General features: G+C 38.6%; 6 protein-coding genes across 9 annotated transcripts in view; 2 read left to right on the top strand and 4 right to left on the bottom strand.

Annotated features, from left to right (window-relative positions):
- LOC110789058 (cell division protein FtsY homolog, chloroplastic) overlaps nt 1-2586 on the bottom strand; it is a 3918-nt gene extending 1332 nt beyond the window's left edge. Inside the window, exons 1-8 of one of the 2 annotated variants that reach the window (XM_021993714.2) lie at nt 2145-2586; nt 1952-2056; nt 1178-1251; nt 1022-1080; nt 751-788; nt 330-450; nt 144-212; nt 1-58 (exon numbers count right to left, since the gene is read on the bottom strand). The exon at nt 1-58 is cut by the window's left edge and continues 25 nt beyond it. In XM_021993714.2, coding sequence (XP_021849406.1) covers nt 1-58; nt 144-212; nt 330-450; nt 751-788; nt 1022-1080; nt 1178-1251; nt 1952-2056; nt 2145-2453 — 833 coding nt within the window. In that variant the 5' untranslated portion in view covers nt 2454-2586. The remainder of the gene's footprint in view (nt 59-143; nt 213-329; nt 451-750; nt 789-1021; nt 1081-1177; nt 1252-1951; nt 2057-2144) is intronic. The other variant, XM_021993709.2, reaches the window with a different exon arrangement.
- A 13650-nt stretch (nt 2587-16236) lies between these two features.
- Nucleotides 16237-19588, top strand: LOC110788598 (BON1-associated protein 1-like). Of its 2 annotated transcripts, none has more exons than XM_056837568.1 (3): nt 16237-16376; nt 16809-16877; nt 17556-19588. In XM_056837568.1, exon 3 carries the CDS (start codon nt 18778-18780, stop codon nt 19381-19383), a length of 606 nt encoding a protein of 201 aa, XP_056693546.1. In that variant the 5' UTR covers nt 16237-16376; nt 16809-16877; nt 17556-18777; the 3' UTR covers nt 19384-19588. The 2 variants fall into 2 exon arrangements, with proteins under 2 accessions (XP_056693546.1, XP_056693547.1); XM_056837569.1 differs by having other exon boundaries at nt 16240-16376; nt 16778-16877.
- Nucleotides 19589-20284: 696 nt separating this feature from the next.
- LOC110789046 (E3 ubiquitin-protein ligase At1g63170) lies at nt 20285-25393 on the bottom strand. Of its 2 annotated transcripts, none has more exons than XM_021993697.2 (5): nt 24501-25393; nt 22825-22944; nt 22594-22726; nt 22334-22498; nt 20285-20451 (listed from the first exon to the last, which is right to left on the bottom strand). In XM_021993697.2, exons 1-5 carry the CDS (start codon nt 25133-25135, stop codon nt 20422-20424), a joined length of 1083 nt encoding a protein of 360 aa, XP_021849389.1. In that variant the 5' UTR covers nt 25136-25393; the 3' UTR covers nt 20285-20421. The 2 variants fall into 2 exon arrangements, with proteins under 2 accessions (XP_021849389.1, XP_021849384.1); XM_021993692.2 differs by having other exon boundaries at nt 20285-20901; nt 24501-25389.
- Nucleotides 25394-26623: 1230 nt separating this feature from the next.
- On the bottom strand, nt 26624-27019 carry LOC130467686 (uncharacterized). Its single transcript, XM_056836274.1, has 2 exons — nt 26770-27019; nt 26624-26688 (listed from the first exon to the last, which is right to left on the bottom strand). Exons 1-2 carry the CDS (start codon nt 27017-27019, stop codon nt 26624-26626), a joined length of 315 nt encoding a protein of 104 aa, XP_056692252.1.
- Nucleotides 27020-27530: 511 nt separating this feature from the next.
- LOC110789037 (shaggy-related protein kinase gamma) lies at nt 27531-36699 on the bottom strand. Its single transcript, XM_021993683.2, has 13 exons — nt 36321-36699; nt 33460-33723; nt 33068-33160; nt 31495-31554; nt 31105-31377; nt 30912-30986; nt 30286-30342; nt 30064-30204; nt 29212-29262; nt 29022-29117; nt 28755-28838; nt 28146-28248; nt 27531-28050 (listed from the first exon to the last, which is right to left on the bottom strand). Exons 1-13 carry the CDS (start codon nt 36378-36380, stop codon nt 27989-27991), a joined length of 1419 nt encoding a protein of 472 aa, XP_021849375.1. The 5' UTR covers nt 36381-36699; the 3' UTR covers nt 27531-27988.
- Nucleotides 36700-37982: 1283 nt separating this feature from the next.
- Nucleotides 37983-43394, top strand: LOC130467685 (uncharacterized). The gene has a single exon (XM_056836273.1). It carries the CDS (start codon nt 37983-37985, stop codon nt 43392-43394), a length of 5412 nt encoding a protein of 1803 aa, XP_056692251.1.
- The last annotated feature ends 28507 nt before the right edge of the window (nt 43395-71901 follow it).

Here is a 71901-nt window from a genome sequence, read left to right as displayed (position 1 = left end):
CCCACAGCTTTTTTACAAGCTATCAATTCCTCCATGAGACTGTAATTAGTATGAAGACCTGACACAAAAAGGTGCCCATAATAAAGCCACTAAAAAAAAAAAATCATGTACAGAAGAAGTTTGCAGAGATGCAGAATGCTTACGGCCAGATGTGTCACATAGGACAATATCAAATCCGCCTTCTTTCCCTCTTTTAACAGCCTGCGAAAGAACTATTCAGAAAACACATCCTTAAGGCCATTTTGCACTGTCATTTGTAGCAGCCAAAAGGCCCAATACAGGATTCCTAATCTTTTACGGAGTACTAACGTCAAAGTTTGAATTCCTACCTGATGCTGCTTTGGCCTTCTCTTTCTCTGCTACGACAATGTCACAACCTGTTCGTTCAGCCCATATCTCAAGCTGATCACTTGCAGCAGCACGAAATGTATCACCGGCTGCTAGTAGTATCTGGAACAATAGATACATGAACATAGAGATTTAATGTTCTGCTAAGGACCCTTCCATAGCTGATTAATTTGCCCCTCTCTTATGTGATAGTAAAATTTCCTGTGATTTTCTGCTCTGTAGGTTTATACATCAAGATTTGCGCTATTCGGGTCTTTTTTAAGGTAAGGTCTTTGTTAAAGTATATATGAGTATATCTCACTATTTAGTAACTTTCATAATAAAACAGGTAATTGACACATACAAAATAAACACGAAACAGATCACATTTAAGCACCTAGGGAAAAGCTTGGGGAAACTAACCTTAGCTCCTTCTTTCTTCAATCTATGAGCCAACTTGCCTGCAAAGAAAGATAGGATATAAGGTACTATGGGATATTTTACAACAAATGACCAAGACTGCACTCAAAGGATAATCTAAAGCACCCTTATTTTACAATCCTAGCCATATGAAATCTTATTATTTCACCATCACCAGATACCAAAGTAAATTCGAAGTAGGTTTTCGCACAAGAATAAATAATTACAATTTCTAAAATCATATTCTTTTGAAGTGTCATGTTATCTAACTTACCAAGAGAAGTTGTTTTTCCACCTCCATTTACACCAACTATCATGATTACAGCAGGCTTCCTACAAGAAAACAAGGTAACAACCAACTGTATGTTGAGTTAAACTCAGGCCCAGCTTTACAGTTAACTATGAAAAAAATAGGTAAATTATTACAGACCTAAATCCCAGCTGAAGTTCTGTCTTACTTCCTTTCTTTGTTAGAAACTCAAGAACACTCTTCTTCAAGGCAGCCTACAGAGATAACATCAGAGAAATTAATTTTTACATCAGTCAGCAAAGCAAAAATTACACCAAACATTCTCCCCTATCAGAAATCAATAGTCAAATCATAGAGTAACTTGTAGCCACCATTTTGATTCATTTTCAGGTCTTCTTCACATAATTCTGTACTCTACTACTCTTATTCCTTCACTCTTCAACTCCCCCGAGACTCCATTCAAGTGGAGGGGTATTTGGAAATTTAAACACAATCTATTACTTCGTATTATTTTAGAAAATTAGATGCTTTTTCGTGAAAATATCACGGAATAGAAGATTTCAAGCCAATCAAAAGTCTCTAAAATCAGCAACCATTAGGAAACTACTAATACAGCTAGTATCCCTCAATCCTACACCAACATTCCACTTCACAAAATTGGCAAGGACTCCAAACATAACTTACGAAAACGGTAGTCCTCAAGACTTGTCAAGAGTTTGCGAATACATATTATAATTATCATTGTTTGTTCTCACTAAATTGTTAGCTCATCCAATTTGTTCAATTGCAATTAATCAAATCATCCAATGTCATTTATCTAAATATTAACACCTCTTAAATTTCCCAAAGATATCAAGTACAATTATGCAATAAAACTACAATTACCAGAGAAACTTCTTAATGGATGTCGTACTAATTGCAGCAGTATTATAACATAATCAAATAAAATCATACCTTAATTTCAGGTCCAGATTTAAGCTTACCAGCCAAAATATCTTCCCGCAAAGATTCCACAATCTTCATCGTAATCCTCGGCCCAAAATCAGACACCAGCAATGCCTAAAAACCACAACAAAATCGCCATTTTCAACTCCAAAAAAGATTGACAAAATCTTTCACCAGAAGATGAGAGGAGAGAGAAAATAACCTCCTCCAGTTCGTCGAGGACGCGGTCGGTGTCGGCGAGGTTCCAATACAAGAGGAGCTCATCGATGACGGCGAGGTTGTCGCGAGTTTTCGAAAATCCTGAGAAAACTTTCTCCACGTCACTTTTGGCCTTCTCCTTGATCAGCCGCCCCAATTTCGTGAAGAACCCGGTTGGTCCGGTCGCCTGACATTGAAACCGATTCGAACCCGGTCGAGCTGTGGAAGGGAGAGCCGTGAATTGGCGGTTGTGGAGTTTGGAGAGTGAATTCGAGAGGAGAGAGAGCGAGGAAGGTGAAGATGCAGACGCCATTGTTGTAACCTTTGAGGAGTTCAATTTTCCGTGGTTGACACCATAGATGGCGAGAGAAAGTACTCCACTTAGCAGTAGTTTGAAGAAGACTGTGCGGATAACGTAAGACGCCGCCGTTTCAATGCTTCTTTTCCTGTATTTTGTTTACGGAGTATTTAAAAACTCTTTCCTTCGAATTGTACAATAAATATTGTATACCGAATTTAAAGTTACTTCAAAATGCTTAAAAGTTAAGCTTATACATGTAAAAGTTTTTGTGATAAATTTTTTTTATTTTAGTAAAACTTGTTTTTTCAAAATCACTAATAATGTATAAAATTAATCATTTAACCCTTTAAAATGTTTATCTATCAACTTTTTTTTACTAATATAAAAGTTAATCAAAACTAGATTAAAGTTACAAAAATATTGGTAAAAGTTATCTTGGTGTATAATAAATTTATTGTACACATTGTGCACGCAAGACCTTTTGATTGATTTTAGCACATTTTCTTTTATTACCCTGTGCAGTGTGCACTAATGATTAATTTGACTAAATTTATTGTGGATTATGCCTAAAAATAAGGTTAACAACTTTATTCTAATATATTTTAACGTGTTTATTAAAATTATTATGAAAAAAATATTAAATTGGTGTCGTTGGTACATTATTGTGATTGAATAATGTGATTTTAAGTTACGATTTTCTGTTAAAAAAATAAAGTAACTTTGATTCAAAAAACGGTTATTATATCTAAGAAAATTGATGTTTAATTTATTATAATCACTATGTGAACAATAAAGGTCACTATGTAGGTAGAAGGAGTGATAGAGTAGATTGATGACTTTGGTTCCACAACAATATTATTGTGAACCAGGTCCATGCAAGAATAATCTTTTTTTTTTTTGAGGGATTCTACGCAAGAATATGAAAGAAATGTGTCATTCACCCAAGGTACATTAGTCACATACTAAGGTTCAGATTAACTACGGAATAATTAATTCAATGAGATCAAGTGATCGAGACAGCTAGCTGTAGCATTGCTAATATGATCAATTCCGATTGGACAGTGATTCTTCGACATATACCAAGGGGAGCTAATTTGGTGGCTCGTCAATTTGTTGATTATTCTATGACTATGACAGTTGGCCATAAGGAGCATTTCCTCATCCCTCCGGCTCCTTGCGCTAAGGCTGATTATGATGCTGATTTTGCTAGAGCAAATCCGGGGCGGACATTGCTGCTTCTTCTACTAATATGCATGGCTTAGTTCTTCAGGTTTCTTTTGGGCGCCTTTGGATGTTAATCCTGTGTTTTCCATTGAGAGTACGTGTCTTTGGCGCATTTTGGCTAGGTTTTAATTACCGTATGTATCTTTTGCGGGGTTGGTGTATCTTGATGCATTTGTATGATGTTCCAACCCCTTTAAGGCTTCACCCGTTTTGTTAATATAAGGTCTTCGTCTTTATGTTAAAAAAACAAGAAACAAGAAAGAAGAAAGAAGATAGAGAACCGTTTCCAATAATGGTACGTGTTGGACATAATGAAATTTCAATTTTAGTGTTTGGCTAAAAGTAATTCTCTTTTCTGGAGTTCATGTTAATATTCAATTGTTTAACAACACTCCTAACCTCATCATATTATAAATTAAAGAAAAAACTAAATAAAACAAATGTTTCTTTACTTCTCGCCACAGTTTTACAATTACATCTGCTAGTCTTTTACTATCATTTACTTAAGCAAAAATATGCATAGGCCATTGCAAAACTAATAAAAAAAAAACACAAAGGAATTACTAGAGGATGAGGTCTAAGCAATAATGGGAAAGTTTCTCTGCCATCATATGCCTGGTACTTAAAATTGTACTAGTACATGGTGCCAACACACTTGATTAGGATACTTATCCTCATCTTCATCATCAGATTGCCCTCTCCCCTCAAAATTTTCTCTGTTTATCCTACTCATATATATAATCAAAGTGCAACCATAATAATAAAGGTCCGTAATCTATGATGGTGGTGATTAATGCGTAAGTGGTAGTTGGGACATTGGAGGGGCTGCTCGAGAAGAAGCTAGCAAGGGAAGGACATGAGATGGTTAAAAGTAAGGTTATAAAAGTTAATAATTATAACTCTAGGTGGTAGAATTCTCTAAAAACTCTAGAGGATCCAAACCCTTTGGGTAATGGGGATAGGTTTTCTAAGTTATGGCTATGGTGGTCGGATGAAGGAACCAGATACGTTGGATAATTAGGAAGGGGGATTAGAGAAATTAACACATAAATAAACAAATTAGTTTGATTTTCCAATCCTACGTGGACAAGAAAAGGGAATTACTTTTAAACAAAAACTAGAATTGAAATTTCTTCATTTGGGAAATGGTTCTGTAATACCCCGAAATTTTTAAACTTGATTAAAAATTATTTATTAGCTTAATTTCGTTTTAAATAAATTACGAATAATCGAACTTCGTTATTTTAAACGTTTTTACGATTTATTTTAAACGATAAGTTTATAAAGGAAAATTTATTTATTTTTCGTTAACGATATTTATATAAAGAATTATTTTAGCTAAATATTTCTATTTTTAGTAGTTTCCAAAAATAGCAACAAAATTCTGAAATTGGCCTAATTTGGTGAAATTACGAAAATGCCCTTGAAAGAGAAAAATTCCATTTCTCTTCTTCTTCCTCCTCTCCACGTATGTTTCCCATTCCCCTTCCCTTGAAATTTGTCTACATTCATGCCTTGGGGACCAAGGACTTCTCCTTGTTCATCACTCTACCTGTTTACAAAATCAGATTTTTGTTCAATTCAATTCCAAGAAAATCAACATAACGCAAATTCAATTCCACTCTCCTTGATTTTCTGTAATTCAAACCACCACCCCCTGACCACCATCTTCCACCACCTAACCACCACTGTCGACCACCGTTCAACACCACCTCAAGAACCGCAACACCACTCGGCCATCACTCGACCACCACCATACTCCCCCTGCTCCCTCCTCTGTCGCATCCCTGCTCCCTTCCCTGCCTTTTTTTCCTTCTTCCCTTCGCTGCACCACCGTACCGCAGCCACCAGACCAGCCCAATATCCTCGCCTGCTCTAACCATCTCCTCCACACTTCCCGGCGAGTTGCGCTGCCACCGATCGAACACCCAATCTCAAAAACTCCCCTGCCCCTCCCCTGTTTTCTCGCCTTCGCACTCCCTCCTCCTTCTCTCGCCTGTACCACCACCGCACGAGCAACCACCTGTTAGGTTATGATACATATGACACTACATAGATCATGCGGAAACAACCATTAACCCAGGACAACATATTATTTACACATAATCATATAGCATAATTTAGATGCATACTCTTTGTTGCGTGCCCTCCCTAGCTGCGCCCGAACCGAACAAGAACAAGTCTTTTAGGACTCCAAGTGTCGTCCCTCCGTAGATAGTCCACAGCACGTCCGGATCCGCCTTAAGATTGACCAACTAGAATCGCCCTTAAGGTACTAGAAAATTTCGGCACTTTTGAGCAAGATGTGTGTTTTAATTTTCTCTCAAAAACTCACTTTTGAATACTTTGAAACTTGTGTGTAAATTATGACCCCTAGGCCTTTATTTATAGAGTTATGGAAAAGGAATCGTAATCCTAGTAGGATGCGAATTAATTGGAATTAGAATCCTACATGAATTCTATTTAATTAATTTATCCAATTAGGAATAGAAATTTAATCATACACTGACTCTTGTAGATTCAGGAATCACGCATGAGCACAAACTCACACACACACGGCAGCCACAAGGGCTGCCCATGCGCGTGCGAGCAGCAGCCCGCGCAGCACGGCCCACGCAGCCGTGGCCCTTGGCGCGCGCTGGGCCTGCCTTGCGGTAGGCCTGGCCGCTGCCTTGGCTGGGCTTGTGGCGCGCATGCTTGCTGGGCGATGGCCCCGGCTTTGTGCTGGGCCTTCGTCCGGCAAGCCTCGTCCGATGCTAATTCGTACGATACGCTTCCGATTAAATTTCCATTTCCGGAATCTATTTCCGATACGAACAATATTTAACATTTCCGATTCCGGAATTAATTTCCGTTTCGAACAAATATTTAATATTTCCGTTTCCGGAATTATTTTCCGATTCCGGCAATATTTCCGATTCTGACAATATTTCCGTTTCCGGTAATATTTCCGATTCTGGTAATATTTCCATTTCCAATAATATTTTCCGATACGTACCATGTTTCCGTTTCCGGCAACATCTACGACTTGGATAATATTCATATTTCCGATACGATCCATATTTCCGTTTCCGGCAATATCATCGTTTCCGGAGTATTCATTTCTTGCCTGTGACGATCTTAGCTCCCACTGAAACCAAGATCCGTCGGTTCCGAATATTCATAGATGGAGTATTTAATGCCATTAAATACTTGATCCGTTTACGTACTATTTGTGTGACCCTACGGGTTCAGTCAAGAGTAAGCTGTGGATTAATATCATTAATTCCACTTGAACTGAAGCGGCCTCTAGCTAGGCATTCAGCTCACTTGATCTCACTGAATTATTAACTTGTTAATTAATACTGAACCGCATTTATTAGACTTAACATAGAATGCATACTTGGACCAAGGGCATTATTTCCTTCAGTCTCCCACTTGTCCTTAGGGACAAGTGTGCATTTCCTAATTCCTTTGTCGCTCGATGCTTGCTCTTGAACATAAGGTAAGAGTTGTCATCCTTATTATGTCCAGAGGTGTTCCTCGGTTTCAGAGTTCAACTGATCAAATAAACAGATAATCATAGCCTATGATTCATCCGAGCACGGCCATGCATTTCACAGTTTCTAGCTCTCCGAGTGGCCTTGTACAACTTTTAAGCATCTCATCCCGATTTATGGGAGGACAATCCCAATCTTGCGATCTTGAGATTAGACTTCGTTTGATAGGTGATTACCTGAGCGTTGCCTTTATAGCCTCCTTTTACGGTGCGACGGTTGGTCAACGTCAAAGCAACCAGTTCTCAAACAAGTAATCTCAAATCACTCAGGTATTGAGGATTTAGTGTCTAATAATTTAATGAAATTTACTTATGACAGACTTTCATCTCTTACAGTAAAGTTTCATAGGTCTTGTGCGATACTAGTCTTCCCAAAGTAAGTATCTATGCAAATGATTATGACATTGCCATGTCCACATAGTTCAAGAAACAAAACTACTAGTCATCTTGCATTCTAATCGTCTAACGTTTTCTATGCGTCCAATTTTATAGAAAACTCCGATTAGGGACCATTTTCAACCTTTGACATTCAAGTTCACTTGATAGACATTTCTTAGTCACAGGACTGGTCCTGACAGTCTATCTTGAATATATCGTCAAATTGAAGGGACTCATCATTTAATAAACCACAAATTAAATGGAAAAATGAATTCCTTTCATTTATTGTGAATGATTAACCAATAATGTTTTACAAAGATTTAAACTCTAAAACTTTAAAACATTAAACAGAGACATCAAAGCCATTCTCCAATATGCTTGATTCCCATAGCTTCAGTGTGCGAGTTGTGCTTCGCTTGCGGCAGAGGTTTAGTTAATGGATCTGATATGTTGTCATCAGTTCCAATTTTGCTTATCTCGACTTCTTTTCTTTCAACGAACTCTCGTAGAAGGTGAAATCTACGAAGTACATGCTTGACTCTCTGGTGGTGTCTAGGCTCTTTTGCCTGTGCAATAGCTCCGTTATTATCACAATACAGGGCTATTGGTCCTTTAATGGAGGGGACTACACCAAGTTCTCCTATGAACTTCCTTAGCCATATAGCTTCCTTTGCTGCTTCATGTGCAGCAATGTACTCCGCTTCAGTTGTAGAATCCGCAATGGTGCTTTGCTTAGCACTTTTCCAGCTTACTGCTCCTCCGTTGAGGCAGAAGACAAACCCAGACTGTGATCTGAAATCATCTTTGTCGGTTTGGAAACTTGCGTCCGTATAGCCTTTAACAATTAATTCATCATCTCCACCATAGACCAGGAAGTCATCTTTGTGCCTTTTCAGGTACTTCAGAATGTTCTTGGCAGCAGTCCAATGCGCCTCTCCTGGGTCTGACTGGTATCTGCTCGTAGCACTGAGTGCGTACGCAACATCCGGGCGTGTACATATCATAGCATACATTATTGAACCAATCAATGATGCATATGGAATCCCACTCATTCGTCTACGCTCATCAAGTGTTTTTGGGCACTGAGTCTTGCTTAGAGTCATTCCATGAGACATGGGTAGGTAGCCTCGCTTGGAGTCCGTCATCTTGAACCTATCAAGCACCTTATTGATATAAGTGCTTTGACTAAGTCCAATCATCTTTTTAGATCTATCTCTGTAAATCTTGATGCCCAATATGTACTGTGCTTCTCCTAGATCCTTCATCGAAAAACATTTCCCAAGCCAAATCTTGACAGAGTTCAACATAGGAATGTCATTTCCGATAAGCAATATGTCGTCGACATACAATACTAGGAAAGCAATTTTGCTCCCACTGACCTTCTTGTATACACAAGATTCGTCTGCGTTCTTGATGAAACCAAAGTCACTGACTGCTTCATCAAAACGTATATTCCAGCTCCTGGATGCCTGCTTCAATCCGTAGATTGACTTCTTTAGCTTGCATACCTTTTTAGCATTCTTTGGATCCTCAAAACCTTCAGGCTGTGTCATAAACACAGTTTCCGTTAAAACGCCGTTTAAGAAAGCAGTTTTGACATCCATCTCCCATATTTCGTAATCGTAATATGCAGCGATTGCTAACATTATTCGAATAGACTTTAGCATTGCAACTGGTGAAAAGGTTTCATCGTAATCCACACCGTGGACTTGCCTGTAACCTTTTGCAACCAATCTAGCTTTGAAAACTTCAAGTTTCCCATCCTTGTCCTTTTTCAGTTTGAAAACCCATTTGCTTCCAATGGCTTGGTAGCCATCTGGCAAATCGACCAAATCCCATACTTGGTTTTCAGACATGGAGTCTAATTCAGATTGCATGGCTTCTTGCCATTGCTTGGAGCTAGGGCTCGTCATAGCTTGCTTGTAAGTCGCAGGTTCATCACTTTCAAGTAATAGAACGTCATAGCTCTCGTTCGTCAAAATACCTAAGTACCTTTCCGGTTGAGATCTATATCTTTGCGATCTACGCGGGGTAACATTTCTAGATTGACCATGATTCTCACCAGATTCTTCTAAAGATCTCTGAGTTTCATCCTGAATGTCATCTTGAGCATTCTCTAGAGTTTGTTGTTCGACTCGAATTTCTTCGAGGTCTACTTTTCTCCCACTTGTCATTTTGGAAATGTGATCCTTCTCCAAAAAGACACCATCTCGAGCAACAAACACTTTGTTCTCAGATGTATTGTAGAAGTAATACCCCTTTGTTTCCTTTGGATAGCCCACAAGGATACATTTGTCAGATTTTGGATGAAGTTTGTCTGAAATTAATCGTTTGACGTATACTTCACATCCCCAAATCTTAAGAAAAGACACATTTGGAGGCTTTCCAAACCATAATTCGTATGGAGTCTTTTCGACAGCTTTAGACGGAGCTCTATTTATAGTGAGTGCAGCTGTATTTAGTGCATGTCCCCAAAATTCTAATGGAAGTTCGGCCTGACCCATCATTGACCTGACCATGTCTAGCAAGGTTCTGTTCCTCCGTTCTGACACACCGTTCCATTGTGGTGTTCCAGGAGGAGTCAATTCTGATAGAATTCCACATTCTTTCAGATGGTCATCAAATTCATAGCTCAGATATTCACCGCCTCTATCAGACCGCAGTGCCTTAATCTTCTTGCCTAATTGATTCTCTACTTCACTCTGAAATTCCTTGAATTTGTCAAAGGATTCAGACTTATGCTTCATTAGGTAGACATAACCATACCTACTGAAGTCATCAGTGAAAGTGATAAAGTAGCTGAAACCACCTCTAGCATTTGTACTCATTGGTCCACATACATCTGTATGGATTAAACCCAATAGTTCATTTGCTCTTTCTCCAACTTTAGAGAAAGGTTGCTTTGTCATTTTGCCAAGTAAACATGATTCGCATTTACCATAATCCTCTAAGTCAAATGGTTCTAGAATTCCTTCCCTTTGAAGTCTTTCTAAGCGTTTCAAGTTTATATGGCCTAATCGACAATGCCACAGATAGGTGAGATCTGAATCATCCTTTTTGGCCTTTTTGGTATTTATGTTATATACTTGTTTGTCGTGATCTAATAAATAAAGTCCATTGACTAATCTAGCAGATCCATAAAACATCTCTTTAAAATAAAACGAACAACTATTGTCTTTTATTATAAAGGAAAATCCCTTAGCATCTAAGCAAGAAACTGAAATGATGTTTTTAGTAAGACTTGGAACATGGAAACATTCTTCCAGTTCCAAAACTAGCCCGGAGGGCAACGACAAATAGTAAGTTCCTACGGCTAATGCAGCAATCCGTGCTCCATTTCCCACTCGTAGGTCGACTTCACCCTTGCTTAACTTTCTACTTCTTCTTAGTCCCTGTGGATTGGAACATAAGTGTGAGCCACAACCTGTATCTAATACCCAAGAAGTTGAATTAGCAAGTATACAGTCTATAACGAAAATACCTGAAGATGGAACGACTGTTCCGTTCTTCTGATCTTCCTTTAGCTTCAAGCAATCTCTCTTCCAATGCCCCTTCTTCTTGCAGTAGAAGCATTCGGATTCAGAAGTGGGTTGACTGACCTTCCTCTTTGCAGATTTGGTGCCAGTTTGCTTAGTTGGGCTGGCCTTGTTGCCACCTTTCTTAGCATTCCTCTTCTTTCCAGATTTCTTGAACTTGCCCCCACGCACCATAAGCACATCCTGCTTATCACTTTTGAGCGTCTTTTCAGCGGTCTTCAGCATACCGTGAAGCTCAGTGAGCGTTTTGTCCAGACTATTCATACTGTAGTTCAGTTTGAACTGATCATACCCGCTATGAAGAGAATGGAGGATGGTGTCTATAGCCATTTCCTGAGAAAATTGCTGATCCAGCCGACTCATATTCTCAATGAGTCCAATCATTTTGAGAACATGTGGACTTACGGGCTCGCCTTTCTTAAGCTTGGTCTCAAGAATTTGCCTATGAGTCTCGAATCTTTCGACTCGAGCCAGATCTTGGAACATGTTCTTCAACTCACTGATGATTGTGAAAGCATCTGAGTTGATGAACGTTTTCTGCAGATCCGCACTCATGGTGGCGAGCATTAGACATTTCACATCCTTGTTGGCATCAACCCAACGATTGAGGGCAGCCTGAGTGACCCCGTCGCCAGGAGCTTCGGGCATCGCCTCATCTAGGACATACTCCTTTTCTTCCTGCATAAGAACTATTTGCAAGTTCCTTTGCCAGTCAAGGAAGTTTTTCCCGTTCAACTTCTCCTTTTCGAGAATTGATCGAATGTTGAATGAATTGTTGTTTGCCATATTAAAAACTACAATTGAAAAGAATAAACAAATAAATAACCATTCACAGTTTCTCTTAATAAACTTAAATTCTAGCATACATGCATAATTCAATGTTTATTAAGCATTTTATTCAAGTTATGTGTTCCGGCAGGTGTGAATAAAATGATTCCAAGATCCTAAAATCATTGAAGAACTAAGCACAGTTTGTCGACTTAATCCTAGAACATCTTAGGTAAGCAAAAGCCTTTTGCTAATAGTCTAGAAACTATTCTTGGTTGATAGGTACGTCTAAGAACTTATTAGGTAAACCTATCGAATTTGCCACGACATAAAAGGACTCCTTACTTATATCGTTGAGTTTCACCAAAACTTACATGTACTCACAATTATTTGTGTACCTTGCCCCTTTAGGACCAATAAGTAACACCTCGCTGAGCGAAAACTATTACTAGATTGATGTAAAGGATATCCAAGCAAGTGTATATTTTGGCATGGCACCTTTTAACTCAATTTTTAAGTTTGGAACTTAAGGCTCTTACTATGTTGGTTAGATTTTAAGTGAACTAAAATCCTTAATCATGCAACATAATCAAGCTTTTGATCTCATGCATTTTAAGACATATTTAAAGCAATAAATAACTTAAAACATGCATAAGATATTTGTGATCTAGTATGGCCCGACTTCATCTTGAAGCTTTGACTTCAAAGTCCGTCTTGAAAATCTCCGTGGGAGGCACCATTTTCTTCAAATAGGATAAGCTATAACTAATTACAACTATTTGATGGTACGCAGACCATTTTTGAATTGAAAAATAACTTTGGTGCTTTAGACCAATTACATTCAAATTAATGGTACGCAGACCATATTTTCTATCCTATTTGGGCCATACTAGTCACTTCATAACCTGCAAAACAGTACATATACAATATATACCATTCACCCATTCATTATCATGAATGGCCCACATAGCTGGTTAGTAAAACACATTATGCATCACGTAAACATTTGCAGCAATTAATCAAGGGCACCAATAATCTACCAATTATTCAGTCCTTATTAATTCTAATCGAGTTGTTTTAACCTTAAGGATTTGTAGACCTAATCAAGAGTTTATGACTAAAAAGCGCTCCCACTCAAACCAATAAATTCATATGCTTTACTAATTTTAAACATAAAATTGTATTTCTAGTCTAACCGGAAACATACAAATTTAATTAAAATTTAAAGCTCATATAAATTTATAATTGAATCCAAAAATTTAATTTAATTTCAGTCGCATTTAAATTAATTCATGATTTTAATTTTAGTAAAATAATTAGAATAAATTCCATTTATTATAATTATAATATTCAAAATTAAAATCCAAGAAATTAATTCAAATTATTAATTTTAAAATTAATTAAAATTACGTGAACTGAAATTTTTCAAATTAAACATTCAAAACGATCTAATCGTAACGCAAACACCCTACGCGTTGCACGCCCATGGGCCGTACGCACACAGCCATTGCTGGCCATGTGCGCGCAGCCCATGCGCTCGTCGCATAGCTGCTGCTGTCCTATCGCAAGCCTCCGCACAGCGCCCCATCGCACGCGAGCTATCGCTCGCAGTGCGCGCGCGCGAGATCGCTCGCTGGGCGCGCTGGCTCGCTCGCTGAGCGCGCGAGCCATCGCTCGCTGGGGCGCGACATCGCTCGCTGGGCGAGCGACATCGCGCGCTGCGCGCGCGAGCCATCGCTCGCTGGGGCGCGACATCGCTCGCTGGGCGAGCGACATCGCGCGCTGCGCGCGCGAGCAGTGCTGGGCGCAGCGCTCGTGGCACGCGAGCTTGCGCTCGCTGCGCGCGAGGCTGCGCGCACTTGTGCGAGGCAGCGCGCGTTGTGGCGCAGCTCGCTTGCTGCCCACACGCGAGTGCCTTGGCTCGCCCTTCGCCCATGCCCATTCGTTCATTGCTCGTGGCACACGACACAAGGCAGGGCTGCTGCCTTGTGCTCGTGCACTACGCCCTTGCTCATTGCATTCGTGCCGCACGGGCGACGAGCTCCCTTGCTCGTCGTCGCATGCCCGCATTATACAACACCCCTTAAGGGTAACACGAAGCGTCCATTGCTTCGTGCGTGCAAGTTATTTGAACGAATCGCATAAAATTTAAAATTTATATTTAAAATTAATGACAAATTAATAAATATTATTAATTTCATAATTTTAGGGCGAAAAAATCGAAAATTTATTATCCAATTGATTTCCGATTGATATGGATTCAAGTCTAGGTCATAAAAATTTAAAATTTATCGTAAATTTACAATTTTTATGGTGGTTTTTAATCATAGGTTTCTAATTAAATTACAATTGATTATGAAAATCAAATTAATTCTAAATTATTCTAATTTTCAACAAATTAATCATAATTACAAATTAGATTGCATAATTAACAAGACTAGGCATTCAAACTTGTTAAACATATGCAGTAGGTCAATCAAAAATTCAAGATTTATCAACAGGAATCGCAAATATTTAATTTAACATCTTAAATTTACGAAATTTTGCATTCGAAAAACTAAAACCTTCGAAAAGTCATAGTTAGGCTTCGAATTTGAGAATTCTGGGTTCGGCAGAAAAATACTATTTTTGTCAAAATTTTAGAATGCCTTTTACATGCGGAATTGACACAAAAATCACTCAATTCGGATGAGTAATGAAGAAACTGCCGAAAAAACTGCGTACATATAATTAAATAAACGCAATTTGCAATTAATTAACAATTACGAAAATTAATCACCCCTTTTAATTCTTGCAAATTTGTAATATTTAACCATGTTCATGCAATTTAGATTATGAAAATAATAAGGGGCTCGTGATACCACTGTTAGGTTATGATACATATGACACTACATAGATCATGCGGAAACAACCATTAACCCAGGACAACATATTATTTACACATAATCATATAGCATAATTTAGATGAATACTCTTTGTTGCGTGCCCTCCCTAGCTGCGCCCGAACCGAACAAGAACAAGTCTTTTAGGACTCCAAGTGTCGTCCCTCCGTAGATAGTCCACATCACGTCCGGATCCGCCTTAAGATTGACCAACTAGAATCGCCCTTAAGGTACTAGAAAATTTCGGCACTTTTGAGCAAGATGTGTGTTTTAATTTTCTCTCAAAAACTCACTTTTGAATACTTTGAAACTTGTGTGTAAATTATGACCCCTAGGCCTTTATTTATAGAGTTATGGAAAAGGAATCGTAATCCTAGTAGGATGCGAATTAATTGGAATTAGAATCCTACATGAATTCTATTTAATTAATTTATCCAATTAGGAATAGAAATTTAATCATACACTGACTCTTGTAGATTCAGGAATCACGCATGAGCACAAACTCACACACACACGGCAGCCACAAGGGCTGCCCATGCGCGTGCGAGCAGCAGCCCGCGCAGCACGGCCCACGCAGCCGTGGCCCTTGGCGCGCGCTGGGCCTGCCTTGCGGTAGGCCTGGCCGCTGCCTTGGCTGGGCTTGTGGCGCGCATGCTTGCTGGGCGATGGCCCCGGCTTTGTGCTGGGCCTTCGTCCGGCAAGCCTCGTCCGATGCTAATTCGTACGATACGCTTCCGATTAAATTTCCATTTCCGGAATCTATTTCCGATACGAACAATATTTAACATTTCCGATTCCGGAATTAATTTCCGTTTCGAACAAATATTTAATATTTCCGTTTCCGGAATTATTTTCCGATTCCGGCAATATTTCCGATTCTGACAATATTTCCGTTTCCGGTAATATTTCCGATTCTGGTAATATTTCCGATTCTGGTAATATTTCCATTTCCAATAATATTTTCCGATACGTACCATGTTTCCGTTTCCGGCAACATCTACGACTTGGATAATATTCATATTTCCGATACGATCCATATTTCCGTTTCCGGCAATATCATCGTTTCCGGAGTATTCATTTCTTGCCTGTGACGATCTTAGCTCCCACTGAAACCAAGATCCGTCGGTTCCGAATATTCATAGATGGAGTATTTAATGCCATTAAATACTTGATCCGTTTACGTACTATTTGTGTGACCCTACGGGTTCAGTCAAGAGTAAGCTGTGGATTAATATCATTAATTCCACTTGAACTGAAGCGGCCTCTAGCTAGGCATTCAGCTCACTTGATCTCACTGAATTATTAACTTGTTAATTAATACTGAACCGCATTTATTAGACTTAACATAGAATGCATACTTGGACCAAGGGCATTATTTCCTTCACCACCACCATCACCGTCGCCTCCAGGCGCGGTTCACGGTGATGCGCCGCCCGGCCAGCCGCCTTCCCTCCTCTGCTTCGCCCTCCCCTGTTTCGGTCCCTTTCCCTTCCCCTGCTCGTGCGCTTCTTTCCAGAAAACCAAATGAAATCAAGTTTCAATTTGAAACTTGATTTATTCTTCCAAGCCCAACTTGAGTTGGTTCACTTTAATTGTTTGGGCTTTTAGGGTAAGTCATATTCAACTATCAGATTTTTCTACTTATGAATATTGATGTTTTAATAAAGTTTTATTATATAATTATTTACTAATAAATTATTGATTTTTATTAAAATAAATTACTAGCTTTATTTATCAAAAATAGAATTTAAATAATATTCATGAAAATCGATTTATGAAATATATATATATATATATATATATATATATATATATATATATATATATATATATATATATATATATATATATATATATATATATATATATATATATATATATTGATTGAAATTTCATTTAATACAATAAGTTATGAAATTATATTTCTTATTAAAATACGTTATTCGAAAATTCATTATTTATAAACTTATTATTTATAAGACGGTGATTTTAAATTATTTATCGTTTTAGGTACTGATTCAATGATTTAATATTTTGAAAGAAATTGGACTCGAAGCTCAGGACGAACGAACCAAGGAAAACAAAACCCTTAGCAAATCGCAGAAGTGAGGTAACGGCTATTGCTAGTACCCGCAATTCCCTTCTAAATGTGTTTATGAAATCATGACATTAAGATTGAATTTATGATCTGAATGTTTTGACATGTTTTATGAATTGCGGAAAATGAAATGTGATTTGATTGAATTATTTATTATAATATGATTGATTGAATTTCTTATAAAATGATATTATGATTGATTGAATTTCTTATAAAACGTTGTTTATAAGAAACCATGAAAAGAAAGGATGTTTGATCGTATGATCCAAAGGAAATATGTTACTCCAACTGAAGTAAAAAGACTAAAATGTAAAAATTAAACGAAACATGATAAATGAAAGTGAAATACCTAGTCCGTTTGGCAGTATATGTTCACAGGTTACGATTCTCGGTCATGCATGTACCCATGGGGCATCCGCGCATTGAGCCAAGGCTCTCATGTTCCCGGGCAAGGCCCCATGTTTATGGACAACGGTCCATCGTGGAAGACGTTCCACCATGTCATACTTACCACGGCTAGCATGTGCACCCTAAAGTTATGAATGAATTAAATAAAGGACTTTATAAAAATGTTTTACATTATTCTATTCTCCCTGTGTTATTAAATAAAACGAATTGAAATGAATTTACGTTGCTAGAATAGTTCGTTACTAAGTCTTCGGCTCACCGTTATTTTGTTTTCTGTTTTAGGTACCGCTGGGAACGATGGGAACGAGTAGTGGCGAGGATTTCACTTTAATAATTTCCACCTAGTTTATGTTTTAAATTTTAAATAGTTAATTAAATATTTTTAGTAAGTTATATACTTTTACTTTGGTAATATAAAGGATTATTATGTTAATTTTGGAGGATTTAATAGCTTAAGATTGATGGTTGCCTTGTAATTCCCAAGAGGGAGTTACGGCAGGTAATGTCCCGACCGATTAGGTTAATTCCGCTGCTAATTATGCTTTAATAAGTGAATTAGAGGTCGGGGTGTTACAGGTTCGAAGATAGAGTTTATTTTTTTTGTTTTTCATTCATTTCGTTCCCCTTTTGGCTAATATTTTAAGCAAAAGTATACGAAGTCATTTTTATTTTTTTACCTTTGACCCAATGGCTCATCCCTGACCTCAACCCATTTGACCCGATTTTCGAATTTGAATGAAATCATGTTCCAAATTGAGAAATCTTGTTCAAATCCCATTAAAAAAAAATAAGTACAGTTAGAGTAAGTTTTCAAATCAGATCATTTTATGGCAAATCTATTTTCACACACTATTTTTCTTAGTACTGTTTGAGCTAACCCGTGAATTATTTTATATTTTTATTGTTCATTATTCGTAGAGTCAAATATCTAGGTAAATGTAACTAATATTTCATAGATTAAAACCACTAGTAATTTTTTACTAGTACTTTTCTCAACTAATTTTTCCTTGATCAAAACTTTGAAACTTTGAAACTTATTACAATTGGTAAACATGACTAGTACGTGTTTTATACCGAGTCAACTAAGAAGTTGCAAAATTTCCAAACAAGCCAACCAATATAAATTTCCTAGGCAATTCCTCATAGACATACCCTCATACAGTCATACTACGTGTATTTATCAAGTAGAGGTTACGTCGCACTTTCCGTCACCCCTTCACAAGACCTTTTATTCCATGAACCATAGCCCCACAAAAGGAAATCAGCCAATAGCGAATATCGTCATTTTACCTCTTTTGTTTACGTTGGCAAGCAATACTTTTAAACCCAATTGAAATTCAGAAACAACATTTCTCCTTCTCACTTCTTTCTATCCTATTTCCCACCCTAGCGGCTTAGTCTTAGATCATATATAAATATATTGATCAAACTAAATGTCACATATATTACAATTTCATTCCAACCTTGTTTTGATCAACCAATTATTTATATCCGTTCTTATCAAATGAATCCTTCTATTTCCTCCTCGTGCTCGTTAGAAATTACCATAAAATCGGCAGAAGAGCTGACCATAGGAAATCAAAAACCTGTAACAAAAAATGTTTTTGTAACAATTTCTGTAGAAAACCAAGGGTATACAAACCAACTGCGAACGAGACCATGTGTGGAGGGCGCCAAACCTACGTGGAATGAGAAGCTGTTTACGGACATGTCAAAGAATGCAAAATTTATTTTGTTAGAGGTTCGATACAAAAAGAGGTCAACTGAAAAGTCAATCGGTATTGCTAAGGTTCCGACATCAGATTTTGTAGGAAATCATATGCCTCTAAACTACCAACATTGTCTATGTTATAGACTAAGAGATCGTAATGGCGAACCAAATGGGATAATTAGTTTTAGTGTGAATGTAAAAGGGGAATTAGATAATTATCAATGTAATCAAACAAATCAAAATTATAGGGAAGCAATAGAAATACAAGGGTTTGGTAATAGAGAGAATTGTTATAGGCCAAAGCCGAGGCTCGGAACATCGTTGTTAGGTGACCGGAGGAAATCTACTGCTACTGTTGTTGGAGTTCCTGCAGCGTGGTACGATTCATGCCATGCTTGATTGGTGGCAATATTAGGGGCCTTAGGGCAAATGCGGATTTGATATAATCATCATTTCTTAATACAAATTTGATTACTTGTGAATTATTGTTGTATAAAATTTTAAGTTATACTACCTCTGTTCCTTAAAGTTCTTTACTTTTGTTATTTGCACAGACCCCAACTCAATATTTATCCATTATTATATCCAATCTAGCAAAATTTTACATGATAACGTTTTAATGTATATAATAGTGAAGATTAATTTACTAAGCTAGCAGTAATGTACATCTCTTGCAGATCTATCAGCACATCTGTGCCCTCGAGACAACCTAAACAAGAAATTTTACAAGCAACGTAAGAAATTTGAACCATTTGAGCATGCGTTTAGAACGAGCCAAAGGACTCAATTTCTACGGATTATACATTGTTATCTTATACTCCATCCATTATTCGCTAAAGATTAAAGCACATTGGATTAACGGCCTGTTTGGCAGCCGTCTACAAATGTTGTCAATGAGAATGAATTTGTAAGGAAAATCAATATTTATACCCGTGGTAGTGCTAGTTTACTCAAATCTCCTTTTCCTTATAAATTTCCATTACATCCATTATCATTTAGATAATGATATTAGGTGAGAATGCAAATATATAAAGAAAAATATCATTATCATAAACATCATGATGTTATTTTCTTGCCAAATAACACTTATATTTATTCTCATTCCCGCATTTATTAACGGCTACTAAACGGGCTGTAAAGTAATTACAGATTTCTACCATCAAGTGGTTTTTGGTGTAGTTGGTAAGAATTCACACTGTGAGTCGGTCATGGATTCAATCCCTACTAATTGGTTCTTGGGGGAAAAAGTAATTTCATTTGGTAAGAAAAAGAGTTACATAGTCCTTGGAACATCCAAATGTGTACCTAAAGTATGGGAATATCGACTTTATTAACAGACACAAATTCGAATCTTAGACGTACAAACATACAAACGAGTTGATATCGCAAGATGAAACCAAAAATAATCGAAAGTGTGCTTCTCAAAGGGCTCCAAACTCACCACCCTAGCTTTTTCCACAAATGCTCCTGAGGCAAAAGGAGGATGGAATTGGGATGAAATGTTAATCCTTGTTTCAACACATCTGGATTTTCTGATAATATAATAACAAGCAAATAAATTTCCATCTACACAAGGACAATAACTTACAAAACCATGTACATCTCTCATAAGCAAAATAAGAAATTTTACAAGAGAAATCTTGGACGTCTACAGGACCCAAATATGTACGAAGCACACAGACGGAGTGAAACAAAGCGTTGCAGCTTCTATTTGATCTGAAGTCACAATAAGTGACCTCCTATCTACACATCTTCACTGCTTTGGCAGCTATTCTTGAGTATGTTGTATTTGCAAAGGGGACAGGTTGCGTTGATGTGAAGCCATTTGTCTATGCATGCACAGTGGAAATGGTGATGACATGGAAGTTCACGTAATTCACTCCCATCCTCGTACGATGTAAGGCATATCACACACTCCTAAAAATACATATCAGGATTTATACGTGCAAAAATATATGACAATTAAACCGCACTTAGAACATGCAAAAGACTAATCAAACATCCAAAGTTGAGGCACAAGAGGGAGAAAATAGGTTCTTTCTTATTTTTCCCAGGAGCTAGCCCAAGGGTTTAAGGCTAGCTTTAAGCCATATCATAAACCTACCCACCCTCAAAAGTCATTCAAAGAAACATGGAAGGATAACAAAAACTTATTTACATCAAGCATAAAAATAAACTTATGAATTAGAAAGTGCGAATTATAAACGGCTAAGGTGTCCTCTTGTACCAGGAGAAAAAAGTTAAGTTTATCTTACTAAAAACCTTACCCGCTTACAGACATCACGTCATAGCAAGAACTATTTCAAAATTTCCACTCCGGGATTCTCAATTTTCTTTTTCCTATAAAAAGCTTGAGAGAAGACCAGGTCTAACTTCTTCTAACGATAAAGCTTCAATACATATTGTCAAGCAGCTTCTAGTTGAAAGACGGCTCTTTTTAGTTTTACTGACTTTTACAGAATTCCATTAACTTTCCACTCTGATGTCATCACCTTCAGTGAGATGACTCATATCACACTATGCAAGAGTATTCGCCCCTCAACCCTTAGTCTCCTCAGAGCCCATCAAACATAACCGACTCAAAATAGCCAAGTCCAAGTGTCCAAACCTTCTCCATCAAAATAAAAACAAAGAGTAGAATGTCCAAGACGGGCCCCCCAACCCCTTCACCAACCTGGAGACTTGAACCCTGGATCTCACAAAAGAACTGGAGAGGGGGGGGAGGAGCTGCTCTTTGAAAAAGCCATAGGATAACCCTGAAATTCTTAGAAAACTTTTACTTGGGTTGTCCCTCAAACTATTGGGGTCATGAACCCATAATGTATTCACGAGCCTATTCCAGTTTCCAGACGCTTTGAAAATCAAACTTACAACTATGCAAGATCTCAGACACAGGCTACCAGCAGTCAATTTACCATACCTCTTCAATGAGATGTTTGCTAATGACTCTCAGTGTTAGACTGTGCTAGCCTCTAAATAACCTATCTAATCAGGACTTTACTTTTTCTCAGAAAGCAGGCAGGCCAATACCGCCAATTCACTGTCCACAGACATCTAGCCTTTACCAGACCTTTCCCTCGTCCCAGCTCCAAGTTAACATTGCTTAGGGCACAAAGATTAAGGAGGGAGAAAATGTTGAGAGAAAGAAGTGGACAAGTGGATGTGGCATGTGGGTTGTGGGTTCCAGTTAAAAAGAAAGGTTACCAAAAATAGAATGTTAACTATGAGCTGGGACGGAAGCGTAGAAATATAAAAGTTACCGAAACAAAACTAAGGCCTATCAATGGTTAAATTCAAAGCTTGAGTAATACTCCGTATCAAAGTTCTTGCAAGAGCTTAGTAAACTTACGGCATCTTCGTCGGAAAGAGCATGCTCGATAAGCGGGTCAGTGCCGCACTGAGTCATAATTCCACCAAATGACTCTTGGATTTCACCGCTCTTTTTTTCAATTTGACCTAGTCTCCTGAACTTGAACCTTGGCAGCCTATCGATATCCTCATTTGTAGCTCCTTCCTATTTGCAGGATACACAAAAGATATGAGAAAATAAAGCTGACACTTCCAAAGCATAAATTGATAATTTGATATGTAAATAATGAAAAACCCTGCCTGATCAGCCACAGCATATAAAATTGCAATGATACATGGAAGACAACAGCAGACAGCTATGCCAATAATGCAAGCCACCACCACGCAGATAACAACAAAGAACACATCAAATGCCAGAAATGTTATAGTGAGCCTGTGAAAACAATGATGTGTGAGTAACAAAAGACACAGAGCGCTGCAAAAAGATTGCTTTGTCAAAAATACTTATGGTAACACCATGAGTAAAATTACCAGTAAAGCATAGGAGCGTCATCTGCTAAAGTTGGCCCCCCAGATGACACCCAATAGAATCCAATGATCCACCAAATAAATGAGAACATTGTGTTCGCCGACTCCAGATGCTTTGCAACGCTGCCAGAGCAAATTGTATAAAACAAATATAAGGAACACTTATTTAAAGAAATTCTCCCCCTAGCGATATTCAAAGTATACTAAAGCCTAAAAGTTCACCCAAAAGATGATACTAGTGATGAAATGTTGCGTATTCTCAAGTAATAAAAGGCCGTGAGAAAAAAGAGAGGAAGAAGGTAAAAATGATAATATTCATTCACTGCATAGCGCATACAATAAACTTCCATTTATACTCGAAAAAATGTGCGCGAAAAGAAATGTTATCACTAAAAAGGTAACTCTCATAAGAAAGCATGAATACATAACAAACGTCCAGAGCTTTAATCAGAGCATATGAACCACTTTGTGAATACATAGTATCCTGCCAACTCTGTATATCATCCTATACATACTCAGGCAAAACTCAAAAGCCATTATGATTATATATTTATAGCACAAATACAGCCCCCAGAAAAAAAGGGAAAATGAAAGATTTGAAGAAGTATATATACATGGAAACACAGGTTCATTCAATATTTCTATTCTCTTCCTTACTGGGGTTGTTGTGAGTGTGTATGTTGAGGGTGGGGGCCTCTGAGATATAATTGCTTTTTAAACAGACTCAAAAGGGAATTCCAGACATGAGCCAAAATCTTCACTTCGGACGTGTGAATGTATTAAAATTTGTTATTGGGATATATAACAATGGAAGACTCATACTTTTGGACTTGGAATCAGTATCTACAAGGCTGTGTGTGCCATTCATATAGAGCCAAAATTGGAAGTAACTAAGTTCCTAATCTCCCTTTTAATGTTGTTCCCCAAATTGGTTCTTACAAGCCAACCATAGCTTCATAACTCCCATCTAAACCCTCAATCCAACCATGCATAAACTAAAACCACAAACATACATGGTAAAATCTTGCTACCTGGCAACCAATTTTTGTTGTCTACAATCCTTTTCCAAGTAACGTCAGGAAGACAAGTCGAGCAAAAATGCAAAATCCATCCTTCCCATTTCATCCATGACAAATTATCCTTTCCGCAAAACTTGAAATTTCCGAGACTATATCTACTCTATTTCCTTTCAATATATTCTCTCTATCCCAAAATAATTGTAACAATACCTAAAGTAATTAGTAATGCCAAACATGAAATTATATTTGCTACGGAGTACAAAATTTCACACTTTACACTCTACCATGCCCGTGGTTTTAACTTTTAAAATCCAAGATGCCCCTACTTAAAGTGAGTAATGAGGTACTACCATATAGGGGCTTTTAGTTACATTGTGACATATGCTTAATTGTGAGGTGTTCGTATGACGTTCAAGCTAGTTGTGGAGGGAGTAATTACTTTACCACCAAGGGGGTAATAAGTTCACATTAGCAGGGTTTTCCCTTCAAAATTTTTTCCTTAATTGCAAATAATTTTCAAACCCAGTGATCCATTTCACATTATTTAACAAATATACCATGTTTTACTAACAATTACCTCCAGCTCAACCATTCACAATCACATCTTTACAATTGAAAGCAATTAAATAGGAATCTAAAAATGCTCTAGAATTATTATACCTTGTGTTATCCTCATCCTGGTGATGCTCAACAGGAAACTCCATGGATTCCCCTTCTAAGCTCGCTGAAGAACTCGAATTCGACCTCGAATGTGCTGAATTCACATAGCTCGACCGATTTGATTCAGAATTCAAATTCAAAGCCAAATTTGAAGACAAACTCGGCCCAACGCCAACACTCCACCCACCCGAGGACCCAAACCTAGTCCTGCTAACCTCTCTCCTCCTCCTAAACTCTACACAAACACAAACCATATGCAAAATGCACTGAAATCCATACCCGACAAGCCACAACCTTAATGGAACCTGCGATTTCTCATCGCCGCTTAAGATCATAATAGCAATAGCGACAAACACAAAAATCGTGTTCCAAAGAAGGTCGAGAATAACGATAGGAGTAGAGTAAGCCCAATCACTTTGACGCTCTTCAATTTGCTGCGCCGCAGACTCTCTCACCATCACCGATTGTTCGGATATCAATCTCCGGCTATTAGCTCGCCGAAGAAACCTCGCCGCGCCACGTAGCCCTGCTCTGCCGGAAATTCTCCGGCTACGTGACTGAAATGAACGGTCTCCTTCAGGTGGTGAAAGAGGGGGAAGCAACGGCGCCGTCGTATCGACATCGGTGGCGGACATGGCGGTGCAAAGAGGAGAGAGAAATTCGAGGTGAAATTGAATTCGTCGGTGGATAAATTAGGGATTATTGTGAGGTGTTTTTTAGGAAAAATGAGGGAGAGAAGCCATGGATGGGCTGGATTTAGGAGAGAGAGAAAATGTTTCTAGGGATTTTGGGGGGATTATTGGTGACGATGACGAAGAAGAGGATTGAGTAATTCGATTGAAGAGTTGAAAAAAGAAGGGGATTTTTTTGGAATTTTTCTTATTTCTAGTTTTTTTACGAAAAAAATATTGAAAAGTCGTAATGTAAGGAGAGGAAGTGGGTTTACATAAAGTATTTCGCCCCCGAGTAGCGCGTGACCGTTATTCAGTACCACTAGAGGCTAGAGATAATACGTCGGAGGCCGGAGGGTGATAGTATGATCAGGCAAATACGTAGGATCACTTGAAATCGGGATGAAAGCTCTAATCAAATGAGCTATTTATCACTCTCATGATACTACTTACTACGTATTACAAACACTATAGAAATGTAAGGTAATTATGTACATATAGTACATATAGACATAGTATGATAATTTGGATTAAATTAGGCTAAGTTTCTATAGCGTCGTATCATGTTGGATTCGGTTTTCGACAATAGATGTTTGGTTCAAATGTTGTCATATTCATTTCATTTTCATAAATGACATGATCACATAAAACTATAACCAAGCATACTACTCTATATTTTTTTGAGGGAAAGATAGAGCGGGATATTATTAAACCAAATCAATTTCGACTTTGAGGAAATATACCAATAAAAACATACTCATTGTTTTGCCATTAAATATTGATGGGATATGGAGCAAATGAACTTATGTAAATTAATATGTATTGTTAGGGAATTTAACGTGCAAGGGAAGTTGAAAGGTGATAAAGAAAATGCATTGTGTAATTGTTCACGAATGAAATAAATTATTATCGACATAAAAAGTTATTAGGCGTTATTTTACCGAATCAAAATAGTATTAAGATTATAAGTGATAATTTATCAGTATTTTACTCATCTTATTTGCATTAAGGAACTCTTTAATTCATCGATTTAAAATTGTAAGATAGAAAGATATTATCATTTTTATGACTTTGAGGGTTCTCATTCCAAACTGATCGATATATATTGTTGAAATGGTAGATATAAATTCGTACTTTTTCTTCAAATTAACGAGTTCACATGGCATATAAGAGAACATGTCGATTTAGATTAGTCTTACCACTCTTACGTTAGGGTCTACCATGCTCCGGTTTTTATTGAACTTGCGCAAACCCCTAGAAAACTTGCTTGCCAATAACTTGTCAAATACTCCATACTTTTCGAAATAATGGGGATAGTTTGCCTTTTCACGCTTGCCGATGTAAATATTTGGACTTTTTTTTTTTTTTGATTCAAATGAAGGTAATTAATCCAAAGAAACGAGAAACAAACTGTTCTAGAAAAGGCAAAAAAGGAACAAAAACCAGAACTACCTAAGAGGTGATTAAGCGAGGTAATGCCACACCTCGACTATCCTCCTCCAAAATACAACTAAGAGCTAAGGGAACATTATGTAAAATATTAAGTCTATTACTTTGAGCGACTCCATGATTAGCAAGCCAATCCGCCGCGCGATTACCTTCGCGATAAATGTGAGAAATCTTCACCTTCCAGTTCGCATCCTTGAGCATGGCTCGACAATAGTTGATGTGGTGTGTGCACTCCCCATGGCTAAGTTCCTCATTCTGTAGGATCTGCACACACGAGATATTATCAAGTTGGACTTCGAGGTTCTGTATCCCCAGATTTCGCGCTAATTCCAGGCCCATAGTTAAGGCCATAACCTCCGCTTTGAATGCCACGCAATGTCCATAGTTCCCTGCCTTCATTGTCTCGAATTATCGCTCCTCCCCCGGTTGGTCCTGGTGTTCCCTTTGCCACCCCATCGCAGTTGAGAGCATAGCATCCCACTGGTGGTGGGTTCCATCTTATGTATGCTTCCGTGCGAAAATATTTGGACATTAATATCTCTAATTTTGTATTCATAAAAATTATAAAAAATAGATATTCCGAAAATACATATCGAGACGAATCAAATAAGACCTCACACGCCTATGTTTTTTCTTACCAATAAATCACAAATGATAGTCAAATTAAAATTTGTGATAGTGTCAAAAGTTAAAGTGTCTCTATTATTTCAAACGGAGGTAGTACTTAGTACATTTCTTTGTTCGTAATTCCAGAACTCAGGCCAATTCAATGGAGTCTGGTTGCCTGAGTTTAAAATTACGGGTGCAAAAATGTCATTGTTCATGGAATTATCATTCAAATACATGGAAGTTAAACACTTAAACAGGTTAATCGAGTATTCCACAAAAGTAGAGGTCACAACTCATACACTCGCACAAAAAATAAGAGCCTTAAATTTCTCCACAACACCTCGTAATAATGCACAAAAGTGACTATATATTACACGTAGCCTAGTAGTTGCAAACGCAATCTAGTAACCATGGAAAGTTTTGATGACCATGAATAACTAAGGCTTAGATACAAAAACATACATAATTTCACCCCGTGATTGGAGAGGCGTCGTAACTTTGAAAACATAGCTAAATAACCACCATTCCGCGTATATTACACTCTCTTGAACTACTTAATTCCCCGGTTAAAGAAGAAAACGACCTCAGTTACAAATACATAGCTGATCTTCCAAGTAAAGTGTTCTTGCTGGATTGAACACGTAAATGAGGATGACAAGCTCAGGGAGCACTCACAATTCAAGATAACTTGTGGGCACATTAACAAACCAAGGAAAATATGTCACTGGCCAGAGATGCCAACCAGCACCTTGAAACTTTTCACTTCTTTGTTGGGTCAAGTATGAGACGTGCACGTAGTTCAGGTGTCGCATGAGCCAACTCTGAAATATATGACCAGATTCTTTAGTATTATTAGGAAAAAGAAGGAGAACAAAGTTTTCAAAAGGGGGGAGGAAAGAAAGGGCACAAAACATACCATCAGGCGTGAAGTTGAATAGAGGAGGAAGAGGTCTGCCATTAGGCAAGCTTGCATTTGGGTCTCTCAGATCATCGAAGAAATGATGCGCACAAGCCTCCAGCTGAGAGAAAATTAAAAATTAAGTAACAATTTATTTTTTCATAAACAACCAGGAATATAATTTGATTTATAAGAGGCACAAACGTGAGGATTAGGAACTATTGTGACTAGGGGGAAGCAGAGAAAAACCACCAAGGTAGCGCACTTGGAAGACTGGAAGGGTACGCACACCATAACTATGCAATCACACTTGGAGGGTCACCCATTTTCCCTTTTAGGCCAAGTAAATATACTGAATACAACGTAAGATTCTCCACTGATAATTATTCCAGCACAAAATAAAAGAGATTGAACATGTGGTCAAAATCAAAGTGACTCGTTTCACAAATGTAGTGTACTTGGCTTAAATGGGTGTATGACAAAACAAAGTATAATCAAAAGCCTGAATATAAAATAAACAGAAGGTCACACACTTATTGCTTAGAAGTTTAAATGAAGAACAAAACAGATTAGGGATGTCGATACTTGTTCCAAGGTTACTGGAAAATAAAGGGAAAATATTCTTACAGCTGAGCATCGAAGCTTTGGTGAATACTGGAGCAATCTCGATACAAGATCAACAGCTTCAGCGGGCATACGCTTGTGAAACACCTGAAATAAGATACAGTTTTGTTTAAACAGCTAAAGATCCAGAAACAAGTTTGCTATAAACTAAAAATAGCAGAATTCTTCCCTAAATCAGAGGGTAAATTCGCACATGTACGTGTATTTTGAAAGGAGGGGACGGGGGGGGGGGGGGGGGGGGGGGGGGGGGGGAGGAGGAGCTAACAAAACCTTGTGCCATGGATGAGCCTTGATTTGGGGAAACTTAAACTCGCTGTAATTTGGATTCATACACTTTATTTCTTCTCTAGTTGGTGTTCCCAAAATCTGACATCACAACAAAACGTGGATGTAAGTTATGATCTAAAAGCAGAAGGGAGATAAAACATGTATTGAACTGCGAAACACTTTGAAGGCACACCTTGATGATTTCCACCAGTTGATCAACACCACTTTCACCGGGAAACAATGGCTGCACATGATTTAACAATCAGAAACCACAAAAATAAGAGGAAAGCCACCAAAGTCGCACACATCATCATTTTTTTTAGTATAAACCATCAAAACGGTCACCTCTCTTTTACTTGATAGATAGTACGTTGTTACTGTATAAGTTAACATGATACCAGTAGAAACAAAAGATGCTCATGTGAGGGTGATATAAGAAAAGAATTCCCAGTTTAAGACAAACTTGAATTACTTATTAATTGGCTGGTTCATCTTTTTTTATTAGTCCTTCAACTGGTTGAACCCCCTATGAAGATATTAGCCAGTTTTTACATAAATATTTTTGGAACATTCAAAAATCAAGATTTGAGAAAAGGAAAACAAAAACATATAGCTCGACAATCATTTTCACTAGGTCCCAAATAAGGCTCTAGCCAAACCAAGGTATGTAGACTGATTGGACAGTAAGGAAGAAAAAATAGAAGGTCCTCCTGCCTTTTCACCAACCCAATACGCAATTAAAGTGAATTTCAGCTTTTGAGACTTAAGAAATACAAGTAAAACTAACCCCACTCTCTTAAACAGCTCTGCAGACTTGCATAAAATTTAGACAAAAAAGGAAATCCAGCACACGTTCTTTTAAGGAAGCATAAAGGAAATTGTTGTGTACAAGCACGGGCTTTAGGATGATAAAAAACCAATGTCCATCCAAGTTCAACCAACGAGAGAATATAAGATGGGAAAATGAGGGAGACAGATTTATAGAGCTGAAACACGAATTCAAAATACCAAACATTGCATACAAGTTGAAATTGCAAAGACCAACCTGTCCTAGGAGAAGCTCGGCCATGACACAACCCACAGACCACATATCGATTGCAGTCGTGTACTCAGTAGCTCCAAATATCAGTTCTGGAGCTCGATAATAACGGGAACAAATGTATGAAATATTAGGTTCACCTGGAACCTACAGTTGGAAATCAAAATTAAACCCAGCAAAACAAAAAGAATAAAAATCAAATAACCCTCCAATATAAAAATGACATACCAACATCTTTGCACTCCCAAAATCACACAGCTTTACTTGATGAGTGTGTGGATTAACCTGCAAAGACATTAACAAGATCTCAATGGAAGAGTAATATTATATAGTCATTACAAGTAAACAAATTGTTCCATCAGCTAAACGACATAGAGATCCTGCTAGACCAGATCTAGGGAAGTAGAGATTTATACAGCCTACCCTCAACAGAGTTTAAGAGTTCATAAATTTAAGCAATGATTAAAAAGAATAGTACTCCCTCCATTATATTTTTTTGATGTATCCACTTTCCAAAAAGAAATGGTTCTTTTATGTATCCACTTTCCAAAAAGAAATGGTTCTTTTATGTATCCACTTCTACTTTATTCTATTTTTGTCAATCAATTTTACCATCTTACCAATTTTCCCCATAATAATTACACCTTTTCATCATCTCTCTCCTACTTACCCACTAATACCATCAATATATTACATCTCTCTTACTCTTTCCACCTTTTTCTTACACCCAATCATCAATCTTCGAAACAAGAGTGTACAGTAAATGGGAACATAAAATAAAACGGAGGGAGTAGTAAATTACAGTTTCGAAAGATAAAAACTTTAACTCAAAAGAAAGCCCAACAATGACTCACAAGTATATTCTGGGGCTTGATATCACGATGGCAAACATCAATAACATTGTGTATATAATTGAGCGAGCGACAAATCTACAAAAGAAGACAGAAAATGCTTATGTTAAATAAATCAGAACAGTTATTCAGTAACAGAAGCAAAAAGTTGCACAAGTACATCAATACTTTACATCAGAATATCGGTCAAGCTTACCTGGTAGGTATAAAGTTGTACATAGATCATTGGCATGTGCTGATTCATCCTATTATGGTGCTTCAAAACCCGGTAGATAGTTTCAGGAACATACTCAAGGACGAGGTTAAGGTACACCTCATCCTTTTCGGTCGTTGAATAGAAACAATGCTTTAGTTGAACAACATTGGGATGCTCTAGTAAACGCATGATCGAGAGCTCCCTGTTCTTGTATCGCTTATCTTGCAACACCTTTTTAATTGCAACTTGCTCACCAGTTTCCAAGCACTTCGCCTAGGTATTTGTATAGGTTTCAGACAAAAAAGAAAGAGGAATATAGATAAATTAGCACCTAATAACCTGCTCAAGAGCCAAAGGCAATCACATGCACAATGATCTCATTCCAATTACCTGGAAGACTACACCAAATGATCCAGTGCCAACCACGCGTTCCGCCATGTAAGAAACGGTCTGAGACAGATTAAATATACTGATAAGCAATGATAGACGTGTATTCTCGCCTAAGTACTAACACAGGAAAAACAACATAGAACATAGAGAATATCGAAGGCAAGGAATTTCAGGAGCAGTATAATACCAAAACTACTAAAGGTGAGATAAAAATACCCTCTCTATAAAGTGTAAATCCCATAATGAATTGATATGCAACAAAGCGACTCAACATTAACTTGGCCAACCATCCAACGCAAAATTATCAACAATCAACCAATGGACAAGCTCGCCAGTTATCAAATTAACAATAGATCAGACTCCCAAGTCCCAACTTAAACCTGAAACTACTCAGGCTACAAAACGCTCAAGAATTATGATAACATGATATATAAAATACATTTGAAAAGAAATAACATCACTTGTTACCACAAAGAAATAAAAGAATAGTCACTTCACACTTCCTCCAAGCAGTTGACGACTAAATTCAAAAGATGATCTATTATTCAACCACTTTGCAGTGGTTCAGGTCACGCAAGACATGATTAAAAAAAATGGCTTTTGTTTAATCAATACACCAAATGACTGCGCACCAGTACCCAATACCACCCTACAGATCAAATGGCAACCCATATTTAGAACCATGACATGAGTGACATCCCATAATACAATGACTCCAACATCACCATCACGATGCAACACTAGTAAACTAGTTTACACAAACAAAGCTCTTCCCTGGAAAATGCCAAATCAAGATTAAAAAAGAAGTTCCTTGTTTAAACAATTCAACACCACAATGTCGTACATTGGTTACAATACCATTACGAACCAACATAACCACCAATTCCACTTGGGTTTATCAGACAAATCACTCCCCACCGGACAAAAATCAAGCATAAATCTGCGACCCAAAAAAATCAATAATATCTATCAATCAGCATCTAAACATGGAGAGCTCAATCAGGAAGTCCTAAAACTTGATAGAGATCCTATTCCTACCTATTTTAATCATGACACAACACACAAGAGCACATCCTTCAAGTTTTATCCCAACTCCCTTTTAGCTTCAAAAGGGTCTGTGCAGGTTTTACCTTCTCTAATCAATCTTTAAAATAACATAGAAAAGGCAGAGATCATGAACATGATAGGCCTAAATGATCAGGAAATTAAATACACCCTCTCCTTTAACCCAACGGTCCAACTAGATCACAATAGACAACAACTTACAATAAACATTCTTTCCAAAACCTTTGATTGAAAAGTACTATCTTCCGTTCATCACACATAATCGAAAACATAAATACATATATAAAAAAAAAGATTTCATCTTAGAATTTCTTTTAACCAAACAGTTCAATTATTCCATTGAATACTGATCAAGCAAGAGGGACAGACTTGGTGCCTACTAGGCAGGAAAATTGTGCACGAATATATCCAAATGCAATCCTCCCAAACAGACTACACTTGCATCAACAAATATAAACACAAGTAACTAAATCAAGACTGGTACAGTACAAAAAACAAAAGCAATCACCTGCTTTGGCTGCCCATTCCTACCACTCATTGTAGTTGTAATTATCTGACCAGCTTCAGTGCCACTGCCACTCACAAAAGCTGCTTCCATGTCCTAATTGTTCCCAGGACAAAAAAATTAAGTTAATGCTTCCCACTAGAAGTATTTAAAGATGAGAACATAATATTCAGAAAAACAAGATTTAAAAGAAATCTATTCATCCTACTGTCAACTAGCCCATTCATCAACAAGAACCAAATTTTATTGGATTTAACCATAAAGTTTATCAGGCGGGGAAATCATCAAAAGCGAATTCCTCTATTGTAGAACTTTAACTCAACTTCTATTCCAAGAACAACGTGAAGAAAAAGCCTTTTTCCCAATCCATAGAGGCCTAATGACTTCAAAATTACCTTATCATCACCTTTATCTGCTTTGCTATCCTGGATTTTCATTCCATGCATTTCTGTAGGAAGCTTATCATAATCAGCTTTTTGCGTATTATCAATAGGATTCACATCAGATGTGCTTGGAACAGCTTCCATGGATGTTGAAGCCACACGTTGCTCTACTTCTGTAGTACATCTCTCATCAAGGTTTGATTGGTGTGATTCATCAGTGAAACTTCCTTCTGTTTCGTGCTCAACTTTGGCCCTCTTGGTGCTACAATCCCCGCCCTAAATAAACATAAATTGCACTTTGCAATAAAACTACAAGATATAAAAAGGCTCAAAACTTCAACACAATTCATTAGAATGGAACCAGACTCCATATCTACTTCATTTGATGGAGAACAGATGAGACACTATATAGTGAAGAAGTCTAAACTCTAAAGAAGATAAAGAAGAAGATGAAGCAGTTATTGGATAAAGCATGTAAGGGTTTGGACCCCTATTATACCAGTTGATAAGAATTTACCCATATAATCATTACTTTGAAGCGAGCATTTTATGTACGGAAATTAGTGTTTACAAAAGATACCTCTACCCTTCAACCACACAATCATCAAGTAGTCATAATTCTTTGCAGCCTAAAAAGAGCTTCCATTTAGTTCTTTCCACACAATTCTTAAAAGAAAAGTTATAAGAAAGATACACGGGACGGACAGGAGTGCTCAACAGAGTGACATTCATTGCAATGAGCCAGAAAAACGGAACAAAGAGTGTAACATTTCCGAGGAATGTTGGCAGCGCCATAATAGTCTAATAGCTAAGTTTGCTACTCCTCCTAGTCCCCTAGCATTTCAATTTCATTACAAATACGGAAGATACAGAAGTAATTGTTTCCACTTTCCGGATACCCTCAGGCGCACCAGATCAAGAATGGCAACTAATATTTAACCAAGGTCAATATCATAAAATATTGACCAGCATAGCAGGAATGACAAATTGGCAATAGGAAGGCAAAGGTGAACAGTTTGTATTAATGGAGGGTGGTAATCTGATTACAAAGTTGTGTTCAAACTTAAAAATAGATAAGGAAAAGAAAACAAATTTGCAAGACCGTAGTTGCTGGAAGATAGCTCAGCAACACAGCAAACGTGGTGTGAAGAAAAGTTAGATAGCAGTGATAAGAACCACATCTTTCAGCATCTATCACATAACTTCATGCATTCTCTTCATAAAGCAATTGCATCCACACTCTCATCGTAACAAATAAAAGTTCTTCGGAGACCTTTCACCTTCTCCAATCTTTTATATCATTGGATATACAGAAAGAGTGCCTCATCCTCAATGCACGCTCACAATTGCCATATTTTAATGGCACAAAAATGTATAAGGCGCAGCTAAAAAACCTCCTCTATAACCTAGCATCACTACAGGTCATAATTGATTATACAACTTTATACTGAAGAGAGTGATGCCAACTCTTTCAATCAGCTATCAAAATGTATGTTGCTACCTTTTGCTGTTGGACCTTATGAATACAGCTCAAGACAAATATAGCTACATTTAGAAGATTTGAGGTACTTTCAGCCATTAGAAATGGAACTAGAAGATATGTTAATATTTTGATTTGAATCATAATGGACAAAAATCTCAAAAACAGTGAATGTAATGTGTCTTTCATATTTTGAAGTACCATATGTTATTTTGGTTCAAGGGCTAGCTGGAGACAACCCCTTTATTATTGCTAGGGCAGTGCTGCATCTGACTAACCCACTAACGCTACCAAGTCAGAGCCTCATAAAAGTAATTGGAATGATGTTTATGTAGAATCATGTCAAGTTAACACTAACAAACCCCAACACCTGAATTGAATCCTCAAACAATTCACATTATCATCTCCCAACTCATTGTTATTTTTATCAGTCCCCTCAAATCAACAAGAATAATGTAACGAAAATTTTGATCAAGCTGCAATTCCATCTCACAATAGAAATTAGGACAAGGTTCCCTTAAAACATTAAAGTCAAAACGGAATACAATTGTCTTTCCTACACCATAGGTGAACCAGTCCAAAGAAAAGACCAAAAATAAGAAATGAGCATTGCCCACCGAAAGAATAGAAGTATTAGAATTCAGAACCAAAGCACAAGGCACAAAGCATATATAAATAGATTAGTAAGAGCTACAGCACATGGCAAGCTTCTGCACATCCAATTCAACAAATGCCATAGACTTATCAGCGAGAATCAACAGGAACGAAAAAGAGCAGAAGGATAATGTTGATAGAGGGTCAGTTTGGAAAGTTAATGAAATAATGGCCTGGTTTCAAGTATTACATCATTTCTCTTCATGTCATTGGATCGACAAGAGGAGACTCGGATTACAAATCCCCTGCCGCTACAAATATCCGAGCTTTAATGGTGGTAATAATCTCGGAGCATGTGCTCCTAACCAAAGCAACAATTCAAAGGAAAAGCAGCCCTTGTGAATCTTTCTCCCCTCTTTTTGATGGCGCGTCTATGACCTCCGGTGTACCCAATAGAAAGCTATGGTATTCCCTTAACTGTACCGAAAATCCTTCAATTCGATATAAAAGCTATGGATTTCCTTATTGTTTACAATATTACCTAAACTCCTGATTTTCCTGATTCAATTTATTTATTTAAATGTCACTAATTTCTAAAACAATTGAAACTCTTCACCAAAACAGATGTAAAATCTACACTAATTGACCATACAATCTACAAACTCACATATGATTCAAATCCCAAATTAAATTTCCAATCTCCAACAATATTATCCATATTAAGAAACATCATTAATTCAATTTAAATAAAAAAAAACATATCATAAAATTAACAACGAAAAAGATAAGAAAAACATACGATGTCAGAGATAGAAGTGCGGCCAGAAGCAATGCTTTTGAGACGACGCATCACATTCATCTTCTATTACTTTCTCTCAGCTCCTCCCCCCTTTTCTCCCTCACAAGAAACCCTAGAAATTTCAAAAATTCCCAGAAATTATCGAAAAGAGGGAAGAAGACGAAGATAGAGAAAGAGAGATTAAATCTCTCTCTCCTCTGCAAATTCAGACGAAAAATCGAAAGAGGGGGGAAATGGAAGAAGAAAAAATCCCTAAAAAACCAGAAAATAAATCAATTTGTGTCTGTTTCTCTCTCCTCCCGAAAATGAAGGAGGAAGAATAAAAATGGGGGAGGTTAAATTTCTCTCTCCTATTCTGGCATGGTCAAAGCTCCAATCATGGCGAGCCTCAACTGTTTGTTTTTCATTTCACCTGATCAGTCAAACTCAGTCAAACTTCAGCTTCTCCACCGTTGGATTTCTTCATGGATCTGACGGTGCAGACTGCGAGAGGAGGAGTTTCATTTTGTCGTTTTTTACATTGAAATCAAGGATAACAGTCAGCCAAGAGAATCAAACACAAACATGGGCAGCCGGCATACAAAAAACCTTCCACTTAAAGCAATCAATCCTTGTCCTAATGGGGGCTAGTCGTGACATCAGAACAAGTATTGAGCTAAAAACCGCACTGAAAAACAACCATCTACAGAACAATCACACCCGTGGGGTGTTGATCGTCCCCGAGGGGGCTAGTTGTATAGGGGGCTTACCCCAGCTTTCGCTTTTTTCCTTTTATCAGAGCAACTACAGACCGTAAAAACCAGCTGTAGTCACTCTGAGGGGGCTAGTTGTACGGGTAGCCCTACCGGTATGCCGGTAGGACAACCCATAACAGCTGTAACATAGACATATACTCACAAGAAGCACCAAAGGTGCAGTCGGCATCCAGGGTTTACAAACCCAGTCGGCAGTTCTCTGACATCATCTGCCTATCAGAGCCGAAAGGGAGGATCCGGAACCAACGGGTAATAACCCGGGTCCTCCGTACAAATGACCCGTCTATATATACGGACCCCCATCAATGCCAAAGGTACGCAATTCCAATCCAATCATTCTTATGAGCATTTATTACAGAGCTATCAGCATAATCTGACTTAAGCATCGGAGGGGTAATTCTCGGATCACCCCCGAGGCTAGTTAACGGCTTCACTGTGCAGGATCCAGTCAGCAACCTCAGTCGGGAGTCAGTCATCCTTTTCCTGTTTCGAGTCCGCCGCCGGAACAATTGGCGCTAGAAGGAGGGGACCCCCACTTGTAAGCAGAACCCACAGCCAGGCAAAACAAAAAAAAAAAAAAAAAAAAAAAAGAAATCAATCATAATCATCACCCTTGAAAATGGAGAGTACGCAGTCAGATTCGTATAAGAGAAGCAAAAAGCAGGCCTCGAAAGCAACCCCACAGAGTACGCAGACGACAAAAACAACAACCCCATTGAAACCCACGCTATTCTCGGCAGAACCAATAATAACACCCGTCAATGACCAACCCACCCCCCAGCTAGGGAGCCAGTCGGTCGTCAGCAAAACTACGACTGCAGCAACACCCTTGCATGTTCTGGGATACTCAGTCGAGGACGACGACTCAGAAGGAGAGCCCAAAAGCCCAGCCCAGGACGATACGCAAATGCCGTCTGAACTCGCCGGTCAGTTCTCGGAGGAACAGTTGGCTACAGCAAGAGCGGTGATGGCCGCGTTGTCGGCCTTGAAGCCAGCAAGAAAGGCAAACACAGAACCTGTACCCAGGACAATCATACACCAGACTGCAGAAACACCAGTCGGCGAAAAACGGAAGAGATTGCCGATAAGAAACCTATTCGGAGAACAGATCCTAGTGCAACAAGAACAACACCCAAATACAAACCAGGCGATTGCTCTGCGCAGTCGGCCGGAACCCATGGTCATCGAAGAGACAAGAGAAGCACCCCAGAGATACGCGTCGCGCCGTTACACCATCCAACCTGCAAACTCCCCCCTGTGCGCGGACATTCTGGAGGAACCAATGGAGAAATTGAAGTTCCCACTCTGCAAGTACGACGGATCCACAGATCCGGAGGTCCACTGCAACACATTTGAGCAACATATGATGTTGTATACAGATTCCGACGCCATGTGGTGCAAGATATTTCCCTCAACGCTGCTGGGAGTGGCATCCGGCTGGTATAAGGGACTACCAAAGGGGTCGGTATATAATTACCGACAGTTAGAAACAGAGTTCATGCTACGGTTCATCAGCCGGCAGCAGAGAAAGAAAACGTCGGGAGAGCTGATGGCAGTCACCCAGAGAAGCGGAGAATCCTTAAGAGATTACCTCACCAGATTCAACAACGAGTCCACCAGCATACCAAACTTGCAGCAAGAGATAGCTGTGGTGGCCCTGATGAGAGGAATGAACCACTGCGAGTTCAAAAAATACTTGGGAAGAAAATCCTTCACCGATTTGGGAAGCGCACTGATAAAGGCCCACGAATACATCAAAAGCGACGAGCTGATGACAATCCCAAATCACTATCAGTCGGCACAGACCAGAAATGCCGCACCAAGGCCGGTTCAGCCGGCGCAGCAGAATCAGAATAGGGGGTTCAGAAAGGATGAACAGAGGAAAGACCCAAGAGGGAGGGATTACCAGAAACAATCAACCAGCATATACCCCACATTCCACGAATACACTCCATTGAACGCCCCAAGAGCCGCAATTTACAATGTCAACAAGAACGAAAACTGGAAGAGGCCTCCACCAATGAGCGACAAACCCCGACCACAATCGAAGTACTGCGCATTCCATGATGACTGTGGACACTATACGGAAAACTGCAGAGATTTGAAGGATAACATCGAGGATATGATCAGGAGAGGCTATCTGACACAATATAAAGCCCGACAGAACAACAACAACCAACAGAATAGCAATTGGCAAAGCAATAACACAAACAACAGATTACCATCCACCCAAACACCGCTCCGAATAGAGCAGAAAGCACCAGAAACCAGTCGGAATGGGGAGGCTAGAAACAGTGGCCAGAAGGGGCCGACAGTATGGGTCATATCTGGAGGACCGTGCCATGGAGGAACAATCAGTGGAGCCGGCAGAAGTCTGGGCGAACACCGCCACCTGGTAAACTACCACAGCACCATAAAATGGCCGGCAACCCAAGTCATGCCAAATATTTCATTCACCCCAGACGACTGTCGCGGAATTATATACCCTCACGACGATCCACTGGTTTTGGGCCTCGAAATAGCAAACTTCCCAGTGAAACGAATACTGGTGGATGGAGGGAGTTCAGCGAACATTATCTTTTGGGAAGCCTTCGTTCAGCTGAAAATAGACGAGACAGAACTCACACGAGTCAACTATCCTGTGATAGGATTCTCCGGAGCCACAGTCTTCCCGGAAGGTAGCATCAGGCTACCAGTGCAGATTGGAGAAGGTAGAGCCGCAAGGGACCTAATGGTAGACTTCTTAGTAATCAAAGTGCCTGCTGCATACAACGTAATAGTGGGCCGGCCATTCATCCACGATGCACAAGCAGTGGTATCAACATACCATCTAACTATGATATACATGTCTAACTTTGAGAAGGCTGAAAGAATCCGAGGCAGTCAAGATTCAGCAAGATCATGCTACTTGACGGCATTAAAAACACCAGGCCGACTGACCCCATCCAGGAATATAGCGAGAGAGGCAGCAACGAAAAGACCGGCAAAGGGTCAAGCCCCAAGATTGGGGGGCGAGTCATCTCTTTTGCCCAAGAAGGAGAAAAGGCAGAAAATGGAGTCACCCACAATCGAAAGCATCGAAAAGGGGACTTCTCTACCTAGGGTAGAGGCCGGAGGAAGGTTAGAAGAAGTCGAGATGGTAGAAGGAGAAACTGGCAGAACAGTAAAATTAGGAACCGACATTGACCCCCAGTTGCGGGTAAACATGATCGGTCTGTTGAGAGAACATGCGGATGTGTTCGCATTTTCCGCAGACGAAATGCCCGGTATAAGCTCGGAGGTAATCGAGCACCGACTGAATGTCGACAGAGCAGTCAGGCCGGTAAAGCAAAAGAAAAGAAACTTCTCAACAGAAAAAAATCAAGCAATACAGGAAGAGGTAGAAAAGTTGTTGGCAGCAGGATTTATTGAACCATGCGACTACCCAGAGTGGTTGGCCAACGTCGTAATGGTTAAGAAGTCAAACGGCTCGTGGAGAATGTGCGTAGATTTCACAAACCTTAATAGAGCATGCCCAAAAGACTGCTACCCACTGCCAAGAATCGACAGGCTAGTCGACTCCACATCTGGCCACGCGCTGCTCAGTTTCCTTGATGCATTCTCCGGGTACCACCAAGTCAGCCTCGCAAAGGCCGACAGGAAAAAAGCAGCATTCATCACTGAGGGGGGAGTATTCTGTTACAAGGCTATGCCGTTTGGGTTAAAGAACGCTGGGGCAACGTACCAAAAACTGGTCGACAGAGTGTTCGCAAACCAAAAAGGCCGCAACATTGAAGTATACGTCGACGACTCCATAGTGAAAAGCAAATTGGAGACCGATCATTTAGATGACCTCAGGGAAACGTTTGAAACTCTGCGCCGTTACCAAATGAAACTAAACCCCAAGAAATGTGTGTTCGGAGTGAAATCGGGGAAATTCTTGGGTTTCCTTGTCAGCGAGAGAGGCATAGACGCAAACCCAGATAAGGTAGAAGCGATACTCAGTCTGCCTCAACCAAAAAGCATCAAAGATGTACAAAGGCTGACAGGAAGAATGGCGGCTCTGACAAGATTTGTTAGCAAATCAGCCGACAGGTCGATTCCATTTTTTAACACTCTTAAGCAGAACGGAAAATTCCGGTGGGGGGGAACCGAGGAAAGGGCCTTCGAGAAGGTAAAAGAACATCTTCGTGCTTTACCGACGATAGCCAGGCCGGAAGAGGGCGACAAGCTACAATTATATGTGTCCGCTTCAGCCCAAACCGTTGCTGCCGTACTAATCAGTGAAAAAGACAAAGTCCAGCAGCCGATATACTTTGTCAGCCACATTTTGAATCCGGCAGAAGCAAGATACTCGCTGATAGAGAAAGTGGCCTATGCAGTCCTGATAGCCGCCAGAAAGCTCAGACCATATTTTGACGCACATACCATACAAATTCTGACGAACTTTCCACTAAAGAAGGCTTTGCAAAAAATGGATACAGCCGGCAGACTGTTGCGATGGGCAATAGAGCTGTCGGAGTACGATCTTGAGTTTCACCCGCGCAATGCAATAAAAGCACAAGCTTTGGCTGACTTCGTAGTTGAAGCATCCTATCAAGAAGAGGAAACCAAAGCAGAATCCTGGAAAGTATCAGTAGACGGTTCAGCCGCTCAGTCGGGAGCGGGAGCCGGCGTTGTCATGATCTCTCCGACAGGAGATAAGTTCGAATACGCAATCAGATTCACTTTCGCAGCTTCGAACAACGAAGCAGAATATGAAGCAGCCATTGCAGGGGTACAGCTATGCTTGTTGGCAGATGCCAAGAGGATAGTAATGACAACGGATTCTCAGTTGGTGGCAAATCAGTTTTCGGGAGAGTATGAAACAAAAGAGCCGTCAATGCGGCGGTATCAAGAAAAACTGAAGACGCTGACAGCGAAATTAGAAGCTTTTGACATCGAATTGGTCCCCAGAGCGTTGAACACTGCCGCAGACAGCCTAGCAAAACTGGCCAGTTCGAAAACAATCGAGCTCAGTCGATCAGTAATGATAGAAATCATGCACAGAAGGAGTACGGAGGAAAAAGGAAAGGAAATAATGATCATCACGGCAAACAAAGAGTGGTACGATGATATCTGGGCGTACAAGACGACTGGAGTTCTCCCGGCCGATATCAGGGAGGCAAAGAAAATCAAAAAAGACATCTGCTGGTACGTCATATATCAGGGGAAAATCTATAAAAGAGCCTTCAGCCTCCCCCTGCTGCGGTGTTTAACGGCATACGAATCCGCAAGGTTAATCGAAGAAATGCATGAAGGAATATGCGGAAACCATGTAGGAGGAAAAACACTTGCTTTGATCTGCCAAAGACAAGGTTACTACTGGCCAACCATGCTGGAGGACGCACAGAGCTACGTCAAGAAATGCGAAAAATGCCAGCTATTTGCCCCAGTAATACGTATGCCAGCAAACGACTTGATGCCCATTTTGAATCCAATCCCATTCGCCCAGTGGGGAATGGATATCGTGGGACCCTTCACAACAGCCTCAGGAGGCAGGAAGTTCTTGATTGTTGCCGTCGATTACTTCACAAAATGGATTGAGGCCGAGCCGGTAGCAAAAATAACAGCCAACCAGGTACGGAAGTTCATCTGGAAAAACATCATAACAAGATTTGGAATACCGACAGCAATAGTATTCGACCACGGATGCCAGTTCGACTGCGAACCTATACGAGCATTCTTGGCAGACTACCGGATCAAATTCGCATATGCCTCAGTCTGCCACCCGCAGAGCAACGGGCAAGCCGAGGCTGCAAACAAACAAATACTCGTAGCCCTTAAGAAAAAGTTGGATGAGTTCAAGGGCAAGTGGGCAGACACAGTCCCAGAGGTTCTATGGGGTAACAGAACGACGGTTAAAGAAGCAACAGGAGAGAGTCCTTTCAAACTGTGTTTCGGATCAGAAGCAGTCATACCGGATGAAGTAGCACTACCCACCTTTCGCATCCAGCATTATGAAGAACAGGGAAACGACAGCTTACTCAGACACCAGCTTGATTTCCTACCAGAGGTCAGACTGCAGGCGGAAATTAGGTCGGCCGCATACAAAAACAGAATGAGCAGGGCCTACAACAAGCGAGTAAAACATAGGAAGCTGGAGGTAGGCGACCTTGTACTCCGCCGGACGGCAGCAACCGGCAAAGCTCAAAAACAAGGAAAACTGACTGCAAATTGGGAAGGGCCCTACCAAATATGGGAAGAAGTGGTAGCTGGATCATACAGACTAATGGAGATGAATGGAACACCGCTGAAGAACTCATGGAACGCAGATACTTTAAGAAAATTCCATGTGTGAAGTTGTATGAAAACATGATGTAGTAGGGCCGACAGTGCCATATTTTGAAATCTAATATATGAGCTACAACTATATTCCAGGTAAACTATACGGCATAAACAAAACGAAATAAAAGGTTGAGCACATTGGCTCAGTCAGCAATGTTGCAAGATACGACAAAACGAAATAAAAGGTTGAGCACATTGGCTCAGTCAGCAATGTTGCAAGATACGACAAAACGAAATAAAAGGTTGAGCACATTGGCTCAGTCAGCAATGTTGCAAGATACGACAAAACGACATAAAAGGTTGAGCACATTGGCTCAGTCAGCAATGTTGCAAGATACAACAAAACGAAATCAAAGGTTGAGCACATTGGCTCAGTCAGCAACGAGGCAAAATACGACATAAGCATATGCAAGGGTTGAACACATTGGCCCAGTCGACAAGAGGCAAGATGCAATATATAATAAAATCAAAGGCAAAACGACGCCATTACGTGACAAATTGAATAAAAACAAACGGATAATCCATCAAGTGCATCACATAGGTTTTAAACAAATACAGGGACGACAGCCACCACCCAAAAATAACTAAATGCGGAGTGAGTAGCTGCTAAAAGGCACAAACATACGCCTCAGATGGCGCAGCCAAGACGACAATAACGTTCTTGAAACAGTTAACACACGGCAAAAGACAAAGTGCCACAAACAGCTAAAAGGTACCAAAAAGGGAAATTGTTTATAAGTTACATCCGCTAAATGATATTCAAAAGCTACCAACAGACATTAACAAGTATGAGGCCGGAAAAAACTGTTGGAAGAACCACAGGAAGAGCCTGGTGATGACTGCCAAGACCGTCAAGCTGAGTAGTCTGCATCACTCCAGTAAGCAGACTCGGGAATCTCCCTGTCGGGCAGAAGGCGAGGGTCAGCATTCTGAATGACGATGTCTGGGAAGGTCTGGGTCTCCATGCCAGTCGGATCAATATGACCACCCTCTTCATAGGATCCCTCCACCTTACCCCCAGGCATCCTCAGTCAGCGTCAAGGCTTTGACGGCACAACGATGAGCTGCAGTCCACCCACCATTGTAGCGCCCCTTCATTTCCTCGCAGTAGAAGTCAGACTTCATAAATTTCTGCACAGCCTTCAGCGCCACAGCCTTGCGATCATCCTTAGCAACTTTCTCAGCATCTTGGGCCGCCTGCAGCGCCGCATCCAGCTTGACCTGCAGCTCAGCCGTCTTCTGCTCTTCGGCCGTCAACTTGGCTGGAAGAAGCTCTAGTTCAGCCTTCCTATTGCCTGCGGCAATAACATCCAGCTCAAGTCTCGCAATCTCCTTCCGGCAGTCACCTTCAGTCCTGACCGATTCAGCAAGGTCCGTCTGAAGCTTCTCTTTCTCAGCTTGCGATCGTTTTAAACGACGCTGATAGCTCCGATAGCACTCCACAAGCTCGGTAGCAGATTGCGTCACCTGAGGAAAGTAAAATCGCTCAGAGCCGAAAATAAAAGCAAGTATAAAAAACAAGCAAGTCAAAGAGGGAAGTAAAATACCGAGTACAGGTCATGCATCAACTGTGCAGCCGGCGTCTCAATCTCCTGGGGCGTACCGTCGGCGGGTGTAACAACTTGGCGCAGAGACCGGTAGCCCAGTGTACCTCCGTCTTTAGGACGGTAAAAAAGGATAGACTCACCCCTCAGAACATCATTCTGCGGCTGCCAGTGCTCTTCAGCATGACCGGGAGCAGCGGCTAGACCGGCAAGAATATCCGGAGATAGCACAACAGTTTTGTCCTCGATGAACCCCCCAGAACGAACTATAACCCCATACTTAGAGGCCGAGCTGGCAGACCGGTTCATGGAAGGGCTATGCCTCGACACAGGCACAGGATGGATCGGATCGCTAATCAAATCGCTCAACACCTGCTTCCGGTTCATTTTGGACAAAAGGTCAGCATCCAAAATCTCAACCGACTGAGCAGGCTGTTCAGCAATCTTCTTTCCAGCGCCAGATGTCTGCAAGGGCTTGTCGACGCTGGCGTAGACGTCTTTCACCTTCTCCTGCGCTGTCTTCGCAGCGTCATTTTTTGACCGTTTGGGAGAACTGGCCTTCGCCTGGCTGGAAGACCTCTTCCGAGTAGCATGTCCCCCCCGACCGGTAGGAAGAGAAGCAAACCTGCCAGTAGTCATTTCGTCTTGGGCTGAGGATGTAGCCTGGTCAGCTGCCGGAACCTTTGTTCGAACAACGCGAGGAACAACACCTCGGTCCACAACGGCAGAAGGAGTCACAAAGCTGGCTGACCGACCACGACAAGCTTTCGCGCAGAAAGTAGAAACAGTGTAATATTTCTCAGCAGGACCCGCCGGACACTGTTCAGCAACCCTCCAATTCTTGTCAAGGCCGAGTGAAGCCTTGTTTAAAAGATGGTGCCCTAAGAAAAATAATATAAATAAATAAATAAACGAGGAAGTCAGAATTTTTTTTTAACAAACGCAACACGACACAACAGAGATCCAAGAAATATAAACAAATACAGCAGATAACGAGTGCAGGCAAACAACTGCATTTACCAAGGGGATGTGTAGGTGCAAGACCGACTGCGCCCAAAGCGGCAGGACTAAGAATATAACCGGCAGGAGGAAGCCAAAAAGCCGGCAAGGTTTTAGGCTTAGACAGCCCAACGTCAACATAGTCAACCAGCAGCCTGTCGTACGCACGTTGCTCTCGGGGCCCAAGATCGGCTTGGTCAAATTGTTCCATCCTAGGTTTAGGCTGGTAGAATGTACGCCGAAGGGGGTAATCTTCGGGAACAACCATGAAATAGAAGTGGTCCTTCCAGTCCTTGCAGCTGGAGAGCCGGGGTCTCACAGTCTGACGCTGACTCTTGGTAAAGATCGTCCACCAGCCGGTATCTTTCCCATCACGCTTCAGCCAGTGCAGTTTTTTGAAAAGGCTGAGGGTCAAGGGCCACTGTTTGAATGAAAATAACCAAGTGTACGCAACCAGATTGCGAATAACTATGGGCGATAATTGAACGAGGCCGAAATTCCAGGCCCGCAGAACCTTCTCAATGAACGGGTGCAAGGGAAAGCGCAACCCATAGTCGAACATCTTCGTGTATACAACAACATGACCTACGGGACAGTCGGCCACCGTTTGCTCTTCTTTCGGCACAGTCAACTTGTAGCCCTCAGGTAAACCCAAAAAGCGACCACCAACCTCAGAATGCCGGTTGGCAACGGCCTCTTTTACAAAGTCACTATCTATCTCAGTGGTGAGGGCAGCAGAATCATTAGGGGGAGGGGCCGGAACCAAGAACGCGGCAGCCTCACCTTCGAAATTCACATCGGCGTCCAAGGCCTCTTCTTCAAACACTTGCTGCAAAATCGCAGCATCCTCCTCATCTTCATCAGAGTCGGCAATGGGCGGCGCCCTTAGCCCGGGAGACCCAGTCTCAGAAGACTCCAGTATGGAGTCGCCAGGGGTGGAAGGCACATCACCACTAACGGCGGCATCAACCTCACCCGCATCATGGACGGCAGGATCCTTCCCGGCCCGTCGATTACTTGTAGACGGTTCGGCGTCTGACGGCATGACCCTAGAAACATATATATTGCCGATGTTAGTACCGTACTCCCCAAGACCAGAGCCGCCAGGCTGAGTAAATTCCCGATAATCCCGCAAATGGTACCTAACCGAAATCGGATCTACGTCTAATATCGGCTCCCCAACCGGCACGTTATGCTCATTCGGCCTAAGCTCTCTCTCCATTCGTGCCCGCAGGCCATGTAGCTGTTGTGAGCGAGTAAACTGAGCCGCAGTCATGGGTATAAAAGGGCCGGTAACAGGATTCCCACCCATAAACTCCGCAAAAGGAGGTGGCGTGTTCGATTTTACCCCCCACCCAGCATTCTTAGCATTACTACCGGCCGTATTCCCGTCCATATTTAGTTCTATACCAGAATCGCTACTTGTGTCTGACAGATCTATCACGTTACTAACCCCAACCCTACCAGTCATGTTTTGGCTACCCCCACTCAAAACGCATGCAAGCAAAGAACATAAACACCCGACAAAAAGAGAAAGTAAGACCAGAAACCGTACCTAATTCTGGAAATTCACTCTCAAACAGCTGCAAAGTCCCTCAAACAACCCAACTGAAAGAGCAACACGAGAAAATCAGACAGCCAAACCTTAACAAAACAGCAGACAACCTAAAAAAACCAGACTAAGTTCAAAACTTACCAAGAGAGACAACCAAACCCCAACGGAAAAGTACGGCAGGAAGAAACGGACAAAAATTAAGAGGAAAAACAAGAGAGAGAAAGAGAGCAAATTGGCAGCACGAAAATTGGCAAAGGAAAATAAGAAAGAGCGGAAATGAAGAAAAAAAAGAAGAAACGGTTATTTAAAAGAACGAAAGGAAGTTGAAACGACAAGAAGCAGATCTGGGCGGTTGAAAATATCACAACTCCCCACACTTGCCGGATGGCCGACACGTGTCCAAAACACTTTTCAAAATCTCCCGCCACGCGCATAAAGAAAAATGAACCGTCACCACGTGTCACTCAAGGGGGCTAGTCAGCCTAAAAAGTCAAGGGGGCTAGTCAGCCTAAAAAGTCAAGGGGGCTAGTCAGCCTAATAAAGTCAAGGGGGCTAGTCAGCCTAAAAAGTCAAGGGGGCTAGTCAGCCTAAAAAAGTCAAGGGGGCTAGTCAGCCTAATAAAGTCAAGGGGGCTAGTCAGCCTAGAAACTCAAGGGGACTAGTCATTCAAAGAAATCAAGGATAACAGTCAGCCAAGAGAATCAAACACAAACATGGGCAGCCGGCATACAAAAAACCTTCCACTTAAAGCAATCAATCCTTGTCCTAATGGGGGCTAGTCGTGACATCAGAACAAGTATTGAGCTAAAAACCGCACTGAAAAACAACCATCTACAGAACAATCACACCCGTGGGGTGTTGATCGTCCCCGAGGGGGCTAGTTGTATAGGGGGCTTACCCCAGCTTTCGCTTTTTTCTTTTTATCAGAGCAACTACAGACCGTAAAAACCAGCTGTAGTCACTCTGAGGGGGCTAGTTGTACGGGTAGCCCTACCGGTATGCCGGTAGGACAACCCATAACAGCTGTAACATAGACATATACTCACAAGAAGCACCAAAGGTGCAGTCGGCATCCAGGGTTTACAAACCCAGTCGGCAGTTCTCTGACATCATCTGCCTATCAGAGCCGAAAGGGAGGATCCGGAACCAACGGGTAATAACCCGGGTCCTCCGTACAAATAACCCGTCTATATATACGGACCCCCATCAATGCCAAAGGTACGCAATTCCAATCCAATCATTCTTATGAGCATTTATTACAGAGCTATCAGCATAATCTGACTTAAGCATCGGAGGGGTAATTCTCGGATCACCCCCGAGGCTAGTTAACGGCTTCACTGTGCAGGATCCAGTCAGCAACCTCAGTCGGGAGTCAGTCATCCTTTTCCTGTTCCGAGTCCGCCGCCGGAACAGGTGTCATGTCAAAATAACGCTTACTTGGATAACCTTTACCTCAATCTAGTAATAGTTTTCCGCCATAGCGAGGTGTTACTTATTGTTTCTAAAAGGGTAAGGTGCACAATAGTTGTGAGTACATGTTAGTTTTGGTAAAACTCAACGATATAAGTAATGAGTCTTTTTATGTAGTGGCAAATGGGATACGTTTACCTAATAAGTTCTTAGACGTACCTATCAACCAAGAGTAGTTTCTAGACTATTAGCAAATGATTTGCTTACTTAAAATATTTTATAATTGAGTCAAAATACATAATGTGCTTAATTCTTCAATGATTTAAGGATCTTGGATTCATTTTATTCAACCTGTCGGAACACAAAAACTCGAATAAAATGCTTAATAGATTTTGCATTATGCATGTATGCTAGAATTTAAGTTTATTAAGAGAATGTATGAATGGTTATTTGTTTGTTTATTCTTTTCAAATGTTGTTTTAACTATGGCAAACAACAATTCATTCAACATCCGATCAATTCTCGAAAAGGAGAAGTTGAACGGGAAAAACTTCCTTGACTGGCTAAGGAACTTGCAAATAATTCTTATGCAAGAAGAAAATGAGTATGTCCTGGAAGAGGCGATGCCCAAAGCCGCTGGCGACGGGGTCACTCAGGCAGCCCTCAATCGTTGGATTGATGGCAACAAGGATGTAAAATGTCTAATGCTTGCAACCATGAGTTCAGATCTACAGAAAACGTTCATCAACTCAGATGCTTTCACGATCATCAGTGAGTTGAAGAACATGTTCCAAGATCTAGCTCGAGTCGAAAGATTCGAGACTCATAGGCAAATTCTTGACACCAAGCTCAAGAAGGGCGAGCCCGTAAGTCCACATGTTCTCAAGATTATTGAATTAATTGAGAATATGAGTCGGATGGATCAACGGTGTAGGGAAATACAGTTGAATACATATTAACGCAGCGGAATAATCCCCAAAGCCAGGAAGCATGTATAAAGTACAGATTAAGCAAACTTACATTCGAAGCGTGTTTTCCCTAGTTCAACGAATCATGAACACGAACAAAGAACTCCAAATGTCGTTCCTCTACTTGGTTCAGATCCGTCTTGAGATTCGTAGCTTAGATGTCACTCAAGTGTTTTTAGCTTTTACGGAAGAACAATATGAACGGAGGCAAAGAGAGAATTATGGTCTCTCTTTGATTAGGTTTTACTGAACTCACGTAGAATTAGAATTGTGTTGTGTTGGAAAACATAATGAGAGGTGGTGTGTTATAACCCTAAGGTTATAACATGACCGACCAAGGCACAAGGCCTCAACCGGCCAGCTACACACGCACAAGCCCACAACAATGCGCACAAGGCAACGCAGCCGTGGGCCTCGCTGCTTGCTTGCTCCCAGCGCTGATGTCCGCGCGTGCCCAGCCGTGGCCTTGGGCTTGCTCTCGCTGCTGGCTCGTTGTGCCTTGCGCGCTTGGCTCGATGGGCTGACAACCTCGTCTCGCTCGTATCCGCGACCAACGCCTTACGGCTATTGTTTATCGTATAGTACTTGACGAATCACCATCGTACGATACGATTATTCGTTTCGCCTAACTTACGAATATTCGCAATACGATATACGATTCCGATCCAACGGCATATCGTATTTTTATGTTTTTCCGAACTAATTCCCGAAAAGCTATTAAATGAACTTCCGATTCATTTAATCCGATGATCTGTTACATGCCATTGGTGTGACCTTATAGGTTCAGTCAAGAGTAAGTCGTGAGCCTAATATAGATTAGAACTCACTTATCGAAAGCATTGCTCCAGCTAGTTGTTCCGATCACTTGATCTCACTGAATTAATTGTTCGTAATTAATCCGAACCTTGGTATTAGACTAATGCACCTTGGGTGAAGGACATATTTCCTTCAGTCTCCCACTTGTCATTGAGACAAGTGTGCATTCACATTCCTTTTTCGCTTAGAGTTACTTGCTGAACATAAGGTAAGATCCAAGCCATCCTTATTAGGTCCAGAAGTGTTTCTCGGATTACTGAGTTCAACTGTTAAACTTTTACAGAAGGTTAAGCCTTAACCATTTTGAGCACGTCCATGCATTTTCACAGTATCTAACTCTCCGAGAGGCCTTGTTACACAACAACACCATATCATATCAAAGATAAGAGGACAATCCATTCTTGCAATCGATGAACACTCACTTTGATTCATAGTACGCCCAATAAATGCTTTTATAGCCTCCTTTTACGGTGTGACGTTTTGCGAGCATTAGAGAGAACTAATCTTCAAACGAGAAATCATAATCACTCATGTTCTAAGGAATGGTTCTAATCACCATTAATGAGAACTGCTTATGACAGACTTTAATCTCTTAAAGTGTTCTCATGGCCAATCCGATACAAGATCCAATAAGTATCTATGCAAAAGATTTTGACATCCAGTCAATCTAGTTCAAGAAACCGAACTACAAATCTACTTGCAATCTAATATTAATTAGTCATTGGTCGTCCACCTTTCAATGACCTGGATTAGAGATCCTTTGTGACTTCAGTATTCAAGTTAGTAATTGAAATAATAATAGTGTAGATTCGATTAAAACCCTTGAAATTAAAATACTAAAATCGGAATTCATAAATGAAAACCAACTTAGAAATAAATCCTAACTAGTGAACTCTCCATTAACCCCGTATGCAAGCATGTAACATCATTGATCACATCATGTTCCTGAAAACTGCTCACCTAAAGGTGAACAGGGCCAAGCCAAAACAAATAAGAAATACGGGTTAGCAAAAGCTAAGTACGAATACATGGAAGACATGTAAATAATTTATATAGTTGAACATACTTTCACAAATCATTTAATTCAAACTTGCTTAATTGAATTATAGAAGATTAATTTTCAAAAATTAGAAACTTTCCACAAAATTGTAACTTTCCAAAAGTACAAACATTCCATGAAAAGAAACTCTCCAAATATAACAATATTCCAAAAGTAGAAACTTTCCAAAAATAGATTCCAAATAGAATATGGATGACCCCCGACTTACATAACAAGTGACGCGTATGAACATAAAAGTTCCATGAAAATCCATTCCACCTTGAGACTTTATAAAAGTACAATAATGTATGAAAGACCATCCAATTCCAACCATATATTAGCTATAGACCAATAATCGACCTTTTTATTTTGAAATAGAGATTTAAAACTCATCAAAACCAAACAAAGTATTTCCAACACCACTTGAACAAACCTATCATCATTTTAAAATCAATAAAAATATTTAACCTTTCAAAAATCCTCAAACAATTTTCACAAATCCAAAAACAATTCAAAGTCGATTATTCACAATTTCAATTTTAAATTACGACATTACTTAAAAGAGTTTAATTTGTAAAAACCGACTTCAAAAGAGAAGACTTTGAAACTAATTGTGGGTGGAATTCACGACACCAAGGGGTAGTAGATGTCGGCGGAAAGGAGTACACAATGGAGGTGTCGTGATGGTGGTATTGGTGTTTTAGGTAAGAAGGTTTAGAGCCAAAGAGGGAGAAGAAGTTTAAGAACAGACTTGGGAAAGCTCTCAACTTTTGATGTGAATAATAATGAATGAGGGAGAGGTTATATATAGGTGTAAGATTAGAGTTAGGGTCAGAAATAAATCCTAAGAGATAGAATCGAAGTTGCTCCTTAAGCTAGAATAGAATTCTGAATCCAGTCATGATTGTGTTGATTTCTGGTTTGGAGTAAAATTGATTAAAATTAGAAATACAAATGATAAAAATACAATTTTTTTTTATAGAGGCTTGGATAAGTATTTATGAATTATCATGAAAATTTCAGAATTTATCTTGAAGTATTCGGGTTTTTATGGAATTTTGAATTGTTAAAACTCTTAAAATCCAATTTTGAGTAAAATTGCTTTATTTTTGCAAAATAAATCCTAAATATATTATAATAAATATCTTATCATATAAAAATAATTTTATAAAATAATAAAAATAATTTTCGGATTAGTATAAGAATTTAAAGTTGAGTGAAACTCTTTTCTTCAAAATCAATTCCTAATAGAATTAGGAATTTAATACCGCTTTAAAATTAAATAAAATCTGAAAATAATACTTAATTTTTAAAATAATATTTCTTCCAAAATATATGAATGTTTTACCTCCAAAAAGATTGAATATTTTTCCCGCCAAAATAATTTAATATAAAATATATATTGAAAATGCATAAAATGATTAACAAATATACCTAAAAATATGGGGTATTACAGAAGGAGAGGGAGCCAGCGGTGGGAAGCAGGCGCAACAACAAGGTGCTGCGGGTGGTCGGTGGGCGGTGGCGTAGCTGGCTGGCGATGGCGCTGACGGTGGTCTGTGGTGGTTGCGTGAGAGAAAAGAGAAAGGAAAAGTGCCATGGGTTTTGAGTGAGGGAGGACATATAAAATACTTGTGTCGGTAAATTTTGGGGTTTATGGGGCTTATGTATTTTATGGGCTTAGAAAATATAATTGGGTTAGGACTAGGATTCATTTTCCAACTTTAATAGTGTTTGAGTTCCTCAAACCCATTTAGAAGTATTTTCCAAATCCAAAAAGTATTTCTATATTTCAAAACCTTTTCAAAGCATTTTTCTAATATTTGATTTTCATAAATCATTAAAATACATATAATGTATTTAAATAAAATTAACCATTCCTTAATATATATATATATATATATATATATATATATATAGAATTCAATGGATTTTATTTAAATGTAAATAACTATGCGTTAAAATATATTAATAAAATCTATAAATTTACGGGGTATTAAAAATATAATTACGGATTAATAATTTGGAATTGATTAATTTTTTTAGAGCGCATGTACATGAACTTGATTTTAATTAATCATGTAAATTATGTGTAAATTTGCTTGGGCCATTCGTCTTAGAGTACGAATGGGTGAATGAATATTATATTAATATATATTGAATTACAAGTTAATTTGCAGGTGACTAGTATGGCCCAAATAGGATAGTTAAATACGGTATGCGAACCGTTTTATATTTGAATGTGATTTTTAAATATGGTTTGTGTGCCATGGAGTGTTGTTGTAATAATAATAAGATTATTTATTTCAAATACTTCTATGTAGTATTTAAAAATTCATGTGTTAGCATTTTGATTGATTTCAAGACGGTGCCAAGCTAACAAGATGGAGTTCGGAGATTGAATGCTTCCAGGCCAAGTCAAGGAGCCATACTAGATCACCAATTATCTTATGATTTTATATATTGGTGTATGTATATTATGCATGAGATTGTTGTTTTGAATTCATCGCTTAACGGAAATTCACATCGCACAAACATGCACAATGGCTCAATGCCACAACACGCATGCGCAACAACCAAGGCAAGGCCCATGGTGTAAGGCACATGCCTCGCCAAGGTCGAGTAGCAACAGCGCACAACACACGTGCGGCGTGCCCATGGCCGATGCCATCACACCGTTGTGAGTACTAGGGGTGTTTATCGGTCCAAACCCGGACCGGACCAGAATGACTCAGACTGCACCGAAGACCGAAATTTTGATAATTCAAGACCCGAAGACCAGACCGATTATGCTTGGACCGAACTCGGGCCGGGCGGAAAAATCGGTCCAAAACCCGAACCGAACCGATTTGGACCGGTTGTAGACCTATTTCTGTATATTTTTTTATTTTTTCTAAAAAATATGGTAAAAAATAAAAAATATACTTCCTCCGTTCGGGAAATATCGCATCATTTGTTTTTTACACTATTCACACTACGACTTTGGTCATTTTTTGTGATTTGTATGTAAGGAAATTTTAGTCATGTGTGGTCATGTTAGATTCGTATCGATATATATTTTCTAAATTTTTTTTTTAATAATTTTTACTTGCACACGATTTGAGATATTAAGAGTCAAAGTAATGCTTAGAGGAGTAAAAGTCAACCATGGTGCGATATTTCCGGAACGGAGGAAGTATATAAAAAACCAATTGTTTAAGCCTTTTTTTTGTAAGCTAAAATAAAGTATATCACAATTGAATTTTTAAATAGTTTATATTATAATTTATTAAGGAAAAATCGGTCCGGTCCAAAATCGGGTTTTGGACCGGACCAGACCGAACCGAAGATCGGAACTTGATACTTCTCGGCCTGGAGACCGGACTGATTGCCTTCGGTCTAGTCCCGCCCGGTTTGGGCCGGCCGGTCCGATCCATATTTTCGGTCCAGACCAATTTTTGCTCACCCCTAAGTTGTGATGCTGCCTTGCTTCGCTGGGCAGGCTGGCAACACGGAGCAAGCACGCCTGGCACGAGGCCAGTGCTCGCTCCTTGTCACCATCACTCGTTGGGTGGGTGTGCTTGGCGCAGCGCGCGCGCGAGTTCCCTTACTCAGTGTGCCGCTCGCCTAGCCCTGCCTTGCTCGTTACCCTCGCCTATGCTTCACACACACATGCAACACAAAAAACACATGTTGCGCGTGCCCCTGCACTCTTGCACGCCACACAGTTAAGCCCACAACACAAACATCCATCGCTCTTACAATGTGTGCGCACGCGTAGAAGTAGAGCCCATCGAGGCGCTTGTACGTCCTTGGCCCTTGCGGCCTTGTTCGTACGTGCAAGTCCTTGAACGTTTTACAAAAATTGAAATTTTCATAATTTTAAAACTTTATGACAAATTAATAAATCATATTAATTTCATAAATCTTTAGCCGATAAATCAAAAATTCATTAATTATAATAATTTCCGATTACATAAATATTAGGGATTAAAATTAGGGTTCATAGAATTTTAAAGATTCAAACTTTAACAAATTTTAGTTGGTTTTTAATCATGAGATCCCAATTAAATTATAAATTAATTATAAAAAACGAAACAAAATCTAATTTATTTGTAATTCAACAAATTAATTATAATTACAAATTAGGTTGCATAATTAACGAACTTAAAACTTGAAATTGTTAATCATATGCAGTAGGTCAATTATTGATTCAAGATTATTAAAAAAGATTCGCAAATATTAGTTTAACATCATTAAAAATCATAAAATTTACATACGAAAAACTAAAACCTCCAAAAAGTCATAGTTAGGCTTCGAACTTGGAAATTTTGGGTTCCGCTAAAAAGAAAACGTTTTGTCAAAACGTCGTTTACATGCGGAATCCACTATAAAAACATAAGATTCCGACCAAATTTGACAAAACTGCCGAAAATCCTATGAACATATAATTAAATAATTGCATGAATTTGTCATTAATTACACGAAATGAATTCACCCCTTTAATTATTTGCAAATTTATAAAATTTAATCCATGTTAATTATAATTCATTATGCAATTAACAGGAGGCTCGTGATACCAATGTTAGGTTATGAACAATCTAATTGATTAGCGATGGGCCGACCTTGCTCGTTGGCATGTCGCTCGTCGTGCTTCCAATTTGTTTTCCGATTTCAGAATTTAGTTCCGACTCGAACAATATTTCCGTTTCCGATAATATTTCCGATTCCGACAATATTTCCGATTCCGGTAATATTTCCGATTCCGACAATATTTCTATTTCTGATATTATTTTCCGATACGAACCATATTTCCATTTCCGGTAATATCTTCGACTTCGATAATATTTATATTTCTGTCATGAACCATATTTCCATTTTCGGTAATATCTTCGTTTCCGACAAATATTCTTTCTTTGCCTTTTGATGATTTGTTTAACTCCCACTGAAACCAACATCCATCATTTATGAATATCCATAATTAGAGTATTTACTGGATATTATATTCACCTAAATACTTGATCCGTTCATTTCCTATTTGTGTGATTCTACGTGTCCAGTCAAGAGTACGTTGTGACATTAATATTATTAATTCCACTTGAACTGAAGCAGTCTTTGCTAGACATTCAGATCACTTGATCTCACTGAATAATTAATTTGCATAAGTAATACTGAACCACATTTATTATACTTCACATTAAATGCATTAAGTGCAAACTTGGACCTTTTATATAATCAAAAACCCTGTTTTTATCTCATAAAACTATCATCCAACTTTGGAAGTGTCATTGCTATATTTATTTTCTATAGAAAATAATTGCGAAGCAACTTAAGAATTTAAAACCATTAAAGTTGTCTAAAAGGTGGCCAATAAAATATTACATCCAATATTTCCCATAAAAAAATAACAAAATCCAACTTAAACCGAAATAGAAAGTGTCTCTTGACTAGGTAGTTATTCTAAGAGTCTCCTCACTCGTAGCCAAGTACCTTTACCAACTTGCAAAAATAAATAGAAAAGGTACAAGAGAGACGAACTCCCAAAACTCAGAAAAATTGAGTAATTCCAACTCCATCCCGTAAAATGAATAATTTTAGTTTGAAAATATTTTGAGTATGTAAAAGAAGTATATAAACAACAAGTATCAATTTAATAATCCCTTTATTAAACTTATCGCATAAAGATCAATACTAATCAAGTGAGGGAAAGTGAACGCTAAGGGTCGGGTGTAATCCTTGAAAATGGTCAAAGTAAGATGAGTACAGAACGTCCCTAGTGTGCACACCCCTCACTAATTGACTATGGGTCGAACCTGTTATAACCCTTATGAACTTTTCCCTCTTAAATTACACTTTAAGTTCTTAGTTTAATAAGTTACAAACATATATTACAAGTAGTTATAAGAATCCATTAACAAATCACAGTCCAACCTTGACACTTATTCACCAATTATTCGCTAATTAGCATAACTCATTAGAACTTAAGAAATTCATTCAGTCTCTTGACGATTTCATGTCAAGAGGATCAGCATATTCAAGCCATTAATAACCACCAATAACATTATCAAGAACATGTGTCTACATTACCTAAGAAACTTGTATTCACAAAGCAATGAACTAGCTAGAACCCACTTTTAAAAGTAAGTATATAGACTTCAAACAACACCCTCATCAGTGTACTGCTAATCTAATCCATATCCATAAATTCTAATCATATAGCTTATTTACAGATCACCTTATCCACCTATCACATAATAACACATAAATATATCCAAAATATTTTTCCTAACGAGACCAAAAATGATGAACATCGAAAATTATCTTGCATACACGTACTATGTCCTAAAAATGTCCTTGCAAGATCCCTACACGGTGTTGTTCTTCGAGTACACAATTAAATAAAAATAAGTTACTCGATTATACTAGTTATCCACAAAATTAGTGGAATTGCAAAGAAGTAAAACCTAGATGCCAGGCTAGTTAGCATATTAATGTAACTTAGCATATTAATGTAACTTGTATACACCATGTTACTGCAATACGAAAGACAATGTATAAAACAAGGTCGGTGCAATAAAGTTATTTTGGTAAAGCAACACTTAATTATAATATATTCCAATACTTTTATTTAATTTACAAAACAAGATGAAATATCAATTTCGTAATCTAACCATTTTCTTACGAGGATGAAGCTACAAAAATAGGTTCTGATATGGATTGAAGAAAGAGTGGAAGCACCTTGGTCGTCGGAGACAGACAACCTTCATAGTACCAGTAGACGAGCGGTGGTTGTGGCCAACACCGGTCTATTGAAACAAGCATTTGAAGATTAATGGAGCTTGATAATGTTTGTGAGAGGGGAAAGGAGAGAAACCGCTGGAGGATACCAAAGCAGGCCGGGTTGATATCCAAAAACATTGTTTTAGGTTATATTTATAATTAGGTTTAATAAAATCTACTAATTTAATAATTAAGATTTTTAAATAGTTTATGTACGAAAATCAAACTATTAGAGATTTATTTATTTATTTAAAATCACTTAAATTTATTTAAAATCATAAAATTATTTAAAATTACTAAAATATTTTATCAAAAATACCCGAAAAGTTCGGGTATTACATATGCATAGCATATGCACTCAATGTCTGACCCCACTCAATGATCTGAGTTCAGACTTCCTACCTTTAACCCTTCAGGGATCAATAGGAGTACTAGAATACCCCCTGAGCAGAGAAAGAGGGGTGTGAATGAATCTAAGAAGAGGAAGAGGCACACTTTAATTAAGTGTGGCAAATGCAAGGAAATAGGCCACACTGCAAGGACCTACGTACAAGTCTGGTACTGACACTTCCAAGCCACCACCAAAACATAGAGCTGCAACAAGGAAGAGGAAAGTTGTCTCTGATGGTGCAAGTACTTCCAAGGCGCACCACAAAAGGGGAAGAAATCAAAGCAAACATGAGATAGTGCTGCATTAGGAGTATTTTGGGGTAGTGTGAGTTTTTTTGGATGCGCGCCCCTGTTTTGTAAGTAGAAACAACAGTAAATGTAGTTGGTGCACATATGTTTTGTATGTAAAGCAAAAACATAAATGCTTCCAAAATGTGGGTTTTTGTGCATATGTAAATTATATGCAAAAACAATTATGATTTATGAAATATGAAGTAATTGCTCATTGATTGATTCACTTCATGATTACAAATAGTAAGATTACAAACATCAATATTCTCATTTGTATTACAACTTTAACTACTTTTTGTTGTTGTTTTAACTTCTTCATTTGATTCCATTCTTCTTGCATCTTATTGTTTCACCAGTTTTCGACACTTTCTCCTTCGTTTATGCTTCCCATGTTTTTCTTTTCATGCTGGTAACAATATGGTTACTATTGTTGTTGCCCCCTGTTTTCTTGCTCAACTATTCCCTTGCATCATCCCAGATTGTTGCATGGATCATACTTGTAGTAGAGCCTTTGTAGATTTAGTGTTGTATCGGAGTTTCGGATGGCAAATTTCCTCCCACAATAGCAAATTTTGTTTGGGACTCTTACCTATGTGTACTCATGCATTAGTTGTGGATGGTGATTTTGAAAGAAAATTCATGACAAAAATGATATGAAATTAACAAAACAATAGGAAAACTACAATAAACAGTCAGAAAAGGGGTATTTATAAGCAAACAATAAGCAAGGACTAATTTTTTCAAACACAAAAACTACCCTTTAAATATGAAAATGGTCTAATTTTAAGTTATGGGCATTAGGTTTCGGAACAGAGGTATTTGGTGAAATAAGAATTAAAATAGGGGTATTTGGTGAATTTGAAAATTAGGCTAACGAAAGACTAACGACGTGTCATTAGTAAGGATATTTTGGATATTAAGTTATTTGTGAAAGGCATTTGGTGAATTTCTGAAAATCGAATGACATTTTGAAGAATTACGCCAAAACTCGGAAATATTTCATGAAAAAACCGTAGTTATTATACAACGGATCGCCAAGACTATTTTACTCTCCCTTTTTCCTCCTCTCCCCTTAGTCTTACTGTACATCACTCACTCGCTACTTGCCCAGATCTAACTTTCCTTGACTTGGACTTGGGCCTGACTCATCTCATGTGACCACAATGTGAGTCAGAAGATGAAACTTTTGAGTGTTTGACAATTTGTAGTATGAACATGATAAATTGTTCAGAAAATATAATAAGAAAATGCCTACTACATTATCATTATTTTTTCCACATATATGTGGGCCCATTATACCAAATTCATGGATTTCATGTTATCATTCATATAGCCCAAAAAATACAAAAATTGAGTACAATCATAAAAGTATAGCAATTATCAAATCCCAAAATGGGCCAAAAAATTACGCATAGCACAAAGATCATGCAAATAATAGATTGTATGATTGAGACAATAGTCAGAGGTAGGTGTACAATAATTCTGAAATTTGACTATTGTCTTTATAATGTGTATCTTTGATATGTTTTTGGATATTATTTTTGTTAGCTAAATAAGTAATTGGAACGACTTAACTGGATATTGCGTAATACGAACTGAAACAATTGTCGTGCCGTGGCCGGACCACTGCTCTAAAAGACAATTCCGCGCTACCTCCGATGCAGTAGAACGCTTGCGGTTGCCCTCCAGGGTTTACACGACACCGAGAATTATGTGCACTCACAATCCCCGATTGGAGACCAGAATATTTGCCCAGAAAGAGAGGAATTTGAGAGAGAGATGTGATTGTAAGTTTCTGTATCTTTTTGTGGAAATGAACGATGAATTTATAGTGAGGCTTTTAGGAAGCTGTAACAGCAAAAAACGGCTAGTGGAGAAGTTACGGGAGTAATGGGGAACTGCAACAGTCATAAAACGGCTAGTGGGGAGTAATGACGTGATTAATGGAGCAGTTTCCAAAGTTAGTGGGTTGATTAAGTCTTCTGACTTAATCAAACCGCCCTTGACCAAAAAGAATAACCCGGCCCACAAAACCCACCCCACGCCCGCGAACCGCATTCGCCAAGTACCAAGTACCAAGTACCAAGGCCCAAGGCCCAAGGCCCACGGCCCACGGCCCACGCCCCACGGCCCTCGCCCGAGCCCGGCCCGGCGCACGCGCGCGTGTGTGTGTTGTGACCACCCATGCCACTCACATGCTTTCTTAAACAAATGTTTCCCTCAAACCCCCAAATATAAACATTGAATATGGTTTGTGTTTTTCCCATGTGGGACTTTTCATATTCCCACTTTTTCCCACTCATTTTCTTTTGTTTTCTCACTAGGATTTCCAACAATCCCCCACAGGTCCGAAGATGAGAAGAAAAAGAAAGAAGTAAAAGAATTGAATTTCTGGGCAAAACAAACAATTGAATAGGTGTCAATGTCTTGCGACTTGAATTGACACTTAGTGACATTCAAGCTAGAATCTCTTTCCTACCAAGTGACTTTCGTATTGAACTTAATAGGGGGTTAGAAACTCATTACTCAAAGCACACAATTGAACATGTATGATATTCTGAATCTCCGCCAATAAAAGTGACGCATTGTACTGGCCATACGTCCATAACCTGGATGCTCATAGGTGCTCTAGAGAATAGCCCATGCAATTCTCATAGGAAGCGGCCTCACTTCCACACCTAAGTAGGTGAATCCCATCAAGTGTGAGCTACATCACACCACCAAAAATATGGATATGGGTTCATTAAGAGCCGTATGCTCAACCTCGTTCAATAATAGCAAGCACATCATAAACATCTAAGGGATGGACAGAAAATAAAATTTGTGCTTCTGAATTATTACATAATGTTCCCCTTTGAACTCATGGTGAGTAGGAGTTCATTACCTTACAATTCATCCAATGGGCCTCAAGCCCATCCCCTCCGACGTTTCCAAAACTAGTTTCTTACATAGGCCTTTCGTTAACGGATCCGCGATGTTCTTTTCGGACTTGACATAGTCCAGTGATATCACTCCACTTGACAGCAATTCTTTGACAGCCTTGTGCCTCAAACGAATGTGTCTTTTCTTTCCATTGTAGTCTTGGTTGTTTGCCACGGCAATAGCAGATTGCGAATCACAATGAAGTGCAACTGAAGGAGCTGGCTTCCCCCACAGTGGAATGTCTGCAAGCACGTTCCTCAACCATTCTGCCTCATGACCTGCCAATTCAAGAGCAATAAACTCAGATTCCATAGTAGACATAGCAGTACAAGATTGCTTACAGGATTTCCAAGAGACAGCTCCACCCCCTAGGGTGAAGACATAACCACTAGTGGAGTTGACTTCATCATTTCCAGATACCCAGTTGGCATCACAATAACCCTCCAATGCTCCTGGAAATTTGGAGTAGTGCAATCCCCAATCCATGGTACCCCTTAGGTACCTAAGCAATCGCCTTAACGCACCCCAATGCTCATTGCTTGGGTTATGGGTGTACCTGCTCAATCTACTTACAGAATAGGCAATGTCAGGTCTAGTATAGTTCATGAGAAACATAACACTACCAATAATTTTAGCATACTCAGATTGACAAACAGGATCACCTTTGTTTTTCTTTAAATGAATGCTTATATCATAAGGGGTCTTGATTGGATCGACATAAAATGAATCAAACTTTTTAAGAAGCTTTTCAACATAGTGAGCTTGGCTGAGACAAATGCCATTTGGAGTTCTAATAATTTTCACTCCCAAAATCACATCTGCCTCACCCATATCTTTCATTTCAAATTTTGAACTCAAGAATTCTTTTGTTTCATTCACTCGATCCAAATCAGTACCAAAAATTAGCATGTCATCCACATAAAGACAAATAATCACACAACCAGAAGAATCGTGTTTATAATAAACGCAAGAATCACCTTCATTTACATGATAGCCATTACTAGTCATCGTCTTGTCAAACTTGTCATGCCATTGCTTAGGCGCTTGCTTAAGCCCATACAATGACTTGACCAGTTTACAAACTTTGTTTTCTTGACCTGGAACAACAAAACCTTCAGGTTGAACCATATAAATCTCTTCATCTAAATCACCATTTAAAAATGCAGTTTTCACATCCATTTGATGCACAACAAGATCATGAATGCATGCAAGAGCAATTAAGGTTCTAATGGTTGCAATCTTAGTTACAGGAGAGTATGTATCAAAATAATCAATGCCATGTTTTTGAGTAAAACCCCTTACCACAATCCTGGCCTTATATTTATCAATGGACCCACATGATTTCAACTTTTTTCTAAAAATCCACTTACAGGTGATGGGTTTACAACCTCTAGGCAGATCAACCAATTCCCAAGTATTATTACTTAGGATTGACTGAAGTTCGCTATCAATGGCCTCTTTCCAGAAAACTGCATCAACCGACCTCATTGCCTCTTCATAGGTTCTAGGGTCGTCTTCTAGGATAAATACATACACAAAATCATCAGTAATCAAGAAAGGTTCAGTTAGGAAAGCAGTAACAAAATCATCACCATAACTTGTTTCCTTTCTTGCCCTTTTGCTTCTCCTTGGTTCTAAATCAGACTCATTATTAGTAGTGGAACAAGGAGCAATGGGTAAAGCATTAGAGGTGCTAGAGGATGGTACATCATTACTAATGCAAGAGATCTTTAAAGGAAAAGTGTTTTCAAAAAACTTAGCATCTCTTGCTTCAATAATGTTACCACTTGCATAAGAGTTGTTAGCACCTTTAACTAAAAAACGATAAGCAGAACTTTGATAAGCATAACCAATAAAGATAGAATCAACCGTTTTGGGACCAATCTTGTCTCTTTTGAAACTAGGTAAGGCAACCTTTGCTAAGCACCCCCACACTTTCAAGTATTTCAGGCTTGGTGCTCGACCCTTCCATAGCTCATATGGGGTCTTGTCCAGCTTCTTGTGAGGCACCCTGTTCAAAACATGACAAGCAGAAAGAATAGCTTCCCCCCACATATTATCAGGAAGCCTAGAACTAATAAGCATTGAATTCATCATATTTTTTAAAGTTCTATTTTTCCTTTCAGCAATCCCGTTTTGTTCGGGTGTGTAAGGAGCTGTTGTTTCGTGAACTATACCATTCTGTTCACAAAACGCCTTAAGAGTGTTAGGGTCATACTCACCCCCCCTATCACTCCTAAGTCTCTTGATTTTCCTGTCTAGCTGGTTTTCAACTTCAGCCTTGTACTTGAGGAACATCTCCTCAGCCTCATCCTTAGACCTGAGAAGATAAACCATGGTGAATCTAGAGCAGTCATCAACAAAAGTAATGTAGTATCTTTTACCGCCCCTGCTTTCATAGTTTTTAAAATCCCCCAAGTCACTATGAACAAGTTCTAGTACTTCTGTCTGTCTATCTATTGATTTAAAGGGTTTCTTTGCAAATTTTGCTTCAACACAAACTTCACATTTTGCAAAATCAGTTTTAGAAAAGCTTGGAATCATGTTCATTTGTTTGAGTCTTTTAATTGAAGCAATATTAACATGACCCAATCTAGCATGCCATAAATCAATAGACTCAGCAATATAAGCAGAAGGAGTACTAGCTTTCTTATTCATAATTTCAATGGAAACATCAAGAGTAAACAACCCCCCATTACAAAAACCCTTTCCCACAAATTCCCCATTGTGAGTAATAACTAGCCTATCAGAATCAAAGGACAACTTCAAACCAGCTTTCATAAGTAAACTACCGGAAATTAAATTCCTACGCATTTCTGGGACATGCAAAACATTAGTTAAAGTGAGTGTTTTTCCAGAAGTGAGAGTGAGAACGATCTTCCCTTTGCCTTGAACAGTTGCAGAAGCAGAGTTACCCATGAATACATTTTCACCATCAGTCTTCTCGTAGGAAGTGAACATTTCTTTGTTGGTGCAAATGTGCCTGGTTGCTCCTGTGTCAACTATCCACTCAGCAACATCACCTGCCAGATTAGCTTCTGAAACAACAGCAATGAAATTGTTAGGATCAGCAACTGCTTCAACAAGGTGAGCTTGATTCTGATCTGGCTTCTTCTTGACCCTGCAATCCCTGGACTTGTGACCAGCCTTCCCACATTCAAAACAGTTACCCTTAAACTTATACTTCTGAATTTTCCCTTGAGGCTTGAACTGACTGCCCTTCCCCTTAAACTTATCAGAATAGAAATTGCCCCTAGGTTCAACCAGATTAGCTTTAGCAGACCCAGAAAATACAAATTGACCCTTATCCTTAATACGGTTCTCCTCCTCAATTTTTAGGTGACCTACGAGTTCCTCTAGGGTAAGGTCTTTCTTCTTATGCATTAACTGGTTTCTAAAGTCTTTCCATGAGGGTGGCAGTTTCTCAATTAAAACAATAGCAAGAGTTATATCACATATACTCAAACCCTCGGCAGCCATAGCAATACAGATATTCTCATATGCATGAATCTGATCAATAATAGGTTTATCATCTTCAACTTGAAAACCTAACCATTTACTAACACAATAACGTTTCGTACCGGCATCATCAGTTCCATACTTTTTCTCTAAACCATCCCAAATATCCCTAGCATGATTATAGCCCATGTAAATGTCAAGCAAAACATTCGACATATGATGCAATAGCATTCCCTTACAGGTTCTATCATCCTTAGCAAACTTAACCTCAAAATCATGCAATTCATCATCATTAACAGGTTTCACAACATCAGAAATAACATACGCAACATCAATTTGCTCCAAATAAAATCTCATCCTAACAGCCCAACGTTTATAGTTTTTCCCATCAAGAGGTTCCAATTTCGACATATCAGGAATAAGAAATTTCGACATATTCATAGCCATAACAGAATAATTGTCTTTTAGATTGTTAGCTAAATAAGTAATTGGAACGACTTAACTGGATATTGCGTAATACGAACTGAAACAATTGTCGTGCCGTGGCCGGACCACTGCTCTAAAAGACAATTCCGCGCTACCTCCGATGCAGTAGAACGCTTGCGGTTGCCCTCCAGGGTTTACACGACACCGAGAATTATGTGCACTCACAATCCCCGATTGGAGACCAGAATATTTTCCCAGAAAGAGAGGAATTTGAGAGAGAGATGTGATTGTAAGTTTCTGTATCCTTTTGTGGAAATGAACGATGAATTTATAGTGAGGCTTTTAGGAAGCTGTAACAGCAAAAAACGGCTAGTGGAGAAGTTACGGGAGTAATGGGGAACTGCAACAGTCATAAAACGGCTAGTGGGGAGTAATGACGTGATTAATGGAGCAGTTTCCAAAGTTAGTGGGTTGATTAAGTCTTCTCCCACGGCCCACGCCCCACGCCCCACGCCCCACGGCCCTCGCCCGAGCCCGGCCCGGCGCGCGCGCGCGTGTGTGTGTTGTGACCACCCATGCCACTCACATGCTTTCTTAAACAAATGTTTCCCTCAAACCCCCAAATATAAACATTGAATATGGTTTGTGTTTTTCCCATGTGGGACTTTTCATATTCCCACTTTTTCCCACTCATTTTCTTTTGTTTTCTCACTAGGATTTCCAACAATTTTTTTTACATTCCAAACAAAAAAAAGTTTAAAAGTTTGTTTGAGTATATGAAGTTATTTTAGATTGTATTTTTAAAAAGTATATGTACACGTCCTAATTTAAAATGTCCTTTTTCTTTAGGTTAGAAGTCTAGAACTACGATTGTTATCGCTTACCACTGTCATGCAATCGGACAACTCCGGCCTCCATCAACTAGGTTTTGAAATGAACCTGTACACATTTCACTAAATTTATTACGTAGAGTAATATGCAATGCGCTTTATATGTTAGTCCAAGTTTATAAACTCATTTTTTGGCAATGCAAAGCCACAACGGAACAATATTGTGAGCAAAACAAGACGAGAAAAGACATTATTAGCATGAAAAGTCAAATAAATAATGAAAAGGGAATAAACATAAACAATAGCGTTTAAAAAAGGGCATCCTCTTTTATGTTTAATTGTAATTGACATATATACTTGTAGCTTGGTAATAAATGAAGAAAGGTACAAAAACAAAGAAAAAGTTGAAAATATTCTTTGTACTTTTTGTAATCAACTTCACCTTCTTGTTTGTCACCAATGTTAATATTAACATTAACCCTCGATCTAGAAAGTGAAAGATAATTAAAGGTAACTATCGATTTGGTCATGTAAATGGCCCTACGATGACTATGCTACCCTTCTTTTTCCAATATTAATTGCACCACACATTTTTGAGCCTTGGCTCCACCTTGCATAAATATACTCCGTAATTACAGTCTCTCCGTTTAATAATACTCGATCTGTTTTGACTGATATGCTTGTTAATGCACAACTTTAACCACTATTTTGTTAATATTTTGAAAATTTATATTAAGATGAAACCAACAATATATTATATACTAACATTTATTTTCATATACTAGAAATAAAATAGGGTCAAAGTGAATTATGTGAATAGTTGCAAAAAGTCAAATTGTGTCGAGTATTAAAAGACGGAGGGAGTAATATCATTGAAGTATTACCCTGCGGTAAAGTCCGGGCCATGTATAAAAAGAAATTATGTAAAATTTTGTTCTTTTGAATTAAATTTAATTGACTGATCAAGAACTTCTTGGACCTAAACGGCATTAAATATAAAATTAAATTGAACTAAACTAAACTTATTAAAAAGAACTGATGAACATGTCTCTTACAAAAGAGTTATGCCATACCGGCCAGGCGGCCACATGCACTATATCATCCATCTTTTACCAACTAGCACATTATTAAGCGTTGCGTAGCTAAGTATTCGTCTAGCGATCGATATAGGAGCCTAGCTCATGCAAGGGGAAGTAACGTATCACTTGTACTCCTTGTTTATGATTCACATGTACGTATTGAATAGAACCACATGCAACAAGCTCGTGTGGTGTTGTAATTTATATACGGAGTACAATCATTTGTTTCAATACAAAAACTTATAAATGACTGTCAAGAAGTTAGTAAATTGTCTTAGCATATCTAATGTCATCCGTGGCGGAGCTAGGTGGACCCCCCCAAAAAAATTGGAAAAAAAACACCTTATAGCTGAGAGCTAAGAGACCAGGTATTATAAATATTCGATCTCTTAGGTTATACTTTAAAAACAATCCTAAGAGAAAAACCTTTAGAAACAACCGTTCTCTTAGAATTTTGAATAACTATAGGGGGGATTATCTTAAGAGAACAGTCTTTAGAGACAACTGGTCTCTTAGAATTTTGAATTTACTAGAAAATAATTGTAATGATTTTGTACGATTGTAATATAAATATTGATTAATTTAAGGACGATACTTTTTTTTAGTAATATATTGTGTGTATTCGGGGGGAGCACTACAAAAAATGTAAGGCTGGCGCTGCCGGTCTCCATATTCATCACTTCGAGCTCGCACAATGGTGCAGAGAGCCCGTTGCGCCTTTTTTTTACCGGAGTTTTGGAGGATCACCCGACACAATATTCTAAAAATCCTGGGAACGTCACTGCCGACACCCAAAAAAAAATTCCTGGCTCCGCCACTGGATGTCATCCACCTCTTATCCAATTATCCCGTACTAATTTAATTCCACTTTTATTTTAGAAGATAAGATGATGGACCCTACTGTCTGTTATCTCGCACAGGGATTTTCAGTCAGCTTTACAGGTCAAACTCATTGGAAATGAGGGGGATTTTCTCACCTCCAAAGAACCCCTAGTGGGATTTGATCCCATAACCTTGAGATTATGGTTTTTTTATTTTATTTAATACCACTTGGTATTAAACATTATATGACGTACAATTAAATAATTAATGGACGATCTGATAAAAGATTAGCTAGTTCATTATTCATTTTTACATACTATGGTTAATATTTATTTTATTCTATATTTTCGCTGGAATCTTAAAGGTAGTACAAGTATAATTTTACTACATTTAATGTGTTGAAACACATAAAATCATTAGATAGTAAGTTACAACCTCCGTTTTTCCTGTAACCAATGGATCTCTTAATTTGAGTGATAGTGTCCGATCCTTTAAAATAAAATAAAATTGAGTGATAGTGAAAGCAATCAAGCATGGAGGGGTCCTCTTGTTACCGTCGAATGGTGGCCAATTAAAAAAGGTTGGTTCTATAGACTCCATACTCATTCTAACATTATTAGTATATTACCATAAACAATGTTTCTATGAAGCTTTTAAGACTTGTAACATTCATTGCTCGACCCATTTGTAACGTGTTAGATTGTACATGAGCAAGAAAAATAAATCATTTGAATCAATAATAGGATATGATCACCAATTCAATCTTATTTTTTTTTATTTTTTTTTTTGTTTGAAAGGAATTCAATCTTAATTAATTTGAAGTACATATAATTTTTTTGAAGGATTGAAGTATATATAGTTGACAGTGGTATGTTGATTGATCTAAGAGATTTTTGTATATTAAACTTGATATATAGGCCCCGTTTAGTTCACCTTATTTCGATCTCCTGATCTGATCTGAACTTATTTTTTCTGATTTGATTTGATCTGACCTGAATTTATTTTTTCTAATCTGATCCGATCTGATCTGATTTTTCATAATTAAGATTTTAATAACAAAAACTACAATTAGTAAAATTAAATGATTTACATGTAAAATAAATTTTATTGAAATTTATAATATTTTGTTAATTATAAATTGTTTACTTGACTTTAGTTATTATTTAACTATTTCATATATTAGATAAACTTGAACGTGGTCTGGATAAATCGGTTCTAATTTGTAATGATCTAGACAGAATCGGTTATGAGTTGGACATGATCTAGAAATAGCGGTTCGGATATGGACATATTGGCTCTGACTTGGACATTATTGGGATACACTTGAAATAAGTAATAAGATCCTGAAATAAGACGAACTAAACATGGCCATAATTAAGAGAGTTAAGGAAACATGGATTAACATTTCACATTTTTCACCCTTTTTTTTTGGTAAAAACATTTTCGAAAATGATAAAGGTCTCAACATGCGACCTTTAAGTCGTGTCACTATGATGACATGACATGCTTGTGTGTCATGATTTAAATTGGAAACTAAAATATTTAACTTATACGAAGTATAACCTATTATACATGTTACAAAAAAAGAGGTACGTAGGAAAATCTTAATATTCCAATTTGTTTTTTTTATATCGACTCCCTTATTTACATATTTTCATACTAAAAATATTACATTAATAGTAAAAATATTCTGATGACGCATAGCCTACGTGGCGCGTATATGTACCAATTAAACTTGGGCACGTAAGATTGCGACAACTTTTTAGTTGTCTCAACTTATGATCTTTATTATAACCCAAACATTTTTTTTCACCTTTTAGAAACTCACTTTTGTTTTTTTCACTGTTTTGGGACTCTACCCAAGATTTCCGCCAGAATTAGGCCATGTTCTTTTGGACTTTAATGCAGTTTCATTCAGTTTAGTTCAGTTCAGTTCAGCTTCATTCAGTTCAATTCAGTTCAGTTCAATTCAGTTCAAAAGAACGTATTCATCTTTCTTTGTAATTATTTTTATTCTTGATATTGCAATTAAAATTGACAATTATTACTTATATATATATTATTGTTATTATTACTTAAATGTTACTATTATATATTAATATTATATGTAATTATTGTTATTAATAAATAATTAAATATTAGTAATTATAAATCTATAGCTAATTACAAAATAATAATAAAAAAATTTAATAAATAAATAAATAATTAATAATTAATAGTCCATAATTATTATTAAAAATAATAATAAATGATAAATAATAAATTATACTCCTCCCCTCCTAAATGTTCTTCCTGTTTTCTTTTTTGAAGTTCCTAAAAGTTCTTTTTGTTTCTATTTTTGGACACTTTTTTTGTCCAAAATTACCCTTATATTTCAACTTAATAAACACAATACCTAAGAAACTTTTCACATTCTACCATCAATTTTCCCACCATCTCTTATTTAAATCACTCACATTTCCACATTCATCCACCGAACCCTACTTTTATGATTTTTTATTACTTTATTAAAAATATATCCTCTCTCCTTCATTTCTTTATTACTTTCCTTCATTTATTTATTATTTTCTCTTACACCCAATCATTACTCTTACACTCAATCATTACAAGTATTTTCTTAATTTTCACCCCAAACCCCAAATAGGAACAATTTAAAGGAACAGAGGGAGTAGTAATTAATAATAAATAATTAGTCATATATAATAATTTAAATATAAATATAAATAATAAGTAATACTCCGTATGATAATAATAATAATTATTATTATTAATAAATCATAAAAATAATAATAATTTTTTTTTTTGACAAGCCAGAGAGGAAATATATTAATAACCCAAACTGGTTACAGCCTACACAGGAGGAACCAAAGCAACAAGTAAAGGAAACCAACTGCCAACAACAGCAAGACTCAACAACATGAGTCTGAACAACCTAGACTAGATATAAACTAAACTGAATTGAACTGAACTGAACTGAACTGAATGCTCCTAAACTGAATTGAACTGAACTGAATGCTCCTAAACTGAATTGAACCGAATTGAACTAAACTGAACGGAGAAATAAGTCCTAAAAATTAAAATTAAACAAAAAATAACAGGGCCCTAGTCGTATGGAATATTAGGCAATTTGTCCCTAAAAAAATGAATATCTAAAAGTTAAAAGAATCCAAATGTTAGGCCTTATTTTTCTTAAACTTATTTGAACTTAATT

The sequence above is a fragment of the Spinacia oleracea genome, chromosome 2 (genome assembly GCF_020520425.1).
Source record: "Spinacia oleracea cultivar Varoflay chromosome 2, BTI_SOV_V1, whole genome shotgun sequence".
Classification (NCBI taxonomy): domain Eukaryota; kingdom Viridiplantae; phylum Streptophyta; class Magnoliopsida; order Caryophyllales; family Amaranthaceae; genus Spinacia; species Spinacia oleracea.
Note: the sequence above shows the minus strand (reverse complement) of the source record. Positions and strands in the feature narration are given on the sequence as shown.

Bases quoted from the DNA above. Each gene is read 5' to 3' on its own strand.
- LOC130467685 (XM_056836273.1), top strand. From the start codon at position 37,983: ATGCCGTCTGAACTCGCCGGTCAGTTCTCGGAGGAACAGTTGGCTACA.
- LOC110789046 (XM_021993692.2), bottom strand. From the start codon at position 25,135: ATGTCCGCCACCGATGTCGATACGACGGCGCCGTTGCTTCCCCCTCTT. The intron at 22,727-22,824 runs GTAATTTTACTC...TTGTTTTCACAG, and splicing joins GACGCTCCTATGCTTTACTG to GCTCACTATAACATTTCTGG. The intron at 22,499-22,593 runs GCAGGGTTTTTC...TCCTGCAAATAG, and splicing joins TATATGCTGTGGCTGATCAG to GAAGGAGCTACAAATGAGGA.
- LOC110789037 (XM_021993683.2), bottom strand. From the start codon at position 36,380: ATGAATGTGATGCGTCGTCTCAAAAGCATTGCTTCTGGCCGCACTTCT. The intron at 31,555-33,067 runs GTGATTGCTTTT...AATCTGTCTCAG, and splicing joins GGAATGGGCAGCCAAAGCAG to ACCGTTTCTTACATGGCGGA. The intron at 30,205-30,285 runs GTATGTCATTTT...TTCCAACTGTAG, and splicing joins TTGGGAGTGCAAAGATGTTG to GTTCCAGGTGAACCTAATAT.
- LOC130467686 (XM_056836274.1), bottom strand. From the start codon at position 27,019: ATGAAGGCAGGGAACTATGGACATTGCGTGGCATTCAAAGCGGAGGTT. The intron at 26,689-26,769 runs GTAATCGCGCGG...ATGTTCCCTTAG, and splicing joins TTCTCACATTTATCGCGAAG to CTCTTAGTTGTATTTTGGAG.
- LOC110788598 (XM_056837568.1), top strand. From the start codon at position 18,778: ATGAATCCTTCTATTTCCTCCTCGTGCTCGTTAGAAATTACCATAAAA.